The sequence below is a fragment of the Eubalaena glacialis genome, chromosome 8, assembly GCF_028564815.1.
Source record: "Eubalaena glacialis isolate mEubGla1 chromosome 8, mEubGla1.1.hap2.+ XY, whole genome shotgun sequence".
Classification (NCBI taxonomy): domain Eukaryota; kingdom Metazoa; phylum Chordata; class Mammalia; order Artiodactyla; family Balaenidae; genus Eubalaena; species Eubalaena glacialis.
The window spans coordinates 679870-751958 of NC_083723.1; the positions used below are offsets into that span (position 1 = coordinate 679870).

Consider the following 72089-nt stretch of genomic DNA (forward strand, 5'->3'; position numbering starts at 1 on the left):
CTACATTTATTGAGCACCTAATATATGCTAGGCCATTTGTACACATTATCTAATTCAATCCTAGCAATGATCTTATAAAATAGCCGCTATTATATTTATTTTACAGATGGGGAAATATAATCTCAGAGAGATTTTTTGTCCCAAATCACTCAGGATAAACGGTAAAGTCAAGATTCAAACCCATTTTCTCTAAGGCCAATGCTCCCTACACACTGAAGCTACTTTAAACAAGTAGCATTAAAGAAAGGAGGGGGGATTTAATTTATTATCATAGAATGGTGAGGGTGGAAGTAGGAGATGGTTAAAATAGGTCTTTTCCAGTGGTTTTAGGGACAGAAAAAGGACAGAGGCTGGATACCTATCAGAATGGGGGGGGGCGGTGAGAGAGTCAGTTTGCAGGTGCCCCCGAGTTGGGTCCACTAATCTCTGCTCCCCCATTTCATATGGTCACTTGCCTCATACCCTAGCGACATAAATAATTGCAAGGATCAGATGGTTCTTAAAGGGCATTAAATGATTTATACTCCATTCTGTTATACTGAAAACAGGTGGTATATGGAAATTAAATGTTCAGAGACATCCCAGGAGCTCAGATGCCCTGAAAGTAGGGTCATAGACTCTGAGGCACGGAACCACCTCACCCGTTGCTGTTACCAGTAAACTGCGGGGCCTACCTACCCTGATTCATACTCTTTCCTCTGCCCAAATACTTTTCTCACACGTTTTGCCTGCCTGAATCCTTCTCCAACTCCATCTCTCATCATGTGTATCAGGCCCCTGGAGAGGCCTTCCCTGACTTATTCTCATTCGTAGACAAAGCACCTGTTCCTAACCTCCAAGTCCGCAGGCATCACAATTTGTAATTAGGTAGTTTATTGGCTCGTTCGGTGTCTGTCTTGCCTCACCTGTTACACTGTAAGTTCCTCGAGCGCAGGGAGCAAGTCTGTTAAAATCAGCAGTAAGACAGACAGGTCAGGCTTCAAGGAATGCCTTCGCCACCGCTCACAAGCTCCTTGAATATCGGAGGAGCTGCCGCTTTGCGGGGTTAATCCATTTTGGAGACCAGCAGGCTGGGGGTGCACGGGAACCGAGCTGCACTCGGCCGACTTCCATCTGCAGCTGAGCTTGGCTCAGGAGGACGAGCTCATTCCAACCTCCCTGAGGCCAGTAAAGCTGTGGGCTCGATGAGGACAAGCTGGCACACCCTGGCCTTTCTCCCCGGGCTCCTCAGATTCAACAGCCCCACTGAGTCCCAAGAAGGGCCACTGTAAACTGTGAAAGGAACCACTCAACTCTTCAACTGCTATTTGAATTTTTGTTGTCATTTTCAATACTGTATATATGCATCTGCCTTAAACGAAGTCCCAGCAGCTTTCCTGGGGCTGAGGAAGAAATGCCTAGAAAATGTTTCCCAGACTGGGAAGCTTCTAGAAGACAAGAAGAGATGAATGCACGGAAAAGCTCTGGTGGTCTTATTTTTTTTTAATTTACATTTTATTTTTGGCTGCATTGGGTCTTCGTTGCGGTGCGCGGGGCTTCTCGTTGCGGTTGCTTCTCTTGTTACGGAGCACGGGCTCTAGGTGCCGGGCTTCAGTAGGTGTGGCACGCGGGCTCAGTAGTTGTGCCTTGCAGGCTCAGTAGTTGTGGCACATGGGCTTAGTTGCTCTGAGGCATATGGGATCTTCCCGAGGCTCAAACCCGTGTCCCCTGCATTGGTAGGCGGATTTTAACCACTGTGCCCCCAGGGAAGTCCGCTCCAGCAGTCTTTAATGTAGCATCGGGGGCAAGGAAGGGCAGACTTCCCAATCCCTTTTCTTTTCCTGCCTCTCTAATCCCTGAGGTAGGCAGGGTTTAAAGTGTTGAGGTAAAGACATAAATTAATTCCCAGTAAGCAAGTAATGGAGTCACTTGGCCCTGAAACTCTGATGACAGTCCTTTCTATACTATTACTGTTACTATACTATCACAAGAAAAACGAATAATGTTGTCAAGGGTAAAATTTTCCCCTTCCCCAGTGAGCGCCCTGAGGTCAGGTTTGTACAGCTGAAGCTCCAACACAGGTGACAGGAATCAAAGCTCCCCCCAGCCTTCATCTGCTCCCCTGAGGAAAAGGAAGCTGATGTAAAGCTTTTCAGAAACCGCTACTTTGTGTTGCAAAAATAAAATTGGCAAGTAGCCGTTCCCTAGTGAATGTAAATTACCTGAGGGCAGTTCTCTGGAAGGATCTGCTTTGAGAGATGGCAGATTTGCTTTGGATTCATTTCCTTTCAAAACTTGCTGTGGATTCATTTCCTTTCAAAACAAGTGCCCTTAATTTCTGTGTGGAAATGCGAAGGTTTTGTAGTGAGCAGGCAAGCCATTGCCCCTAAACTGAAACATTTATTTTCTCTCCTTTACTCTTTTTGGCCTTTTCCCATATTGTGATAATTAACCAAGTTGACTCTTACATTCTGGGAGAAAATGCTGACATTTAGAATTCCATGTAAACACATCTTTTAATATTTCAGGGAGCAATGTGATTTAAATCAACATTAAGATCATCTTCTGGAATGGACAAACATTTATTAGGGAAAAAAGTGTGTGCACGCTATTGTGGAGTCTTGGCTTAATGAAAAGTCATGTGTTTGGCCCAATGTTTGTGGGCAGCTCTTATTTTAATAGTCAAGGCAGAGGAAAGATGACTAAACCTGGAGTTCTCTCTGGAATATTATTTCCTCTCTTCTTTTGACTGAAAAAAAAAAAACCCACATGCACAACACGAGAACAGTGGGTTTCGGTTTTATGTGGGGACCTTACTGAGGATTCTAGTGTGGGAGACGCCCGCCTCTCCATAGCTCTGGGGAGCTGATCTGAAGAGGTGGGGTAGGGCCAGTTTCCATACGAATTGTTTTGGCAGGAAGTACATGTAGTCAAGCGTTAGTAAAAGACTGGCTTGACCAATCACAAATATCGCAAGTTAATGATTTTAGTGCTTTTCTGTGTATGGGAAGATGCGAGAATCTGGGACCATTGAAATTCTTCCTTGGACATGCATCTTCACTATCTAGGGGCCCATATATCCAAAGGCACAGGAGGCGCCACTGTTTTTCCATCCTGAATTCCCCCCAGGGCGCACCGTCTGCAGTGGATTGCGACTTAACCCCCTTAAAAGGGGCTGATGAGTGACACTCTTTGTTCTTCTTATTTCTATTTCCATATTTACACTGGAATCTCTTCCCACCGTCCTTCCTGTTCTGTGAATTCTTATTTTCGTGATGGCAAGCTCTGTCCAGAACAAGGACTTACCCCTATTAAATCCCTAATAAACTGAATGGTTAAGAAAATCATGGTAAAATATTTTTCCCACGGTGGGTTAAATAAGAAATATTATGCTTGCCCGTGAAAATATATAGAACTTTAATATCTACTATTTAATAACTATTTTTAAGTCCATCAAAATACACAGCACTGTTTTTAACAATTGAATAACAGTTTGGGTTTGCCTTTGCAGATTCTAAGAGTTGCTCCAGAAGCTCTAAGAAATCAAAGGCAAGGCCTTATTGTCCAGAGGAGCAGCCATTCGCTGCACGTGGCTGCCGTACAAGTGAGTGCAGCCAGTCTGAACTGAGATGTGGCCATTAGTGTGAAATTGATGCTGGATTTTTTTTTTTTTTGCTTAAGTCAGTAAAACAAGAACCAGACTTTATTGGGGCTGGTGATTAATAGCAAAGGGGTTTGAAAAAACTTGACTGCACCGGTGCTGCAGAAGCACCTCTGTTCTGAGAGATGGTCTTTTTATTTTTTTTTAATCTTGAATTCTTTTTTTTTCTTTTTGAATTTTTGAATTTTATTTTATTTAGTTTTTATACAGCAGGTTCTTATTAGTTATCCATTTTATACATATTAGTGTCTATATGTCAGTCCCAATCTCCCAGTTCATCACACCGCCCCTGCCACTTTCCCCCCTTGGTGTCCATACGGTTTGTTCTGGGAGACGGTCTTGAGCAAAAGCCAAAAGGGCAGAGAATCAATGAATCTTCAAGCAGAAGTCAACCCAATTTTACTAACAAGGTGTCAGTGTAAATCTCCACAAACATTTCAACTCACAAACTTGATTCTGTGGAAACTGCCAATGTCTTTTTTTTTTACTTTTGGGTTTTTATTTATTTATTTATGGCTGTGTTGGGTCTTCGTTTCTGTGCGAGGGCTTTCTCTAGTTGCGGCAAGTGGGGGCCACTCTTCATCGCGGTGCGCGGGCATCTCACTATCGCAGCCTCTCGTTGTGGAGCACAGGCTCAGTAATTGTGGCTCACGGGCCTAGGTGCTCCGCGGCATGTGGGATCTTCCCAGACCAGGGCTCGAACCCGTGTCCCCCGCATTGGCAGGCAGATTCTCAACCACTGCGCCACCAGGGAAGCCCTGCCAATGTCTTTTTTGCCTTCAAAGTGTCTTTCCTCACCTGGTGTCACTCAGGGAAGTACTTTCCTGTATAGGAAACAAAATGCCTTCCCCCCTTGAGGGTCACAGATGCTGGCAGTCTTGGGGTTCAGGTTGGATTTTTCTTTAGATTCTAGAACTTTGAACCCTCCACCAGATAAAGAATGTAGTCAAGCATTAATTTGCACCACTTGTCAGACACCGACATACTTAACAATGAAAATTTCCAGATTATGGAATAAGTATAATACACATAAAGGCAGTATGTTACCTCCCTTGATTCACAGGATGAACAGGTCTTGGAAAGTTACTTTTGGAATGCCACTCCAGATTCTCATGATGAATTTACCCAATGGGCTATCCTGTTTATTTTTTGGCCCAGAAAAAAAATGCAATGTCTCCTGGACACACATGGTTTGTACTGGAGAGTTAGGCTGCATTTCATGAGAACAGAGATGGCAACAGAGGTAAATGTTTACTTACTGCAATAGATCATTTGTAGTCCAGGTGGGAGCTTCCACAATGGAATCAGAATCTAAGATATTAAAGGAAATGCATTCAAGGACACATGGAACATTCTCCAGGACAGAGCATATGCTGGGCCCTAAAGCTCACAGAAAGAATAGAAATACAAAAAGTATGTCTTCCAACCACAATGAAATTAAATTAAAAATCAATAAATTTTGCAAAGTCAAATATCTGGACGCACTCCCTAGATGCCTTTCACGTTGGGAATTCTTAGGCAATTTGCTCATTGCGTCTTCATGGTGTTGCCAGGGTGGTATGGGCTGTAAAAGAAAAGCAGGCAGAGGGGTGAGCACGTGGTCCTGGACAAAATGATACCAGAGTCATATGTAGACCCGCGAGTCCAGTCTCTAGGCTGTGCTTCAGGACTGAAATTCGCAATCAGTTTCCCCGGGGGTTTGTTTCAAATTGGAATTGATGCTGGGACTTAAAGACTTAGTATGAAAAAAGGAACGTAAAACATCTCCTTAGTAATTTTTATTGATTTTTTTCTTGAACTATTTTGGATATTTTGGGTTAATGTATATTATTAAAATTACTTTCATCTGTTTCCTTTTACCTTTTTAGTGTGGCTACTATTAAATTAAAAATTACTGATAAGGCTCACATTATGTTTCTACTGAAGAATGCTACATACTCTAAGGCTAAGGATTGGCTTCCTCAACCTTAATTTCTCCTGGGCTCTGTCTCTAGGATGCTTTTTGTAGCTTATTGCCCCTGAACTAGGTATATTGTGGGCTGAGACGCTCAGGGTGGGCTTTCTATAGTTCATTCTGAATGGTTGTTGACAACGTACTTAAGAGTTCCCCAATGATCCCTTTCAGGTAGAAAGGCCAATTTCCTTTACAAAACTCTTTAGCTTTGCAGGAGATTCCTTATGACAGAAGAACAAAATAAATATTTTCATTTCTTCCAGTCCCTGGAAAAGTAAATTATGTAGCATTGTTTGTTATAAAGAATTTGGGAACTAAATTTGTAGGTTCAAGTATTACTCTTGCTGCTATGTGACCTTGGAAAAACCTTAGTCTGACCTTGTTTATTAATTAAGTTGGATTGAAACTACCTACCTACCTACGGAGCACACTCATTTGAGTTTCCAATAAGCTTTTGCATGTAATAGAGCTTTGTCATCTGTGACCTGCTACACAACTGTCATCTGTTGTTTCACAAAGGATGTGAAAAAATCAGCAGTCTTCTCTCTCAATTTCCCTTTCTTTCTTCTTCCCTCTTTGCCTTCCTCTCTCCTTCTCCTCTTTTATCTTCAGAACTTGTAGAATATATCTCGGAAAAAATAGTAAGGAAACAATTAGTTCAGAATTAAAGATGTCTTGTTAAAGAAAAAGCAAAAATAAAGAACCATAGTACCTCAGTCCTCAAAGAAGCAGAAAATTCTTACAGCCTCAGGCAAATTGTGCCCTGTGAGGAGCCTGGATTCTGGGAGAAAGTGGTCTTGTGAAAGACCTGAAACAAAGGCTTTTCAAGTCCTCTGGAATTGCTCAGAGACTGAAATAGTCCCTGGCAAAGTTATTAAAGTTGATTTCTCAGAACTATTTACTCAAAAGGGGCACCTGCCCTTAAGTTATCATCTATTTTTAAGAAAACAATTCAAAAAAGGCTAGTAGTTATTGCTGCGTGATGCTTTTACATCAAAGAGTTATAGGACTTTAAAAATAGGTTTTTTTGATAAAATGGTTAAGGAGGGAGGTTTAAAATGTTGGTTCACAATATGCAAAGGAACATTTGCTTGCTGCATTTAAAATGCATCACGTAACATGTAGTACGTTTTCCTTCTTTGGGTTTAATTTATTTTTATTTTTTAAATTTATTTATTAAATTTATTTATTTTTGGCTGCGTTGGGTCTTCGTTGCTGCATGCAGGCTTTCTCTAGTTGCGGCGAGCGGGGGCTTCTCTTCATTGCGGTGCACGGGCTTCTCATTGCAGTGGCTTCTCTTGTTGCGGAGCACGGACTCTAGGCATGCAGGCTTCAGCAGTTGTGGCTCGCGGGCTCTAGAGCGCAGGCTCGGTAGTTGTGGCGCACGGGCTTAGTTGCTCCGCGGCTTGTGGGATCTTCCCAGACCAGGGCTCAAACCCGTGTCCCCTGCATTGGCAGGCGGATTCTTAACCACCGCGCCATCATGAAAGCCCCTGGGCTTACTTTAAAAACACTAACATGTTAGCTAGGTATCCACATTTTCAAAGTGATTAACAGTTAACTTTTAACTTAAATAGTTGTATCATTATTGATTAATGCCACTTTAATTATATTTTAATTTACTGCTTGGAGCTTCTTTAGATGCCAATGATGTTTAAAAATGCCTTTAAAGGGACTTCCCTGGTGGCGCAGTGGTTAAGAATCCACCTGCCAACGCAGGGGACACGGGTTCGAGTGCGCTCTAGAGCCCGTGAGCCACAACAATTGAGTCCGCGTGCCACAACTACTGAAGCCCGCGCACCTAGAGCCCGTGCTCCGCAAGAAGAGAAGCCACCGCAATGAGAAGCCTGAGCAACGCAATGAAGAGTAGCCCCGGCTCGCCGCAACTAGAGAAAGCCCACAAATAAATTTATTAAAAAAAAAAAAGCCTTTAAATATGATGCCGAGCAGGGCCCTGTGGGGCTCCCGGGCACGGAGGCCTTTTTGTCCCCCATTTCTTGTAGGCAAGGCTCCAGCCTCCATGACCTTCTGAGTTCCAAAGGGCAGATTCGAACAGCTGCTAAAAGGGAGGAGTAGCCAGGAAACCACCTGAGGCGAGATTAAAGGGACCAGAGAAGCTCATCAAGATTAGAAGACCGGCCACCTGAGACCTTGCACACACCCTCATCTTGTCAGCACCCCCACCCTTCTGAAACGTTGCAGAAGAAAGAAGAATGAAAGAGTGTTACTGCCTTGATCCTTATCGCATACCTCTGACCACGAGTCCTGACTATATAACCTCTCCCTAGTCCCCAGTGAAGGGGGGCACCGTTCTTGAGGCGCTAGCCTACTGTGCTCCCTCTCTGCCTGGCAAAGAAACAAAGCCACTTTTTCTTTTTCTCCATAACTCTGTCTCCGTATTTCTGTTTGGCATCGGTGCACAGAGAGCCAAGATTTTGGCAACAAATTTAGGTAACTAAATTTCCTAAGTAATTAAAATAGTGACAAGATTTACAGTGAGGAAAATTTTTATATTAATAGTGAAGCAGAATGTTAAGAAACTCTGTAACAGTTATCAGGGAGGAAGAAGTTTTTCTCTACCCTTCTAGGTTCTTCTGGCTGGTCTAAGAATTAAATTGACGTGACACAGATTAACAGGAGAAAATCACACAAAAGTTTAATAAATGTATACATGGGAGAGACCCAGGAAAACTGAATCGCGGCCAAAATGGCCGAAGCCCTCACCTTAAATACCATCTTCAGCTAAAGGCAACAGAGGATGTTGGGGTTAGTGGTTTGGAACTTCAAAGGGGAGGAAGGGCATTCATGTGGAGATGGAAAAGCAAAGGTTTGGTAAAGGAGTGTTTGCTGGGCCAGCGGAGACAAGGGACAGAGTAGACTCTGATCTCTGGGCCCACTGAGTCTCCACCATCTCACCCAGTGCTTATTCCTGGCGGGTATCTCTGCTGATAACTCTGTTCAGCTCTAATACCTGAATTCTTTAGGCCGCTAAGTGGAAGTAAAAAGAAAGTCTTCCTTAGTCTTCTGTTTCTTAAAAATAATCAGCCTAATTTAATCCTAATGCCAAAGAGACACATTTCGGGGTGGCAAATTTTGCTCCTCTAGACAGTGAACTGTTATAGTAAAGGTGTTACCAAATCCAAGCTTGCTCTGCCCGCCACACGACAGGCCAATGAATCGGAGATGAGGTGTTGAGGTAAGGAATACGACTTTATTCGGGAAGCCGGCAGACCGAGAAGGTGGCAGACTTGTGTCTCAAAATAACCATCTTATCGGGGTCTGGATGCCAGTTTCTTTCATAGCATCGTAGAGGGAAGTAAAGTAAAAAGGCAGAATAGAGAGGGAGAGGCATGGAGGAAGCAAAGCAAAAAGGGCCATCAGCCTTGGGGAGGGGATGTGTTAATTTCTTCTTTCCTGCAGCCATCCACGGGTGGGCAGGGTTCCCTGAGGCAGGCCATTATGTTTGATTATAATAACAAAAGCAATGAAAAGCAAAGGTTAAAGTCAAAGACAGATCCAACGTGGAGTCAAAATTGGCTTTTCCCTGTTACAGAGGCAAGGACAAAGTTTGTCTTGAAGGGTTAGCTTGGGAGAGTGGCGGTTTATGGCATAACATATGATTTCTTGTGTTTGTGCCAAGGGTGTTTCCTTCTCATTCTCATCCTTTTCTTTCTTTCTTTCTTTCTTTTTTTTGGCTGCGCTGTGTGGCATGTGGGATCTTAGTTCCTCCACCAGGGATTGAACCTGAAACCCCTGCATTGGGAGCATGGAGTCTTAACCAGTGGACGGCCAGGGAAGTCCCTCGTCCTTTTCTTTCTTGTAGGCAGCAACAGTAGGGACATGTTTAATATTGATGAGTTTGACTTCCTGGGAGTTAAATATATGTACCCTTTTTGAATATAAATGCTGTTTGTTTTATATGGCAAATGCATAGAAATTCAGAGATTAGCATTTTAATCAAGTCTAATCTCTTAGTATTTTCTGATTCCCCCACCTCGCCATTTTGTCAAAAAAAGTTTGAAAAATTAAATTTTGAAATGACCGCTATGTTCTCTCATAGAGACGCAAGGTCTGCATGAACATAAAAGCAGCACTATGTGTAGGAACCGCTCCTAAACCATAGGTCAAGCACGTTAATGGTGTTTATGAGGATCAATTGTTGAAGAAAAGACCAATCCATTCGACCAGTGTTTATTAAAGAGCCATGCTTCTGCAGGCAGGTTGGAGGGGGTAGTGTATGTGGCCTTGAGATTACGCACCTCTACACTGGAATTTGGCTTCCCTTTTTCCCCTTTAAAATATTTTTTTTGTTAGGCGTGCATCTTTCACCCGCCTAACTCTTCGGGGAGCACAAGACGCTGGAATCGGGGGCGGATATTAAGGTCCCCAGACAAGGGACACTCTAGGCACTTCCATGGCCGAGGGGTCTAAATGGACCGGGCCGAAGGGCCGGGGGCGGGGCCGATGGGCCGGTAGGGGGCGGGGCCTTGTGCGTTCCGCGCGGCCATTGGCGGCGCTGCGTGAGCGCGTTCGGCCCCGCGCGGTCTGCGTCAGTCGGCCCGGCGGCTCGCCGGCTGCCGATTCGCCGGGACCCCACAGCTGCTGGGCCGAGGGTCCGGCGTGGCCTGAGTGCTCGCGGCGGCGGCGGCGGTGGCGGCAGCCTGGAGAACTAGGGGGCGAAGCCGAAGAGGAGCGTGGCGATGCCCTGCACGGAGCCCCCGCGAGGCCGAGGCGCAAAGAAGGCGGGCGGGGGCGCGAAGGCGCCGGGCCGGCAAGGCGAGGGGGGCGACAGCGGGGACCCAGGCAGGAAGAAGAGCCGGCTGGACGCCAGGGCCTGGGTCTTTTCCAGCCTGCGCCTCCGGAAGACCCTGTCCAAGGGCAGAGGTGCCGGTGGCTCCCGTGAGGCTGTGCCGGACCCCCAGGCCCTGCAGGCCGGCGAGCTGGACGGCGCCCACTCCCTGGTCACCAGAATCCCTGTCCTCAGCCTCTCGGCCCACGAGACGGGCCGGTCCGATACCGACTGTGCCGACCCTTCCGAGGTGACGCGTCCCAGGGCCCCAGCTTCCGGCCCGGCGGTGGCCGAGTTGTCCGAGGCCGCGGCGGGGCGCAGGGCGGACACAGACCTCCACAGCTTTCACTCGGTCGCGGGGCAGGAGGACCTGCTCTCGGACATCCAGCAGGCGACCCGCCTCCAGCAGCTGCGGCAACAGCCCCCGGCCCTAGTCGCACCCCCGCGGCCCTGCCGGGCCTGGACCGACCCCCACCGTCCCCAGCGCCCCTACCGGCCGGGGCCCCAGACCCGCCCACGGCCGCCGCTTGGTTGAAGCGGGCTCTGTAGTCAGACTGTCCTGGATTTGAGCCCTGGAGTTTCCACTTTATTGTGCAACTAAGGTAAATTTAATGCTTAATTTCTCAGTTTGTCTCTTCTGTAGAATGAGGAGTGATACAGTAGTTTCTGCGTAAGAAGAAGGCATAAATACAAGTAAAACTTCTTGCACAGTGTGGGGTGTACAGTGAGTGTTGGATGTGTGCAGTGTTATCGTATTTGGGGTCCCAGTGGAGACATGCACAGTATGGGGAGCAAAAGGGGAGGGTTGACTGAGTCTCCGTGTAGCTCGGGAGGTAGTACTCGGGGCAGGACCTGAGGGTCCACGAGGAGTTGGCTGCGGGGACCGGCTATAAAAGGAGTGTGTGTGCTCGCCGTGGAGATGCAGGTGACCATGGAGTGCAGGTGGTTCTGGATTGTAAACTGGGAGACTGATGGGTAGAAAGGAGGCCGGACGTGTAAGCAAGGACATTTATGTCATCCTGGTGATGCTTTTAAATAATTTTATGGTAGTTAAACCATAAACAGATTGGCATTTATAAAAAAAAAAATTGTTCTGGAGGCAGAATGGAGAATGGATTGAAGAAATTTAAAATTAGTGTCTGGGTGGTGGGTAAAAGTGCCTAAACTGAAACAGGGGCAGTGGGGAAGGAAAGAGACAGATGTGGGGAATATTCAGGATTTACCGTTGTCAGGACTCGACGTTTGATTGGATGCTTTCCTTGGTTTCTGATTCACACCTGTGGGTGGAGGGTGATTCTCAGAATGTGAAAGCGAGAACAGGTTTCAGGCAAGATGGTCATTTTCGTTTGGACATCTAGAACTCACGACTCTTTGGGACATTGTGGTGGCGATTCTGGAGGACAGAGGAACTGGGGTTACTAGCATAGGCCATGAGTTATATGCTAAAAAGGTAAGCGAATAAATCTCCTCTAAGTTAAGATACAGTGGAGAGAAGTACATTGGGATAAAGTTCTCAGGGACAGTGAGGTGCAGGCATAGAGAGACTAGAGGGAATGGACTCGCGGGAGGCTTGGCTGGAGGATATCATTTAAGACCTGAGGAGCGGGGGCTTCCCTGGTGGCGCAGTGGTTAAGAATCCGCCTGCCAATGCAGGGTACACGGGTTCGAGCCCTAGTCCGGGAAGATCCCACATGCCGCGGAGCAACTAAGCCCGTGCGCCACAACAACTGAGCCTGCCTCTACAGCCCGTGAGCCACAACTACTGAGCCTGCGTGCCACAACTACTGAAGCCCGTGCGCCTAGAGCCCATGCTCCGCAACAAGAGAAGCCACTGCAATGAGAAACCTGCGCACCGCAACGAAGAGTAACCCCCGCTCTCCACAACTAGAGAAAGCCCGCACATAGTAGCAAAGACCCAACACAGCCAATAATAAAAATAAATAAATTTATATTTAAAAAAATAGTACCTACCTCTGGGGACAATCTTGAACATTAAATGAGACTAATTGATAAAACATTAAGCACAGTACCTGGCACATAATAAGTGCCCAGTAAATACTAGTGATTACCGTTTTTATTATCTTTCAAGTTTCTCTCACAGAACCCAGCATAGCCATTCAGTGAACACACCTTGATTTCAAGGAGAGGAGGCTGGAAGGAAAGCCCTGGTGACCGAGGAAAGGAAGAACCGGAGGATCTATTAAGTGGATTGTGTTGAATGATCAGGCGTTTCCTATATTTCATAATCTCGTGAACTTGGAGGGAAGGAAGGTGGAGGATGGATGGAGTGTGGATTTGCTCAGGAATTGCTTGGCTTCGGAACCCACTCTATTGGATCTCTGTTTCCGGGCTTATTGTCATTCTTCTTTCCTAATCTACTTGCTACTCTTGATTTTAGTGGTGTAATTCCCACCTTCTTCCCCCCAGCCCTCCCTCCCCACATCTTTCTGGAGAGAGAGAGTAGGAAAAGCTGTGGGTCAGACACCTGCCAGTTTGTGAAGCTGAGGCCATCACACCCACTTGCTGTTGGGTTCATGGCTACTTCATAGTGACCACATGTTTCCCTGGGAAAGTGTCACATGCAAACATTGGCACATCACTTACATACTTATAGTGTCAACCTAAATAAAGAGGTAAGCTGAGGCAAGTTCAAATGGCCAGAAATTGAGTTTATTGGGGAGTAGCAGAGGAATTACAATTCAGGAAATCAGTTAAGGGTTTGGGGTGGCTCTGTTTATGGGCAAGGAGTGAAAAGATGGGCCGTCCAGCCAGAGTCCAGGCAGTGAGTTCATTGGCTTGAGGATGGGGAGGGACTCTGGGCAGGTTGTTCACTGGTCAGGAGGCAGGTTTCCCTCTTCTGTAAACCAGGCACTAAGGGGAAATCAGTCTCTCAGTTACTCAGTTTGTTGCCTGGGGGCATGTGCCTGAGAGTCTCCATCCCCTCCCCCAGTTCCATTTCAGACTGAAATCCGTTTGGGGTCACTTTCGCTCGCTCAGTTGTGGGTGTGTCCAGCATACTTTGTAGATAATGTGGCCTGAACGAATGAAAGTACCACTGTCTATAAGAACCTCTGCTTTACTCAGAATTCCTAAGACAGAGGAACCCAAGGGATTAGAGGCTGGTTTATACCTAACACTGTTCTTCTCTCTCAAGGACTCTACTACGTGGAATACGTTTGATTTTCTTGGCTGGATAATTCTTGTAGAATAAAATTATTGAAGGGAACAGTCAATAAATATAAACAAGAAAAAACCTGCTTACTATTCTTAGTTTTCTTTAAGGGACATTTTTTTTCATCCAGTTTTATTTTTATTAAAAAATAGATTATTTCCTAAAGAATATGATAAGTGGATTGTGTCAAGGAGTTATGCCTTGGTTTCTCTCTTTGCTGGCTGTACACTTCCATGGTTTTTAAATAGTTTGTTAGTAACCTTTCTTTACCACAGGCTTGATTGTATGGTGGGTCAGGTTACATCCCCTAAGTTTGTAGTCATACGGTTCAGTGTGAAGGAGAAGGATTTTAATACATGGTTTGAAAGTTATTTCTCTGGACTCCATCATTTTATGGTTGTATGTAGTAATCAGTATCCAAGCTTTTATGCATATGAATTGAAGCACATATATTTTGAGATTATTTTATTTCTTTGACCTGGTATCTGGTTTATTAAATTTCTAACATGTGCTGCTTTATGTGTATTCTATCTTAGAAGGCAAACAGGTGATCTCCCCGCCCCCCAGTTATGTTCAGTTGGAGAGTATTGTTGGATAAGTAGTCATGCTACTGATTGCTTTCCCCTCACCACAGTGTTCTGAGCTCAGAGGAAATGCTGCCAGGACTTTTATGGATTTCAGAATAATCCCCAGCCATGAAGTTCATTGAAAAGTCAAATTTTAAGGTTGAAAGGTTTAGAAAAATCAACTTTTAAAAATTCATTTGTGGCAGTTATACTTTTTAAGTTAATGACATACTTCTCTGTGGTTTGTTTTTCCTCATTTAAGGATCATGCTATTTCAGATACCTGTTTTGGTTTTCACAACCGAAGCGTTTCATTACCCATTTGGCAAACAGTGTGGGTGATGCAGAATTTATTTAGAATTTATGTGATGGACTTTTACTAAAACGGGTGACTCAGCAGCCAACTTTTCTGTCGTGATTTTCTTGTCTTTCTCCTGGCTATGCACTGACTAGTAGTTGTGTGGATGTGACTCACATTTCTGTGGCCTCCTTCTCCCATCTCAAGAGCCAGGAGGAGTGCAGAACCTGAAGGGCCCTTGGACCCAGAGGACACCAGCCAACCAGGAGCTTAGAGGGCTTTTCCTCCAGATTTTTCCTAGACTTTGGAAACCTGGAAGAAGATTTATTTCCTTTGTATTACTTTATTGTCTAGATGGGGGGTTTTACAGCCTCTGTCACAGTACCCAGCTCTGCTGCTGTGAGAGCCGCCACGGACAACGTGTAGTGAATAAGCCTGGCTGTTATTTCCTAATGAGACTTCATTTACAAACACGGGCAGCAGCTGCAGTTTGCTGGCCCCTGGTCTATACTTAGGTAAAATGTAAAATGTAAATGTATTGTGTCAGTATGACTTTACTTTCCGTCTCTAACCATGTGCGGTCACCAGCCAGTCACATAATAGTTACTGACTTTTCTTATGAAAAACGCAGCTCCTCTCCCTGTGCTGTGTCTCACTGTCCAGGGGGCTGCCAGGTGGGCAGGTGCAATGGCACAGTGTTTCGTGGGGACAGAAGACTTGAGTTCCGAGTGGTCATTGTGGCTGGAAGCACAGTGTCCAGTGTGAGGGACAGGGGCGGGGGGCATCTGCAGAGGAGATTCTGGGTGGTACCCAAAGCCCTTGATGGAGGCTTCTGGAAGATGGGTTTAGGAATTGGAACTCAATCCCGGGAGCGGTGGGGAACCACTGGAGGGTTAAGGCAGAGGTTAGGGTATTCCGGGTGCTGTGGAGTCTGGATCGAGGGTCGTTCTGTGGGTCTGACTTGGAGGCTGGAAGATTCTGAGGAAGATGACACGGGAATCCAGGGGAGTGGAGGTGTTGCCCTTAGCTATGGACGTGGTGCTGGGGATGAAGAAGGGGCAGTTCTGATGATACCGGTAGATTAGTGGTTCTCCCAACGTGAGCAAGTGTTGAATCACGGGGAGGACTTGTGAGCACAGTTGCTAGGCCTGCCTCAGACGTTCTGAGTCAGGAGGTCTGAGCTGGGTTCCCAGGTGATGCTGCTGCAGGTGGTCCGGGACCACACTCTGAGAAGCTCTGCCTTGGAAGGTCCGGATGACGAGCCTCAGGGATTTGGCTAATGGTATAAAGACCAGGGAGACGGCAGGAATGAGGAGGGTATGTGCCCAGATTTCCGGCTTGGGTGACAGGGGAGAAGGTGGTGCTGTTTACTGTGTGAAGTACAGGAGGAGCCGGTTGGGAGAACAGTTAGTTCAGTTTAGGTCTTGCGGAATTGGGGGATAATCTCCTGAAAGATACGCAAAAGTAACTGGTTATGTGTGTCTAGGGGTCAGGAGACAGAGCCTAGGGGGAGAGAGATGGAGGAATCTTCATCTCGTAGATGATCCCTGAAGCCGTTATGCATTGAAAAGTGCCTGCAGGGTGAGAATCAAGCAGGGCCTGACATACAGATGAACATGTATGCAATGGGCAGGGGGAAAGCTGCACGGGGCAGGTAAAGAGCAGTCAGAGGTGGGGCAGAAAAAAAGATTAAAAAAACAGACAGATTGAGTATTAAGTGATATAAAATGTTGCTAAGAGGTCAAGGAAGGGCAAGACTGGAAAGTAGTCATTGAATTTGCCAAAGTTATCGTCAATAACCTTGCAGATGTAGAGAGCAGTCTGGGTGGGGTGCGGGGGGCGACAGCCAGGTCTCCGCAGGCTGAGGCTGGATGGAGGGTCCCGGTGAGCTGGGGAGATGGGAGGGGGTCAGCGTAGGTGTGTGATGAGAGCCAGCGGCTTTGTGTCAGGTGGGTTATGAGTGGGGAAGGAGAAGAACCTTTTTTAAAAAAAGCTTGGGAGTGTTTAGAGCCTGTGCAGATGCTGATGAGAGGGAACCGATAGAGAAGGAGAACTGATGGATAGCGTGTGGTCCTGGAAAGCAGAGGGAGGGCATGTGTAGCTCAGATCGGGGTTGGCCTGGAGCACAGACAGGAACACCTGTGTGTGAAAACAGCCGTGGGAAGGGGGATGCAGTGCGGGTGGGCTTTCTAGGTGGCTCACGGGAAGGTGAGGGAGTGCTGGCGGCTTCTGCGTTCGCTGTGCATTAGGAGACGTCCACCTCTGCATTGTGTGAGTAGGGGTGTGTGAGGCCAGATGTTTGAAAATGGTGTGGAAACGGTTCATTTGGATGCCCCAGAACTGGGATTGAAGGCTGGCGGGAGTGATGGGGGTGCCCGTAGAGGCCGGCGGAGGTGCAGGGTGGTGGGTTAATGTCGGCTCTGCCCCAGCACTGGGTGTGGCAAAGGCAAAGCAGCGCTTGGATCTCAGGATGGCTCTGTGCTGGGTGATGCATCTGAAGGTGAGTGAGGATGGGAGTTGGGAGTGGAAAGAGTTGACAGATGAGGTCACTCAAGCTCAGAAAGGGGGAGTGACTTACCTGCGGCCGAAATACTTTGAGCAGAGCCAGAAATCTGTCTCCTGACACTCAGGTCAGTCACTTTTCTCCATGCCACCCTGCCTCCATGAGAGAAGGAAAAACTTCTTCCACTGGAAACAGATTCTAACTTTACCCATGTTCTTGGTTAATGGCCCCAGCACATTTATTAAACGTGGTTGGGTAATGAGTATTTCTTTAACAAAGTAATTGTGACTTCCAGGTCGGGTGAATGTGCTGTAAAGAATCTTGGACATTTTTTTAAAAAAATTATTTATTTATTTATTGGCTGCATTGGGTCTTCGTTGCGTGCGCGGGCTTTCTCTAGTTGCATTGAGTGGGGGCTACTCTTCGTTGCGGTGCGCTGGCCTATCATTGCAGTGGCTTCTCTTGTTGTGGAGCACAGGCTCTAGGCGTGCGGGCCTCAGCAGTTGTGGCACGCGGGCTCTAAAGCACAGGCTCAGTAGTTGTGGCGCACGGGCTTAGTTGTTCCGCGGCATGTGGGATCTTCCCGGACCAGGGCTCGAACCTGTGTCCCCTGCATTGGCAGGCGGACTCTTAACCACTGCGCCACCAGGGAAGTCCCCTCTTGGGCGTTTTTAACGATGTTTGAAAAAGATGTTGGGGATCCTTGTAAGTAAATACCGGGGATTCAAAGATGGAAGACAGCCTAGGAAGAGTGGAATTAGTATTGTTACCGACCAGGGTTCTTGGTCTCCTTAATCAATAGAAATTGATCAGAGGCCAGACACATTCAGGCAAGGCTGTGTTGGGGCCTCTGCTACAGTGGGGGGGGGTGGGGGATGGGCAAGAACAAACAACGGGTTCCCTTGCTCGCTCCCTGAGGGGGGCAAGCTTGTTCCTTATATGGGGTGAGGGTAGGGGTGTGTCCAGGGGTCAGCCCAGAGGAGTGGCTTAGGTGTTTTGCCCACCCCTTTGATGGTGTTGAGTGCAGGGGGCATGCGCAGTGCCCTGCTTTTGCTCCGGACCCCCTGCTTTCACTCTGAGCTCTTCGAAAGTGGCAGTTGGATTCTTTGGTCTCTGTATCTTTTGAAAGGAATTTGCCCTAACTGCATGCATGCAGTTATTTTTAGTCCTATATAGTTTCTTTGTATTTTGTCGCTCAAGGAGAGGTGTGTCCAGGTGCAAGCATTGCAGCACTGCAGCAAAGGGTCCCAGGTTCCAGACTATCTCAGCAGCCTGAGAAATCTGCGTGAACAACGAGGACCTGAAGATGTAGTTTAAACACTGCCCTGAAAGGAGAACTTTAAAAACAAGAATCTTCCCACGATATTCCATGTGAAAACCCTGGCATCAGCAGTTCACTTGGAGCAGCCTCCTGGGAGGAAGTCAGTTTTTTTTTAAAGCATTATTCATTTTAATTAATTAATTTATTTATTTTTGGCTGTGTTGGGTCTTGGTTTCTGTGCGAGGGCTTTCTCTAGTTGTGGCAAGCGGGGGCCACTCTTCATCGCGGTGCGCAGGCCTCTCACTATCGCGGCCTCTCCCGTTGGGGAGCACAGGCTCCAGACACGCAGGCTCAGTAGTTGTGGCTCACGGGCCTAGGTGCTCCGCGGCATGTGGGATCTTCCCAGACCAGGGCTCGAACCCGTGTCCCCTGCATTGGCAAGCAGATTCTCAACCACTGAGCCACCAGGGAAGCCCCAGGAGGTCAGTTTTGATCAGAGACTGAAGGGATGGGCTGTGGCTGCAGCTCAGAAATGTGTTGGAGTTTCCCGATGGAGAGACCGCATGTGAGCCTGCGGGTAGGGGTAAGGCGCCTGGGTGTCCTCACCGTTGTTTTCCGAGGCCAGTCTTCTCAAGGTACTAGCTGGGCTGTATTGAAGGTCTTACTGATCCCATCAGGGGCATGAGAATAAGGCATCCTTGAAAACAGCATCCGATGCAAAGTCAAAACATAATTGAGGTTAGGGATTGGCATTAATGGAATCTGAATCTGAAAGTGGCCTCATTTTGTAGTAAATATTGGCTGTATGTTGTCTGTATATTTACCGAAGGTGGACGGGGAAGAGGACGTCTGGACACGTGGAGGTGGAGGAGGAGGACAGGTGCGTCCTGAGGAGGGTCACGGGACGCAGTGGAGAAGGCCTTTCTTTCTAGCTTTCTATTACAAACGCAACCCATATTTACTACAATAGGAGGTGATCTTCAGGTTCCAAATAGACCCGGCTGGGTCTGCAGCTCCTCTCTGCCACGTTACTATGCTACCGCAGAGCTTCCTAAAATTCTAATTTGGGCTCCTCTTTTGGAAAGTTCAATTGGCTAGGTCTGAGGTTGGACTCTGGAAATAGGGGTTTTGATCGGCCAGGTTTGGGAAAGTCTTGCTCTAGAAAATGTGTTCTGTGATTATTAGTTGCTCCTTTGATGTGGAAGCCACTTTTTGCCTTTTTTCTTCAACTCCAAGGAGGTCTTGCCTTTGAATTCTCAAGGGTTTGCGCTCAGCTGATGGGGGCTGCTGGGCCAGCACTAGGCTTAATGACCCAGCATCGTCCCCGGGCGGCTTGTTAAGGCTCGGTTCGCCTTGTGTGTATAGTTGAGAAGCTGCGCAGCTGAGAGAGAGAGATGGAGCTGGTCTCCAGGTGGTTGACGGACTCTTCAGTGGAGCTAATGCCACCTTTAATTTATCAAGGGAACTTTCTCCGTTTAATTCTTTCCTTGTTCTCATTTGAAAAACAAGTTGAGATGTAAAATGCAGATATTCAGAACTAGAAATGTAACTGAATAAATCCCTATATTTAACAAAACGTTTATTAAATTTAATTTTATTCAGTATTTACTGTGGCCGCAGGCCTAATCTCCGGAATTTTTCTTCCTTTTGCTTCTTCCTTTCTATATTTATAAGCGTATTCTTTTGAATTTTACTTTTGAAGTATAAGGGGTTGTGGAACATTGAAATTACAGAATATTAAGACTGAGAATAAAGTAATTATTTATGAGGTTATCAAAGTTTCAAACAATCCTAGAGAAAAAATTTTAAATCTTGTCTACAGCGTATGTATTCTAGATTAAGAAGTTGTCATGGAATGCATATACAGATACAGATGAAGTTTTTTCTATAGATTAATTTTTACAGATATTTTTCTCTCTACCGTTATCACATACTAAGTATTTTTGACTTGATTTGTAAGCTATTTAATTATACCACATAAATGCGTATGCATAAAACGAGCAAGGTACTATTACTTTTAGCTTCTTGCATGTCTTTGTTCTGTTAATCCCAAGCATTTCTACTGCATTTATTTTATGGCATTTATTCTACTGCAGTGTTGATTGTTATTCCCCTATTTGTGCAGAAGAGAAACTAGGTGGCCATTTCTTCTTGGCGAGTCTCTACGCTCAGCAAATATAGCAACTGAGGTGCTAAATTTCTAGTCAAAAATAGAACTCAGTTTCATTTTGAAAGTTCCTTCTCATTCATGCACAGGGATGCAAGTATCACATGTTTAGCTCTGCCCTCTTCTGGTGATTTCAAATTATGGAAGGAATTCCCAGAACAGGATTACAGTTGACCCTTGAACAGTGTGGGGTGCGGGCTACCCTGCGAGCAGTCAACAAGCTGTGTATACTTTATGGTGAGCTCTCCGTGTCTGCCGTTCAACCAGCTGGTCGGGCTGCAGTACGTTTTTTTTTTAAATTTATTTATTTAATTTATTTATTTTTGGCTGTGCTGGGTCTTCGTTGCTGCACGAGGGCTTCTTTAGTTGCGGCGAGTGGGGGCTACTCTACGTGGCAGTGCGTGGGCTTCTCATTGCAGTGGCTTTTCTTGTTGCGGAGCACGGACTCTAGGCGCACGGGCTCAGCAGTTGTGGCTTGTGGGCTCTAGAGCGCAGGCTCAGTAGTTGTGGCGCACAGGCTCAGTTGCTCCGCGGCATGTGTGATCTTCCCGGACCAGGGCTCGAACCCATGTCCCCTGCATTGGCAGGCGGATTCTTAACCACTGCACCACCAGGGAAGCCCTATTCTTTCACTTTTAAGGATTTGTACAAAACTTTGTGAAGGAGCTTGTGTCAAGATATAAAGATCATGGATGTTTGCAGATACGATGTACTACAAGTCAGACGTAGTGAGCACAGAGTACTGATGGGAACCGGTTAACCTCTTCTGTACCCAGCAGTAAACTACTGTTGATTAAATGAGACACCAGGCCATCCCATGTTCTCCTTAGCTATGAACAAGAAGCGGTGTCTTTGAGCATGAGGGAAGTTTCCACAAGGTAAGACAAGCAAACACAGCTAAGACACATCCTGCTCAGAAGAACCTTGTTGTATCATGACTTTAATTAAGGTCACACTGACATTAAATAATAATTTGAGATTAAAATCCAGCTAAAGAGCACTGAGCTAGGGGATGAAAATTGATTTTGTTTCTAAGCTCTGTTACTAGTTGTGTTACCTCACTGGAAAAATGAAGTCCAATTCCATGACCCTTTAAATAACACTAACATTTGTGGAGCCGTTACTTTGCTAAGGATTTTACACTTGTCGTTTGATCTTACAACACCTTATAACACCCTGGAGGTATTATTATTATTAATGTCTGTTTTAGAGAGAGGGAGACTAGGCATTGCAACTAGCAGGAGATGGTCCCCATCTAAGTCTGTAGAACTCTGACACGCTTCCTCTTTTTTTTTTTTTTGAAATTAAATGTTTATTTTGTATATGCTAAGGAAGCTGGTGTCTTTTATTTTCATGGATAATTATTTTCTGGAAGGAACCCTATGATTAGATTTGTTACGTAAACAGAGATACATACCCTGAGATGTATCAGAAAGCTGAAAAATTTTAAACTCTAGGATATATAAAATCCAGAAAGTATCGAAAGGCAAGATTTCACTTATGTGTTATCTCTGAAACGGAAAATACAGAATAGGAGTAGCAGGTTGCCTTTCGTCCTAGAAAAAAGAAATATGTTTTGACACGCCTCCTCTTTTTTTTTTCTTCCTGTAAATAGGTAAACTTTTATTTTTAACATCTTTATTGGAGTATAATTGCTTTACAATGGTGTGTTAGTTTCTGCTTTATAACAAAGTGAATCAGTTATACATATACATATGTTCCCATATCTCTTCCCTCTTGCATCTCCCTCCCTCCCACCCTCCCTATCCCACCCCTCTAGGTGGTCACAAAGCACAGAGCTGATCTCCCTGTGCTATGCGGTTGCTTCCCACTAGCTATCTATTTTACATTTGGTAGTGTATATATGTCCGTGCCACTCTCTCACTGTCACAGCTTACCCTTCCCCCTCCCCGTATCCTCAAGTCCATTCTCTAGTAGGTCTGTGTCTTTATTCCCGTCTTGCCACTAGGTTCTTCATGACCTTTTTTTTTTCCCTTAGATTCCATATATATATGTGTTAGCATACTGTATTTGTTTTTCTTTTTCTGACTTACTTCACTCTGTATGACAGACTCTAACTCCATCCATCTCACTACAAATAACTCAATATCGTTTCTTTTTATGGCTGAGTAATATTCCATTGTATATACGTACCACATCTTCTTTATCCAGTCATCCGATGATGGACACTTAGGTTGCTTCCATGTCCTGGCTATTGTAAATAGCGCTGCAATGAACATTTTGGTACATGACTCTTTTTGAATTATGGTTTTCTCAGGGTATATGCCCAGTAATGGGATTGCTGGGTCATATGGGGCAGAAGACCTAAATAGACATTTCTCCAAAGAAGATATACAGATTGCCAACAAACACATGAAAGAATGCTCAACATCATTAATCATTAGAGAAATGCAAATCAAACCTACAATGAGATATCATCTCACACCGGTCAGAATGGCCATCATCAAAAAATCTAGAAACAATAAATGCTGGAGAGGGTGTGGAGAAAAGGGAACACTCTTGCACTGTTGGTGGGAATGTAAATTGATACAGCCACTATGGAGAACAGTATGGAGGTTCCTTAAAAAACTAAAAATAGAACTACCATACGACACGCCTCCTCTTGACGACTGTGTCTGTCATGCAGAGGCCGTTGAATCTATTTTGGAATCAGTACAGTCTATGGACACAAACATGTTAGCATCTCTTAAGTATGGTGTAAGGCAAATGCACAAGTTCTAACAGGAGCCTTCCTTTGTTAATAACTTCAGAAAATAAGTGATATGTAGTAGAAGCAAAATGAAGCTAATAAACTATCTTCCCTGGATAGCTTATGGATACATGGGTCATATGGATGAATTTGTTGGTTCTAAGTCCTGGTTGTGACATTAGTATAAGTGCTTGGTCTTTGGAAATGGCTTGTCAAGCCCTCTGTTTTGTGTAGTTGTGTTTGTGCTCTGGAGAGTGGCTGGTCCTTGAATGAGGATGATCACAGCTGTAGCCTTAATGGCAGCGCCGTTCACTAATCATCCCATCAGTTTCCCTGGAAGCACCGTCCAGCCACCCTTGTCTGTAAGGAGTAGAGCTCATTACAGATTTTTACCTCGCTTCCAGATTGCTGCTCACGGTTGGTGACACATTTTTAAGGCTGAGCCTGTATGTTAGCTCCTCTTTCTGTGAAAGAGACTCAGCAGGCAGCTGTAACAGATGTGCTGCTTCTACTTGGTCTGTGTTTCCCGATATCAGATTGTCAAACCTCACCCTCAGCTGATACCCGTGAGAAAGTGTAGGCTCTGGTGTGTGAAGCCTGGATTCCGAGGGAGAGGCGTCCTGTCCTGAAAACTCAGGAATGCAGTTTCCTGCAGCACTTCCTTCTAGAAAAGAAAGCTTCATCCGCCTGAGGTGGGTCGGTATCTAACTGTGAGACTGGGTCGCCAATGAGCATCGCTCTGCCCCGCCCCAGCAGGACCCTGCGGTCCCAGCAGAGGGTCCATGGCCGCTGTTCCCAGTCAGCCCTGGCTCTCAGCGCTCGCTTCCTGTTCCTCCTCATGGGTGGTTGCCTCCAAGGGACCTGACGTTTACAACGTACACGTCACGCTCCCTCCATCTCATTCAGTCCTGGTCTCTCCTCCAGGCCTGGCTGAACCTGTGTGCTCTTCTCTGGGCCCTTTTGTTACTCTGAGTTATTTTTTTCCCCCCTCAAAAAATTCCTTTTACTCCTTCCTTTAACTTAAAATTGGTTTCTTTTTGTCAGACCGCAGTTTTTTGAAATCCATACCTTTGTTGGTCTTCTCTTTGGCTCTTGTAACCTCATAGTACCAGGAGGTAGAGGTGTATGTGCCTGTGCGCGTGCATCAGTAGGGTCATACAGCACCTCCCCACCAGGCTCTCCCTCCCTGGGCCTGCTCCCGTATCACTGGGAACCTCAGCACCCGGCCCCATCGCCTGTCACTACTTCTGCTGTGAGCTGGAGGGTGAGGCACGGATCGCATCTCTGGAAACAAAGTCGTGCTAGGTACCAATTAGGAAATTCTGTTGCTGCAACCCTTGCTGCTCTACTGAGCAGATGTGTGCAGAGAAGAGCTTGCGTCATCTGGATTTTCTGCCTTACTGCTCATCACCTCTGGCTGTCTTACTCGGAGCTGTCAGCAGTTATTGCAGGAAGTCCACAGAACCGAACCTCCACAGAGGCCTGGTCTGAGCTGCCTACTTATGCGTTATGCTCAGCGCACGTCTCCTCCCACACTGCCTGCTGTTGGCCCTTCCCTGTTTCAAATGTCTTTCCTTCTTCTCAGCAACCATCCAGCCACTCATTCTGAGCTGGGACTCTTTCTCGTTTTTTTTGGAGGTTTGCAGTTTTAGGTGACTTTCCTCAATTTCGTCTTATGGACTAATTCGTCTTGCTGGAAAACTTGCTTCTACTCTCTACCGTTTCGTCCTTTACTATCCAATTTCCAGACCCATGAACATATTTCAGATATTCCTGAAATGACGTCTGTTCCCTTAGTTTTGAGAATTCACTTTCCTTAACTTCTAGTAGGATTTGAGGCGGTTTTAAACAATGCTTCCTGCAAACTCCTCTTCGCTTGCTGCAAAGCACGATTTTTTCTCCTTTCTTCTTGTAGAAAGTCAAGTCCTTGCGTTTCTCTTCCCTCCCTCCCCCCCTTCTTTGTCTTCACACACGTATGTGCACACGGACTGGCCTGCATGCAGATGCCCAGCCCCAGTCACATCTGCAAGCTCTGATTATGCATTTTTCTGCCTACTGAAAGCCTTGACCTTGGTGTTCCACTGGCATCTCAGATTCAACTTATCTGAAATCAGACTCCTTTGCAAAACATCCTCAAGTGGTCCTCTTTTCTCAGAGGCATGACTGTGGCTTTCTTCCAGGTGCAAAACCTTGCCTGCATTTGCACTGAAGCCCTGTGCCCCCACCTGTGCCCCTCAGCTCCTGGGAAATCTGCTTCTCAGCCCAGGGCCACCACCACCTCTCGCTTTAGGCCTCTTGCCTGATTTAGAGAAAGTTTATATTGATGACATTTGCCCATACGGTATAACCAAAGAAGGTTAATTACCACTCATTTGACAATGCTTCCCATGTAGTTTAACATAGCAAATAATCCTAATTAGTTTAATATTTCTCTGTGAGATGCCTCAGGGACCCTCTGGATAAGTAAGCTGGAGAAAGAAATCTATAGTCTGTTATTAAAAGCAGCTCAACACTCCAGGAAAACTTTGTTCTCTTAACAGAGAGAAAAACAAACTACAGTCTTGAACCAGCGTACTTTCAATAATAAAATTCATTTATTTAATTAAATTCAGTCTAATCTTAGTCAATCCTGACCATGTACAAAACTTTTTCTTCCCAAGGTTCCTTTTCCACAAACCTTTCAACACTCTCTGAACCTGTAATAGTTTGTCCCTTATTTTTTTCCCACACAGAAACAACCAGCTCTAGGACAAAATTACTTTTCTTTTTCCTTAACAACAAATCTCCATTCTTTATACCTTCTCTCACTGACAATATATATCCTACTTTCTTTACATACTGAAATGTTTCCCTTGACATTTTTAGTAGCTTTAGTTACATATTACAATATTTAACTTTTAAAAACCTTAATCTCTAGTGAAAACCAAGAAGCAAGCAGTTGTAAACTGTTTGTCACCCAGCACTTTTTGATTATCAAACTTATGAACATATCCTATAACCTCCAAAACATATATTTCCTCACAGCATAATTACTTTCCTTAATGTGGTACAAGTCAGGTGTCTAATAAACATAAATATCTTTAGTTTTTCTCTAATAAGAAGAGAAAGGTAGGTAAATTTAGACTTGTCTAGCAATCAGTGTTCCAGTATTTTATGTTTTAAAAATGATCTAGATTTTAATTTAGCAAAACTCTAAAGTTTCACTTACCAAAAATCTGGAAAAACTAAAATTATTTCCACAGATTTCACTTAAAAGCTTCTATCCCATTTCTATTTAATATTTATGACAGTAGCATCACACCAAGTTATTTTTTTCTTGTTGAAAAATATTGTAAGAGAAACAATATAAATTTATTTGACTTTAGTAACCCTAGGAACAATCAAAGTATTATACTTAATGTTGATGACTCTAGAGACACGTCTGTATTAAACCAACAAGCTTAAATTAACTTTAATAGCATGTGTTAATTTAATACTAAATATTCCTCAGATCATGTGAATCTAAGATTCATTTAGGTTAGTTTCTTTTGTATTTAGAAATGTTTGATTTGTGAGGGCTTACCTTCCTTTAAGCCAATATAATAGAGCTCATTTACAAATTAATTCTTACATAAAGACAAACAGAAGCAGAGATCTCATAGCTTCATTTTAAAACTTGGTCATGAATAGTTTTTCTAATATAAAACATTAGTTTATTTTTTTTTAAATTTTATTTATTTTTTTATACAGCAGGTTCTTATTATCTATTTTATACATATTAGTGTGTATATGTCAATCCCAATCTCCCAATTCATCCCACCACCACCACCACCCCCGCTTTCCCTAAAACTTATTAGTTTATTTTTTAATCTCTATATTTTTATTGAGGTAAAACTCATATAACGTAAAATTAATCATTTAAATGTGAATGGTATGGTCACTACAGTTAATAATACTGTATTGTATAATAAAACTTGTTAGTTTATAAATAACAGTTGGAATAAGTTAAATTTACTCACTTGAGTTTAAAAAAGCCTGGTTCCGCTCCCCATTTTTATTCCCTTTGGTGTCAGGTTCCACTAATTAAGCCAAGGCCATAGTCCCACACAGTGTGGACTGTGTTTGCATTTCAAAGACATAATAAGAGTTGTAACTTCAAGCTTTCTCCTAGAAATACTTTTTTTCCTTTCAGAGTCAGAATTTTGGGAAGATATTTTATCGAGCTGGCTTTCCAGAACTGCATATGCAAAAAAAAAAAGGAAGTTTTCTCCGGACTCTAAAGAATATTGTGGCCATGCATTGTTAAAAAATTATTTTTCTTCTTTTCATGGAAGCATAACTAAAGATCTCCCTGTTTTGCAAAATACACCTTAAGGGACTACAAGATGGAATAGAGCTCTGATTTCCTATTATTTTTCACAGGGTCAGTACTATCAGAAATAGACAGATAAGAACTAGGCAGACCGGTATCCAGCAGCCTCTCAGAGACCCAGTTCCCTAGCATGTGAATACAAAGTCTCTTACCTGCCGTTCCAGACTGGGGTACAGATGAGCCTTGGTCTAACGGGAGATTCCCAATTACTGCTCAGGTCATGCTGGATGACCAAGAGACTCCTTGGCCCATAGGGGAATATCCAACTCAAGTAGGACTCCACTCAAAACCAATGACCAACTCCTATGCCTTTTTCCTCCCATAAATAAAAATTCCATTCAAAGCAACCTTTTAGGGACGAATACTCTGGTATTATCACACGCAAGTTTCATCACTTACCAGAGATGTCTCAGGTCAGGTCAGACCAGACTAGACCAGGAACAGAGACAGCATTGAAAGCACCTTGGACCAGTGATGCCCAGTCAGTGACAAGTACTCAGGGCTGTGCTTCAAACAGAGGTGCTCAAGCAGCTGCTGGACAGGATCCATGAACCACCACTGGCCAGGGGCCTATGTGCCATGGACGAGATGCCTACTTGGGATGGAAATCCCACCTGGGTTGCCGAAATTGTTACTGAATCAAACTTGGGTCAGCTCATCCAATGAACAGGAAAGCCAATCTACTGACACTGGGTTGTGGTGAAGGAAAGTACAGTGTTAACTGCAAGGCCAAGCAAGGAGAATGGGCAGCCCAGGCTCGAAGGACCCGAAATCCCTGATGGCTTCCAGGAAATGGTTTTTAAAGATAGTGTGAGGGAGCATGTCATGGGGTTCATGATCAGCTTGTGCACAGTTCTCAGACTGGTTGATAGTGAGGTAACAGGATGATGTTCTGGGACTCTTAGTCATCAACCTTCTGGTTCCAACTGGTCTGGGATCTAGGGACCAATACAGGTGACAGGGCTGCTAAACAGCCAATAATGGAACCCCCCCCCCCATCTTTTTCTTCACAAAATTTATTAGACTGCCTTTGTTCCTGATGGATGGTATTTTTTTTTATTGTATATTCTTGCCTCCATTGTCATAGATGAACTGACCAGAAGTGGGTGGGTTTATTTCTGGGCTCACTATTCTGTTCCATTGATCTATGGGTCTGTTTTTGGCCAGTACCATGCTATTTTGATTACTGTAGCTTCATAGTATAGTTTGAAGTCAGGGAGCATAATACCTCCAGCTTTGTTCTTTTTTTTCCTCATTATTGCTTTGGCAATTCAAGGTCTTTTGGGGTTCCATATAAATTTTAGGATTATTTGTTCTACTTGGGTGAAAAATGTCATGGGTATTTTTATAGGGCTTTCATCAAATTTGTAGATTGCTTTGGGTAGTATGAAAACTTTAATGATGTCATATCTTCCAATCCAAGGACACTGGGTATCTTTCCAATTATTTGTATCATTTTTGCAATCATCTACCTTTCGCAAAAAAAATGTACATATGTGAAAGAAAATCGTGTTTGTAAAGGTGCCTCCATACCAGGAAGAGAGATATATCTTCCAAGCAGTCTGTTTTTAAGTGATGATAGAGATCCACCACTTTGGGATAATGACAAGTCTTGGCACACTCTCAACTACTAGGAGCCTCCAAGAACACAGAAGTCATCTTGAAAAATCTCAAAGGCTTGAGAGTTTACCAAGAACTAGGGCAGGTTGAACAATAAGCTTCATCTCTTCCCCGAGGCCACTCCTTCAGGACAGGGAGGAGGCTTTTTTCCAGTGCACAGAAACTGACACAGAGATTCAAGGAAAATCAAGAAACAGAGGATTGTGTCCCAAAGAAAAGAAAGATCAAGATAAAACTCCAGACACCAATCTTTTTTTTTTCTTTCCTCTCAAAGACAATACTTTTTTCAGATACCAATCTTAAAAAATGGAGATCAGTGATATACCTGATAGAGTTCAAAAGATTGCCATAAAGATGCTCATTGAGGGCAGGAGAACAATGCATGAACAAAGTCAGAATTTCAACAAAGAGATAAAAAATACCAAACATAAACTATAGAGCTATAGAATACAGTAACTCTATTGAAAAATTCAGTAGAGAGGTTCAACAGCAGACTAGATGAAGCATAAGAAAGGATCAATAAAGTCAAAGTCAGGGCAGTGGATTATACTCAACTACAGATGCAAAAAATATAAAAGTGAAGATAGTAGGGAAGGAATGGAAAAAGATATTCCATGTAAATGGAAACCAAAAGAAGGTAGGGGTAGCTATATGTATATCAGACAAAAAATGCTTTAAGCCTAAGGCTGTAATGAGAGACAAAGAAGGTCATCCTATAAAGAAAACAGGGTCAATCCAAAAAGATGCTATAACATTTGTAAATACTTATGCACCCAACATACAAGCACCTAAATATAAAGCAAATATTAACAGACCTGAAAAGAGAAATAGGCAGCAGTACAAAAAAAGTGGGGATCTTCAATACCCCACCTTCAAGAATGGATAGATCACCCAGACAGAAAATCAATAAAGAAACAGTGCTCTTAAACTACACGTGAGACCAGATGGACTTGACAGACCCTTACAGAACATTCCACCCCCAAAACAGCAGAATGCACTTTCTTCTTAAGCACACGTGGAACACTCTCCAAGATGAATAATCATATGTTAAGCTACAAAACAAGTCTTAATAAATTTAAGAAGATTGAAATCACATCAAGCATTTTTCCTACCACAATGTATGAAACTAGAAATAGATTATAAAAAGAAAATCAGAAAATTCACAAATATTTTAGATTAAAGCACATGCTACTGAAAAAACAGTGGATCAAAGAAGACAGCAAAAGATCATAAAGAGATCATAAAATATCTAGAGGCAAAATAAAAATGAAAATTCAGTATACCAAAACTTACGGGATGCAGCAAAAGCAGTTCTAAGGGAAATTCAGAACAATAAATATCTACCTTAAGGTACAAGAAGCTTACTAATTTTACACCAATAAACAAACTAATTTTACACATCAAGGCATAGAAAAAGAGCAAACTAAGCCCAAAGTTAGTGGAAGGAAGGAAATAACAAAGATTAGAGTGGAAATAAGTGAAATAGAGATGAAAAAGACAATAGAAAAGATCAATGAAATGAAAAGCTATATTTTTTTGAAAAGGTAATGAAAATAGAGAAACCTTTAGCTAGACTCACCAAAAGAGAGGACTCAAAATAAATAAAATTAGAAATAAAAGGGGAGACACTACAACTGATTCCACAGATATAAGAAGGATCAACTATGAACAATTACCAACAGAGTGGATAACCTAGGAAATAAATTGAAAAGTTCCTCAACTCTTAGACCAACCAAGATTGAATCGTAAAGAAATAGAAAATCTGAAAAGACCAATAATGAGTGAGGGGACTGAATCAGTAATCAAAAAGCTTAAAACAAACAAAAATTTAGGACCAGATGACTTCACTAATGAAGTCTACCAAAACGTTAAAAAAGAATTCATACCAGTCCTTCCCAAACTCTTCCAAAAACTAGAAGAGGAGGAAACGATTTCTACTAATTTTATGAGGCCAGAATTATCCTGATACCAAAACCACAAAGGACACTACTAGAGAAAAAAAAAAAGTACAGGCCAATATCACTGATATGGATCCATGAATTCTCAGCAAACTGAATTCACCAAATCATTACACGGACCATACACCATGATCAAATGGGGTTTATTCCAGTGATGGTCATTCCATAGGACCATCTCAATAGATGCAGAAAATGCATTTGACAAAATTCAACATCCATTCACTCTTTAAAAATGGGCACAGAGGAAATATTTCTCAACATAACCAAGGCACATTTGATAAACTCCAAGCTAACATCATACTCCATGGCAGAAAGCTAAAAGTGTTCCTTCTAAGATCAGGAACAAGACAAGGATGCTCACCCTCACCACTTTTATTCAGCATGGCACTGGAAGTTTTCACCAGAGCAATTAGGCAAGGAAAGTAAATAAAATATATCCAAACCCGAAAGGAGAAGTAAAACCGTCTCCATTAGCAGAAGACATGATATTATCTATAGAAAACCCTGAGGACCCTATCAAAAAGGTGTGAAAACTAATAAGCAATTTCAGTAAAGTTGCAAAATACAAAATCAATATACAAAAACCAATTGTGCTTCTATACATTAAAAACAAGCTTTCAGAACTAAAAATTAAGAAAATAACACTTTTACAATTTCATCAAAAAGAATAAAATACCGAGGAAGAAATTTAACCAAGGACATGAAAGATCTGTGCACTGAAATACTATTAGACATCAATGAAAGAAAATGAAGATCCAAATAAATGAGAAGATATTTTATGCTCATGGATTGGAAAAATTAATATTGTTAAAATGTCCTTACTACCTAAAGCAATCTAGAGATTCAATGCAATCCCTATCAAATTTCCAATGGCTTTTTAATTTTTTTTACAGAAATTGAACAAACAACCCTCAAATTTGTATAGAACCACAAAAGGCCCCAAATAGCCAATGCAATCATGAGAAAGAAGAAGAAAGGCAGAGGCATCACAATACTGATTTCAATCTATATTACAAAACTGTAGTAATTAAAACAGTATGTACTGGCATAAAAATGGACATATAGACCAATGGAACAGAAAAGAGAGCCCAGAAATAAACCCTCACAAATATGGTCAACTAACATTTGTCAAGGGAGCCAAGAACAATCCATGGGGAAAGAATAGTCTCTGCAACATATGGTGTTGAGACAACCAGACAACCACATGCAGAAAAAGAGAAATCGGACCCCTATTTACATCACTAACAAAAATTAAATGGACTAAAGATTTGAACATAAGACCTGATACCATCGCCGACTTAAAAAAATGCACAACATGGGAGTTGTGAGTTAAGTTTTATTTGGGGCAAAATGAGGACTATAGCCCAGGAGATAGCATCTCAGGTAGCTCTGAGAAACTGCTCCAAAGAGGAAGGGGGTAGGTCAGTAAACATGTGATTTTGGTGAAGGGGGAGTACATGCAATCAAGCACATATTTTTTACAGAAGGTTTCTGCTAGTCTCGTGAAGGTCACTGCTAGTCATGAGGAGCAGTCATCACCATGAAGGATTTTAGTGCTTTTCTAGATATGAGGAGATACAAGAATTGGGCTCATAAAATCAGCTTCTGAAAATTATCTAACTATCTGAAGACGTGTTCTGCCAGTTTTTCCCAGAGCATGGAGGGCCTCATTTCTGCTCTCCACCCTGAACTCCTTTCAGGTGGTGTTGAAAGTCAGCAGCTGCAGCAGCACATGATTTAACCCTTGTAGAGGTAGATGGCAAGTGCCAATGGAAAATGCCAATTTGTAGTTGACACCATACAACTCTTAAGAAGATAACTAAGGAAGAAGCTCCGTGACAGTGGTCTTGCCAATGATTTTTTAGCTATGACACCAGAAGCACAAGCAACAAAAGCAAAAAGCATCAAGTGGGACTACATTAAACTAAAAAGCTTCTGGGGACTTCCCTGGTAAGTCCTAAGTGGCTGAGACTTCACGCCCCCAATGCAGGGGGCCTGGTTCGGTCCCTTGTCAGGGAACTAGATCCCACATGCCGCAACTAAAGATTCTGCGTGCTGCCACTAAGACCTGGCACAGCCAAATAAATAAATAAAATTTTAAAATAAAAAAATAAAAAGCTCTGCACAGCCAAGGAACAATCAATATGAAAAGGCAACCTATGGAATGTGAGAAACTATTTGTCAACCATATGTCTGATAAGGGGTTAATATCAAAATTATGTAAGGGACTCATACAACTCAAGAACAACCCAAAACCCCACAAAATTCAATTATAAAATGGGCAGAGGAACTGACTAGACAAGTTTCCAAAGAAGACATCCATAAGGCCAACAGGTGCATAAAAAGATGCTCCACATCACTGATCATCAGAGAAATGCAACTCAAAATCACAAGGGGATATCACCTCACACCTGTTAGAATGGCCACCATCAAAAAGACAAGTAATGACAAGTGTTCTCATGGGTGTGGAGAGAAAGAGAAATACTGTACAATACCACTTACATGTGAAATCTAAAAAAGCCAAACTTGTGAAAATGGAGAGCAGAATAGTGGCTACCAGAGGCTAGGGGGTGGAAAAGTTGGGGAGCTGTGGTTTTAGGGCATCACCTGCAACTAGTAGATACATAAGTCCTGGGGATCTAATGCAGAGCATAGTAGTTATAGTCAACAACACTGTATTATAAACTTCAAAGTTTCTAAGAGACTAGATCGTAATTGTTATCACCACAAAATAGAAATGATAATTATGTGAGGTGATAGAGGTGTTAGCCACTAATGCTATGGTGCTGATCATATTACAATATATGAAAGTATGAAACCACCCCCTTTGTACACCAACACTTATACAATGTTACAGGTCAATAAAAAAGAATTTTTAATAAATACATTTTAAATAAAAGGAAGTTCAAAGGGAAGAAACAAGCAAGCCCAATCCTAGTGTTCTGTAGTCTGGTTTAGGTCAAACATTAGACTTTACTGCTTCCTGAAGAGAAACGGCCCAGACTCTCACCAGAGCCCCCTGGAAGGCTGTGCTGTAAGTAAGAGAAAACCATAAACAGCAGCCCTCCCCTCAGACACATTTTTAAAAAAAAATTTAAACCCAACCTGAATTAGCTCAGTCCCTAATTGGAGCAAGGTGATCTATGTGGGCTCTGATTCTACGGGGTTGTTGGGTCATTCCTCTCTGGAGGAAAGTCACATTACTCAGAACCTCCACAAATTTTCAGACACATGTCTGGACTTCATTCAGAATCTATTAGCTAAACCATGAGACATGATGTGAGGACCAAAAGTCAAAAAGAGAAGAAAAGGGGACAACAGAAGGAGTTCAGGGGAGATCAGGACTTGGTGTTAATCCAACATTGAGCTTGAAATGCGAAAGAGCCCCACGGGGAGGGAGATGATCCCTGGTAGGGAGACCACACACAGACACAGACACAGACACAGACACAGACACACGCACGCCCGCGCGCGCCAGTGGGGAGGTCTGCTCCGAGGGCATGAGGAGGGCGGTGCTGCGTCAACAGCACAATTCACATCAAGGGTGTGGAAGTGGGTGAGTACTGAGTTCATCTGATCTCTCACTTAAATTTCTCTGTAATGTTCACCGAGAAAAGAATGGAATGCACTGAGGGTGGCACAACAATGGAAGACTTCATTGCAGACTGAATGTTGGAAATTGGAAGGAGGTTCAAAGATAGGCCATCAAGATGCATTTGGAGATGAGAGGGTAGGGTTTCAAAAGTGTGTGTAGAAGCAGTACAGCTATAACTGTGCATTTAGGAAAATGCTGGAAACAAATGTTATGACTAAAAGTGGTTTTCTGTGGACTATGTGGGAAGTGTTAAGTCCTCAGGCTGGTGGGAGATTTTGTCTTTTTAATTCTATGTGATGTACCTGTATTGCATGGGGAAGCCAATATAATTTAAATGTTAATTTCTAATAAAATGCTTACTCTTTACTTACATTTTATTAATTTTGCATCACATTATAAAATAAGTTCATTGAACATTATTTAGATACAGAAGTAGATTGGCTCTCCACCACCATGGGCCTGGTCTAAACACTGATGTCTGTTATTCATCATGATTACTCAGCTTACATTCACTGTGCATTGAAATGTACATGCCAGAAGGGAGTGAGGGATTCACATTCACAGGACTCCCTCTGAATGCCAGAGTCACTGATAGGCACTTCCACCTAGTTTTCTGATGGGATTTCAGTGAATGCTATGTTCAGCCTCCTGATCTCTGTGTCCCACTTTGGGAAATACACTCTCCAGAGTGTCCTAGTTTGCGCCAGGTGGAATTGAGCCCACAACACTCTCACCCCACAGACCACAGCCACCCCAGAAGGGAACAGACAGTGCTCTATTGCCCTGACCCCACTTTGGGTTTAGAGAAGGAGAGATTACCTACAGGATGAGGAAAACCTCAGTGTTCAAGAGCACTCATTTGGAGAAAGGTCATAAACTTGACCCTAAAGAAATCCACGGCAGGAGCTTCCCTGGTGGCGCAGTGGTTAAGAATCCGCCTGCCAATGCAGGGGACACGGGTTTGAGCCCTGGTCCGGGAAGATCCCGCATGCCGCGGAGCAACTAAGCCGGTGCTCCACAACTACTGAGCCCACACGCCACAACTACTGAAGCCCATGTGTGTAGAGCCTGTGCTCCACAATAAGAGAAGCAGCCCCAATGAGAAGCCCGTGCACCACAACGAAGAGTAGCCCCTGCTCGCCACAACTAGAGAAAGCCCACGCGCAGCAACGACCTGACGCAGCCAAAAATAAATATAAATAATTTTTAAAAAAACATTTAAAAAAATTTAAAAAATAAAGAAGTGGGGGGCTTCCCTGGTGGTGCAGTGGTTAATAATCCGCCTGCCAATGCAGGGGACACGGGTTCGATCCCTGGTCCGGGAAGATCCCACATGCTGCAGAGCAACTAAGCCCGTGCGCCACAACTACTGAGCCTGCGTGCCACAACTACTGAAGCCCGTGTGCCTAGAACCCGTGCTCCGCAACAAGAGTAGCCCCCGCTTGCTGCAACTAGAGAAAGCCCGCACACAGCAACGAAGACCCAACGCAGCCTAAATTAAGTAAGAAAGAAGTGGGGTGATGGGATGAGGCCACGTGTCTGTGACCCAGGTGTCCAGGCTGAGGCCCACATTGTACAATGGCATGAGGTAGAGCTGGTCTCCTTGGAGAGGCCAAGTACAGGTTCCCAATTTCAGAATATTCTGTGTGGGGGATCCACATTCACCCAGGGAAGGGGCTGTGGTCTGGGCTCAGGGGCACACTCAGGACAGCCTGACCTCCAGTCCTGAGTCAGCATCTCCAGGGACACAACCAAGAAGCAAATGTTGTCACAGCTGCGTAGTATCAAGGCCAGAAGTGCAGGCATGTACGACTGTGCCTGAGACACCACAGTCCACATGCATGGTGAGCCAGACACAAACCTCAGAGGGGGAGGTGTGTGGGCTGCAGGTCGCAGTCGGGGTCTCAGGACCTCCAGAGGGAGGTCAGCGCTGCCAACACAAGGCTGATCACACTCGCAGGCGCAGATGGAGGTTCAGGGCTGTTCCCTGGCAGGGCCGGGGGCTTGCTCTCCTTAGAGCAGTCTCCCTAGCCCATCTCTGCCTCATGATTCTGTGGTTAACTCGAAAACCTCTGCATTAGGGAGACGTGTTGCCATCAGAGGAAAACGCTCTCCCGTGCACGGAAGGCAGAGTCCCTACGACTGCTTGCTTCTGAAGTGAGTCAGCTAGTCCATAGAAGAGGCGCCGTGGGCATGAACCGAGCTGCGCAGCTCAGAGCACCGGTGGGCATCAGCCCGCACAGCACCACACGCCCAGAGCGGGAGGGGGAGGCCCTGACGGAGACGGCTCTCGTCTTGACGCACATCCTCGGCTCCAGTAGCAGCTGACACCAAGGCAATGCAGAGAGACCCCTCCCCCAGCCCCACCCAGGCTCGGTACAGAAGTTGAGCCTGACGATGCCCAGGCACACAGCAAGGGCTTTGAGAAGCTGAGCACCTCCGCTGTTGAGGTGTCTGCTGAGAGCAGGGCAGGCCTCAAGCACATCACAAATGGTTTGATAGTACCAGCAGTGCAGACGGGTTAGGGTTTTAATGTGGTTCCAGGTGTGGGAGGGGTGAGTTTCCCACTCACAGGCGGGGCTCATCTGGTTTTTTTTTTTTTCTCCTTTTTATTTATTTATTTATTTATTTATTTTTGGCTGTGTTGTGTCTTCGTTTCTGTGTGAGGGCTTTCTCTAGTTGCGGCGAGCGGGGGCCACTCTTCATCGCCTTGCGCAGGCCTCTTACTATCGCGGCCTCTTGTTGCAGAGCACAGGCTCCAGACGCGCAGGCTCAGTAGTTGTGGCTCACGGGCCCAGTTGCTCCGCGGCATGTGGGATCTTCCCAGACCAGGGCTCGAACCCGTGTCCCCTGCATTGGCAGGCGGATTCTCAACCACTGTACCACCAGGGAAGCCCGGCTCATCTGGTTTTAATCTCCCACCTGCATCGAAGGAGGGAGAAGCTGTGCTTCTTACCGGACTTCCCAGCAGTGGGCAGAGGCAAAGGAGGGAGGATGGAGCTTTGAGGTGTCGGTTGTCAAACATCAGGAAATAGTGTCGGACTGTTTATTCCACTTAACACCTGGAAAAATGGATTAAAAAACGTAGGAAAAGGCCATTATGGATAGAAAACGATTTGAGTCCTTAGAAAGTGGGGAGAATGATTATATGCTGGTTAGCAATAATAATAAATAACAACAGAAAAGGAGTTCTTCAGTCCCTCCCCACTTCTAAGGACAAGGCTTCCAATATGAAAATTCCTCTTCAAGCTCGAGGGTAAAGTCCACCCCTGGGCTGCAGGAGCTCACAGCTCCCTCCGTGGACAGGGCTGAGGTCTCTGGGGAAGGCAGAGCTGTGGTCCGGAAGAAGAGGAGGCTGTGGGTTCTCCTCCTCTGCCTGGTGACACCTCCCCAAAGTGAGGGTCGCAGGTGTCAGACACGGGTCTGTGGGGATGGTTGTGGCCACAGGTGACTGACAGGGACTGATTCTCCTTGTCCCCAGGTGTCCTGTCCCAGGTGCAGGCACAGGAGTTGGGCCCAGGACTGCACCTTGCAGACCCTCTCCCTCACCTGTGCTGTCTCTGGATTCCTCATCCCAACTAGTGGTTATTGCTGGAGCCTGGGCTCCATCAGCCCTTGGGGAAGGGGCTGCACTGGTCCTCAGGAATATGCTAGAATGACGACTCAGCCCCAGCCCCAGCCCCTAGGAATTAACTCCCCGTCTCCAGAGACACGTCCAGGAGCCAGTTCTCCCTGCAGCTGAGCTCTGCGACCACCCAGGGCATGGCTGTGGACTGTTCGAGGGACACAAGGAGGGGAAGACAGAGCGAGCCCGTCAGGTCCTTCCTGAAGGGAACAGGAGGGGCTGGGCTGCAGGTTTCACTGAGGACCATGAGGCAGGGCTGAGGCCACCAGGGGATGCTCAGGACCCACTGAGCACAGAGACCAGCCACAGGAGCAGGTGCGGATGAAGGTAGAGGTTTCCTGCCAGAGCCTGTGGTTCCCTCTGCGTCTCACCATTTCTCGTAGACCCTCTCTACGTTTGTAATTGTTTGTCAACTACAGATTTCTGATTAGAAGCTTCTGCTCTAACACGAGCACACAGTCTCACGTGCACCAACGCAGAGTGCCACGTACAGAGCCAGAAATGACTGCTGATGGTCACCAGGAGCAGGGATGTGAGGGAGCCTGAGGAACCTGGTTGCTGGTTTCCTATCAGACTGGAAGAGCAGACCTCAATAGAAATCCTAGACAAGGACAGTCTTTGCTGTCCCGGTCCCAGCCAGACGGAGCCTAAGGCTGGGCCAGTCTCTGAGAGAAGCTGATGGATTTTAAATCTAACCCTCCTCTCACCAGACTCAACGCTGAACAGTGAACACCAATCAGGCTGTCTCTTCTTCTGTGAATCAGTTTTCTTTCTCCCTCATCTTTTTGTCCCCAAACCCCTTCTCCTTCCGCTCTCTGAAAAGGGGTCATGTCCTTTCTCTGACCTAAACCCCAGGGGCAGACCCTCTACCTGGAGCTCAGGTGTGGCCCCGGCCGTGGCTCCTGCAGGCACCTGGGAAGGTGTGACGGCACTTCCGGACTTGCTGTGGACCAGGACGTGCCTGCTGTCCTTTGCACGTGCACTCGCTGGGGAAGGTAAGTGGACACAAGTACTCAAGGGAGTGATGTTTGTTTAGACACAATGGGATGTGGAGTTTGAACCTGTCCTGATCAAACTCTTGTGGGGTCACCACCCTGACCTGTGGCTTCGCGCAGAGCCTGAGGGACACCGGGCTGCGCTGGGAGCTCTGGAGGATGGAGGCTGTGAGGCCGGCTGGAGACCTACCACCGTCCCGGGGCCAGACGTCAAGAAGGCCAGGCTCGAATCTCGAGCAGTAGCTGAAGCTGCCGCCCACTGTGGAACTGCATCTTCTTCAGGTCCGCTGTGGTGGCATCCAGCCCATCCAGGTTCTCTGGGTTAATCTTCCTGCCTTAGAGTAAAAAGATGGTAGAATTTAACAACGTCTACAAAACACCTCCAGGGTAATGCCTGGAGTAGGGTTTGACTGAATAACTGGAGAGGGAGCCCAGCCAAGGTGACACATAAAACTGACTGTTGCCTCTTCTAAAAAGTATTTCATATTTTCCAACGGAAGCAGGTTCATGTTATCAATAACGATGCTGAAGTGTTCTTCTGTTATTTCAGGTCACCTAAAAAGCAGTCGTCAAGAATGGATCACCTCTGCGTGGCATTTATTTTAGGGAAGTATGTTTGCAATGCTGAGAGCGGTGCAGCCCTGAGGCAGCTCTGACCCTGAGGGATGGAGAGAGAAGTAAGGTTGGACGGGTCTTCAAGTGTCCTTCCGTCCACTGGGGCGTCTTTGCGCCCAGGCCGTCCTCCGGAGGCCCCCCACGCCTCACTGTCCTGGCCCTGCCTCGGCCTCGTGGCTGCCCTCAGTCCTTCGCTGGCGGCAGGGACAGAGGCCAGAGGATTCCTCCAGAGAGCAGATGCCGGAGCCTGCGCACATGCTCCTGTGGCGAGGTGTCTGCAGAGCACCCTCTTCGTGGGTTTTGTAATAGAAAACATCGTTTCACTGGATTCTCTTGGGTGACACAGAGAAGAAAACATGGGACCAACAGACAAGTTCCATGTCGACATTCACCCCACACGCATTATTGCTGAGTTCTGGGTCACATCCTGGCCCAGACTCCCCTTTCTCATCAGGAACTGTTGAAGGTACCATCGGAACTCTTGTACCTGCTTTCCTCGCTTTCTCTCCATTAAGGTGCCTACTGCATATTCCATTCATGAAATTCTAGAGATAAAAACAAATGTGAAGTGACATCAGGAAGATTATGATTTGCATGGGTATGGGATGGAGGGGGAGGGAGAGGGAGGAGGAATTTCAGAGGAAGAAGGGGAAACATTCGGGGTGAAGGATTGTCCCTTATTGTAATTCTGGAGGTGGTAGATGAACACATGTCAATGCTTATCAAATGTAAACCTCAAATATGTGCTTTTTTTGTATCTATTACACCTCCGTAAGGTTGGTACAAACACACGAGTATGTATCAGTAGAGAAATCACAATAGTGAGATAATGACACACGAAATAGCAGGGGATCCTTAAAGTACATCTGTGTGAACCCTGGTTCCCTAAACTTTCTTTCAGTAAACAAACACCAGAATGCAGCAAAATCACACATGTTCTCATTACAGAAAGGGGTCCTGCAAACCACCGGGCACACCCCACTCTCCTGGTCCACGAGAGCATTTGGGTCTGGGGGTGAGGAACACAAGCCCAGACACTGGGCTCACTCTTTTTTTTTTAAATAAATTTATTTATTTATTTATTTATTTATGGCTGTGTTGGGTCTTCGTTTCTGTGCGAGGGCTTTCTCCAGTTGTGGCAAGCGGGGGCCACTCTTCATCGCGGTGCGCGGGCCTCTCACTATCGTGGCCTCTCCCGTTGTGGAGCACAGGCTCCAGACGCGCAGGCTCAGTAGTTGTGGCACACGGGCTTAGTTGCTCCGCGGCATGTGGGATCTTCCCAGACCGGGGCTCGAACCCGTGTCCCCTGCATTGGCAGGCGGATTCTTAACCACTGCACCACCAGGGAAGCCCTGGGCTCACTCTTAACAGACAGGGACTCTTGGACACCCTGCATAATCCTTTATGATTCCTTTGTAATTTTACATCCGTATCAATGAATTAACATTGGTACCTGTGTCACATGTTGTATGTACGTGTGTAAACATGAAAATATGATGGGTTCTACAATTTTATCAAGGTGTAATTACATAATATGTTACTCTGGAACTCTCAGCCCTGCTCTGGGGCACAGCCCTCTCTGTAGGTGTCCAACCTCTAAGCTTGCTACATGGTAGGAGGACAATAAATTATATTCTAGCTTCTTTCTGTCACCATTCTATGTATTCTGTTCAGTCTTAGCTTGGTGTTTTTTCATTGTCTATTTATTGTAGACAGATAGCTAGATAGATGACAGGGAGAGGGAGAGTGATACAGAGAGAGGTACTGAGATTCAGTTTAGTTAAGGAACATGACAAATTCTCATACTGGTCTATTGGAGTAACAAATAGAATGGACTTTAAAATCAGTTTGGGATGTTGGAGCTATGTAGGTCCTCTGGTCATTGTGAATTACAAGAATTGTTGGCAAAAGGACAGCAAACCCCTTTGATCAATCTTCAAGGAATGAAGGGAAAAGTTGTGAGGGACGATAACTGATGGCTGACACAGGAGGCGACTGGCTATCAGGAGTCTCCTGGCATGAAGTTTAAAGGAGCCGTAATGTTAAATATTGGAGACGTGGGGTCATAGCCAAGAGATTTATGAGGACTTGATCCCGGGAGACCCCTTAGGGACAAGGAGGAAACAGGACATGTGAAGGCACAGGAATCACCACTGCAAGTCCCAAGGAGGGAAGCCTCAGCCTGCCCCGCAGGAGAGATCTACAGGGTGAACAGGCCTCCGAGTTTGCACCCCTGTGCCCAGGGAGCAGGGATTACTCCCTCCTGCTCATGCAGCCTTTGACATACGCCTGCCTAGGGTGAGATGTGAAGGCCACCTCAGAGTGTAAAGAAAAGGTGGTTTCAGGAGTGTGATGGGAGGAGGACATTGATGACACCTACAAACACCAAAGAACAGGACGGATGGAGCTCAAGGCAGACCTGGAACTCAGGGCACCCAACAGTGTGACAACGTACCACTTCTCAGGGTTACAACACCTCCATTCTGGGGGAGGGTACGGGGAGAGAAAGCGGGACCTATGCTGGGCTCGGCACCCAGGAGGCAAGACCCAGTGCCTGAGTGGTTGGAAGGAAGCAGGCGGGGCCAGGAAGGGCAGAGGGAGGAGGGACTTAAAGAATCTAGCTCTGGGCTCAGAAAAGGGGGACCACCCTTTGACCTGTAGCCAACGTGCCTCAGGAAAAGAGTCCTTTCCAATCCCAGACCTCCACGTGTCATGCTAAGAGAAGGGGTGATCTTCAGAGGCTCTGGAAGGACCAGGAGCACCCTGACCTCAGACCCCACCCACTTACAAGGACAAGACTCCCCTATATGCAAATGTACTTCAAACTCTAGTGTAAATCCAATCACAGACTGTGAGGGCTCACAGCTCGCCCCTCAGACGGGGCTGTGGTCTCTGGGGAAGCAGAGCTGTGGTCCAGAAAAAGAGGAGGCTGCTGGCTCAGACTCTTTCTCTCACCTGCACTGTCTCTGGATTCTCCACAGCAAACAGCTCTTCTCATTGGAACTGGAACCCCCCGGCCCCAGGGGAGGGTGTGGTTCTTAAATTATGGTGGTAACAAAGACGACAGCCCGTTTTTCAAAAGTGGAGTTGCCATGTCTAGAGTTCTCCCTGCAGCTGGGCTCCATGACCATGGGGACACAGCCACGTTCACTGTGTCAGGGACACGGTGAGGGGAGTCGTCAAACCTCCCTGCAGGGGGACAGGAGGGGCTTGGGGAAGGTGCCTTTCTGGGCCACCAGGGAGCACCTGGGACCAAAGAGAACAAAGACCCCCCCCCCAGGAGCAAGTACATGGGGGGCTGAGGAGGGAGCTTCCTTTTGGGATCTGTGATGTTCTTCATGCGCTCTCAGCTTCCCCAGGGACAGTTCAGCTTTTGTTTTACTGGCTCTAATTTTTATATTCTTACTGTAGCCACCAAATGAGGAGGTAACACTGTGTATTTGGAGATGAGATATCACCTGTGACCAGGGACATTTCCTTTCAGTTCCTCTCTCTCTCTCTCTCTCTCTCTCTCTCTCTCTCTCTCTATATATATATATATATATATATATACATTTTCTTTTTTTGACAAAGAGAATGTTCTGTGGATTCTCGTCGTCTCTGAGCAGAACCAGCCCAGGCCAGGCAGTCTGTGTGCTCGGTCCACGTTCTCTCCCCTCAGATGGACACACGCCGACTCCACGTGGCTCTGAGCAGCCCCCTAGGACGTCTGCCCCAAGGAGGTCCTTGCCCTTCCTGCTGGAGTTCAGCCTCTCACTCTGTCTGTGTATGTGGGCACAGATGACCAGAGCTGTCCCCAGCTGCAGCCACCCACCTGACAGGTGCAGCTCTCAGATTTCCCCACGAAACGGGCAGCATGATAAGGAGAGGGACAGAATCCCATCTCTGCAAGCAGCTCCTGGCGTCATGTTTCAACATGTTCCTCTCAATTTCCACACAGAGAATCCACGCAGATGACGAGAACATGCTGGACAGAGACCTGGCCCTTGCCCACCCTATCTTGTCCCTTGACTGTCCCACAAAACTCACCTCGACATTGCCCCATGTCCTACTGTCCAAATTCTCACTACATATGACCTGGACCATCAGCTCCAGGTACTGAAACCCTTCTCACCCTGCCCAGATCCTCCAACAAGTGCGAGACCCCCGTGTGAGGATCTGTAACGAATCTCAACAATGACGACAGAGAACTTGGTGGTGTTGAAAGGGAAGCATGTGGCTTAAACTAGGTAGAAGAAAAATGCTGTTTCAAAAAACAATGAGACGATACAAAAGCATGAGCCATGAAAGAAACGTCAGTAAGGTCGACTTAAAATTGAAAACCTTATGTCTGCAAAAGACACTCTAGGGGAGACTGACTAAGAGACTGAAGTGGGAGGACACAGAATGCACCTGCCCCGTGAACACATCAAAAATACGTCGACATGCGACACAATCTTCACTGCAAACCCACTGGAAAATGGCAGACAGACTCATGTACAACCAAGACTGAAAGAATGAGCCACACGGAATCAGGCAGGGAAAGAAGTGATGAAGTCGGGCCCCGAGCCCTGGGGTGGGGCTCAGAGGGAAGGGGGACCACACGGCAGAGATGCCCCTGGGCCCCGTGGCTGGTCGAAGGGCTGTGGGGAGTGACGGGGGGCCGTGGAGGCTGGACTCTGCCATGAGGGGCTCGTGCAGGCAGGGCTGGGGGGCGGAGAACCGCACGAGCGGCTGGTTAGTTTCCCGTGGCTGCCCGGCTTCCTCCGCGTGGCGGCTCCGCCCTGGATGCTGGGCTGCCACAGCTGGGAGGAGAGCTCTGCCACAAGGCGGGCGGGGCGGACAGTCGGACATGAGGCGACAGGGGACACGGGAAAGGGTGGGGACAGCTACTGCAGCCTGTCCTTGGCCATGCGTCCGAAGCAGCACCTCTTCTGGCGGTGGCCAGGGGTCCACAGAACATGCCCTGATCCCGCAGAGAGCACGCGGGGCGCGCACGCCTGCGCACAGCTCCACGGCATGGCAGGGCGGTGCCGCCCGGGGGTGGCGCTGTGCGGGGCGGAGCAGCCTCGGGCCCGAGGCCGCGTCTGTGCGGGTGGGGCAGCCACCGCTGGCCCCACACAGGCAGCCCATGGGGGGCAGCCGGGCCTCTGTCTGCAGATCCGCCCTCATCACCAGGGCTGGGGGTGAGCTGAGAACTCCCAGGGGCGCCTCTGTACCCAGCACTGCTTCCACCGAGGCACAGGTGTTGGTGCTGGGAGACTGGAGAGCTCACACTTAAAGGGAACAGAGCCGGCTCGGACCTTCTCCAGCAACCTGGGATGCAACCAAGCCTGAGAGGGTGGTGACAGCCGCTGAGCAGAAAGGGAGTTCCGGCTCACAGCAGCCTCCAGCTCTACTCCCCTCCACCTACAGCACTCGCTGCCCCAAACAAGGTGAAAGCTGCTACCACAATGTGAGAAAAGACATGCATTCACGTCAAATCCAGCTCTCCCACCAAAGGCACGGGGCACAGGCTGACTGTACAGGGACACCGCCACAGAAGGACACCCCGCCAAGACCACAATAGGGAAGTGTTTCACCAAAATTCATAGACACAGAAAAAGTTAAGCAAAATGAGAAGACAGAGGAACTGGTATCAAGTCAAAGAGCAGGAGAAAATCACTGAAAAAAAAATAATGAAACAGAAACAAACAATTTATCAGATAAAGAATTCAAAGTATGAGTAATAAGAATGCTAACTGAACTAGGGGAAAGAATAGATGAACACAGTGAAAACTGTACAAGGAACTGTGAAATATAAAAACAGAACTAGTAATGTATGACGAACCAACCACTGGAATGAAAAACACAATAACTAGAATTAATAGCAATTAGATGACACAGAAGAAGGCATAAGGGATCTAGAAGATAGAATAATGGAAATCATCCAATCAGAACAGCATAAAGAAAAACAACTTTAAAAAAAAAATCATTGGGATCACATCAAGCACACCAACATTCGCATTATAGGGGTCCCAGAAGGAGAAGAGAGAAAGAAGGGGTTAAAAATGTATTTGATGAAACTATGGCTGAAAACTTCCCAAATCCAAAGAAGGAAACAGATATCCAGGTACAGAAAGCACAGAGGGTCTCCAACAAGGTAAATCCAAATAGACCCCACACCAAGACATATTATAATTAAAATGGCAGCAGTTAAAGGTAAAGAGAGAATTCTAAAGGCAGCAAGAGACAAATAAGGAGTCATGCACAAGGGAACCCTCATAAGGCTACTACCTGATTTTTCTGCAGAAGCTTTGCAGGCCAGAAGGGAGTGGCATGATACATTTAAAGTGATGAAAGGGAAAAAACCTGCAACCTAGGATACCATACCCAGTAAGATGATCATTTAGAATAGAAAGAGCAATAACTTCTCAGACAAGCAAAAACTCAAAGAGTTTGTCAATACTAAACCTATCCTGACAGAAATATTAAAGGGTCTTCTCTAAGAGCAAAAGAAAAGGCTATAATAAGAAGTAACAACCTTTAGGAATGATAAAATCCCACAAGTAAAGGCAAATATATAGTGAAGGCTGAGGATCAACCACTTCAATAAGCTAGTACAAAGATTAAAAGACAGGGGACTTCCCTGGTGGCGTAGTGGTTAAGAATCCACTTGCCAATGCAGGCAACATGGGTTCGAGCCCTGGTCCAGGAAGATCCCACATGCTGCAGAGCAACTAAGCCCATGCGCCACCACTACCAAGGCTGCGCTCTAGAGCCCATGAGCCACTACTGAAGCCCACGCACTACAACTACTGAAGCCCGCGCGCCTAGAGCCCGTGCTCTGCAATGATGAGTAGCCCCCACTCATCGCAACTAGAGAATGCCTGCATGCAGCAACGAAGACCCAACGCAGCCAAAAATAAATAAATAAATAAATAAATAAAAATTAAAAAAAAAAAGATCAAAAGACAAAACGTAAAATCAAGTATAAAAAGAGTTGAGGGGAGTCAAGATGGCAGTGTGGGAAGATGCAGCGTTCATGTCTCCCCACAGCTAGGACACCTGCCGGACAATGGTGGGAGACCCCAACCCCCAAGGAGAGGGGAAGAACCCCCAAGCAAACTGATAGGATGTGGGGGGAGTGAGGGGGGAGAAGTGGAGGCTGGACAGGACCAGCACCGCTGAGGGGTGGCTGAGAGTGGGGAGGGGTTACCACGCCTGGAGGGACCCTAGGGGGCTCGGATCAGCAGGGAGTGGGCCCAGCATTTCCCCTGCCCATCAGCCAGGGAAGTCTGCCTGGCTCTCAGGTGGGGTCCTACACACTCAGAGGTCCCCTCTGGGCTGGGTTTGTCCTGGGGGCATAGAAGGGAGGCCAGAGAGAACAGGAGAGGCAGAGGGGAGGGACCCACGAGGACCGGAGGAGCAGGAGAGGAGCAGGAGTGGAAGGCGTTTGCCCCGTCCACTCAAGCCCTGGAAGCCTGCTGGGCTCCCAGGTGGGGTCCCCCACCCTCTGAGACCAGAGGCTGGACGCACTCCTGGGCCCCTTCTGTTCTGTTGAGCCTAAGCCCCACCTCCAACAGCCCCCAGGGCCTTTTCCAGCCCTGTGGGTCCTAAGCATAGGCCCCGCCACCACCCAAACCTCGCCCCTGCTAGGCTCCACCCTCCACAGCCAAGGCCTTTTTTTTTTTTCTCCTCCTCTTTTTTACTACTGTGGCTCTGTTCTACCTTCTGGTTGTTGTTTCATCTATATTTTTATTTTTATGTTTTTTCTAACATAGCTGTTATTTTCCTAGTCTAGTTTTATTTTTTACTTTGTCACTGTTCTCCTTTTCTTTTCTTTTTTTTTTTTTTGCTGCCCCACGCAGCTTGTGGGATCTTGGTTCACGAGCCAGGGGTTGAGCCAAAGCTCCTGCAGTGGGAGCTCCAAGTCCGAACCACTGGACTAACAGAGAACCTCAGACCCCAGGGAATATTCATTGGAGTGAGGTCTCCCAGAGGTCCTCATATCAGCACCAAGACCCAGCTCTACCCAACAGCCTACAAACTCCAGTGTTGGAAGCCTCAGGCTAAACAGCCAGTAAGACAATAACACCATCCCACTCATTAAAAAAAGGAAAAAAAATATGTCACAGACGAAGGAGCAAGATAAAAACCTACAAGACCAAATAAATGCAGAGGAAATAGGCAATCTACCTGAAAAAGAACTCAGAGTAATGACAGAGTAAAGATGATCCAGAATCTCGGAAATAGAATGGAGGCACAGATTGAGAAAATACAAGAAATGTTTAACAAAGATCTAGAAGAACTAAAGAACAGAGATAAACAACACAATAAATGAAATGGAAAATACACTAGAAGGAGTCAATAACAGAATAACTGAGGCAGAAGAACGAATTAGTGAGCTGGAAGGTAGAATGGTGGAAATAACTGCCAAGGAGCAGAGTAAAGAAAAAAGAATAAAAAGAATTGAAGACAATCTCAGAGACCTCTGGGACAACACTAAATGCACCAACATTTGAATTATAGGGGCACCAGAAGAAGAAGAGAAAAAGAAAGGGTCTGAGGAAATATTTGAGGAGATTATAGTGGAAAACGTCCTAACATGGGAAAGGAAATGGTCACCCGAGACCAGGAAGCACAGAGAGCCCCATACAGGATAAATCCTAGGAGAAACACACCAAGACATGCATTAATCAAACTAACAAAAATTAAATTCAAAGAAAAATATTAAAAGCAGCAAGAGAAAAACAAAAAACAACACACAAAGGAATCCCCATAAGGTTATCAGCTGATGTTTCAGCAGAAACTCTGCAGGTCAGAGGGAGTGGCAGGATATACTTAAAGTGATGAAAGAGAAAAACCTACAACCAAGATTACTCTACCCGGCAAGGATCTCATTCAGATTCAATGGAGAAGTCAAAAGCTTTTCAGACAGGCAAAAGCTAAGAGAATTCAGCACCACCAAAGTAGCTTTACAACAAATGCTAAAGAAACTTCTCTAGGCGGGAAACACAAGAGAAGAAAAAGGCCTACAAAAACAAACCCAGAACAATTAAGAAAATGGTAATAGGAACATACATATCAATAATAACTTTGAATATAAATGGATTAAATGTCCCAACCAAAAGACACAGACTGGCTGAATGGATACAAAAACAAGACCCATATATATGCTATCTACAGGAGACCCACTTCAGACCTAGGGACACATACAAACTGAAAGTGAAGGGATGGAAAAAGATATTCCATGCAAATGGAAATCAAAAGACAGCTGGAGTAGCAATACTCGTATCAGATAAAATAGACTTTAAAATAAAGACTATTACAAGAGATAAGGAAGGACACAACATAAAGATCAAGGGATCAATCCAAGAAGAAGATGTAACAATTATAAATGTTTATGCACCCAACATAGGAGCACCTCAATACATAAGGCAAATGCTAACAACCATGAAAGAGGAAATCGACAGTACACAATAACAGTAGGGGACTTTAACACCCCACTTACAACAATGAACAGATGATCCAAACAAAAAATAAATAAGGAAACACAAGATTTAAATGACACAATAGATCAGATAGATTTAATTGATATTTATAGGACATTCCATCCAGAGACAGCAGATTACACTTTCTTCTCAAGTGCACATGGACCATTCTCCAGGATAGATCACATCTTGGGTCACAAATCAAGCCTCGGAAAATTTAAGAAAATTGAAATCACATCGAGCATCTTTTCTGACCACAATGCTATGAGATTGGAAATCAATTACAGGGAAAAAACTGTACAAACCACAAATACATGGAGCCTGAATAGCATGCTACTAAATAACCAAGAGATCACTGAAGAAGTCAAAGAAGGAATAAAAAAAAATACATAGAAACAAATGACAATGAATACACAATGACCCGAAACCTATGGGATGCAGCAAAAGCAGTTCTAAGAGGGAAGTTTATATCAATTCAATCTCACCTCAAGAAAAAAGAAAAATCTCAAATAAACAATCTAACCCTACACCTAAGGCAACTAGAGAAAGAAGAACAAAGAAAATCCAAATTCAGTAGAAGGAAAGAAATCATAAATATCAGAGCAGAAATAAATGAAATGGAAACGAAGAAAACAATAGCAAAAATCAATAAAACTAAAAGCTGGTTCTTTGAGAAGATAAACAAAATTGACAAACACTTAGCCAGACTCATCAAGAAAAAAAGGGAGAGGATGCAAATCAATAAAATTAGAAATGAAAAAGGAGAAATCACAACTGACACCACAGAAATACAAAGGATTATAAGAGACTACTACAAACAACTATATGGCAATAAAATGGACAATCATGAAGAAATGGGAAAATTCTTAGAAAGGTACAACTCTCCAAGACTGAACCAGGAAGAATTAGAAAATATAAACAGACCTATCACAAGTAATGAAATTGAAACTGTGATTAAAAATCTTCCAACAAACAAAAGCCCAGGACCAGATGGCTTCACAGGCGAATTCTATCAAACATTTAGAAAAGAGCTAACACCTATCCTTCTCAAACTCTTCCAAAAAATTGCAGACGGAGAAACACTCCCAAATTCATTCTATGAAGCCACCATTACCCTGATACCAAAACCAGAAAAAGATATCACAAAAAAAGAAAATTATAGACGAATACCACTGATGAACATAGATGCAAAAATCCTGAACAAAATACTAGCAAACAGAATCCAACAACATATTAAAAGGATCATACATCATGATCAAGTGGGATTTATCCCAGGGATGCAAGCATTCTTCAACATACACAAATCAATCAATGTGATACACCATATCAAGAAACTAAGGAATAAAAACCATATGATCATCTCAATAGATGCAGAAAAAGTTTTTGACAACATTCAACACCCATTTATGATAAAAACTCTCCCGAAAATGGGCATAGAGGGAACCTACCTCAACATAATAAAGGCCATATATGACAAACCCACAGCAAACATCATACTCAATGATGAAAAACTGAAAGTATTTCCACTAAGATCAGGAACAAGACAACGAAGTCCACTCTTGCCACTTTTACTCAACATAGTTTTGGAAGTCCTAGCCATGGCAATCAGAGAAGAAAAAGAAATAAAACGAATCCAAATTGGAAAAGAAGAAGTAAAACTGTCACTGTTTGCAGATAATATGATACTATACATAGAAAATCCTAAAGATGCCACCAGAAAACTACTAGAACTAATCAATGAATTTGGAAAGGTTACAGGATACAAAATTAATGCACAGAAATCTCTGGCATTCCTATACACTAACAATGAAGAACCAGAAAGAGAAATTAAGTAAACAATCCCATTTATCAGTGCAACAAAAAGAATAAAATATACCTAGGAATAAACCTACCTAAGGAGGCAAAAGACTTGTACTCAGAAAACTATAAAACACTGATGAAGGAAATCAAAGATGACATAAACAGATGGAGAAATATACCATGTTCTTGGATTGGAAGAATCAATATTGTGAAAATGACTACACGACCTAAAGCAATCTACAGATTCAATGCAATCCCTATCAACCTACCAATGGCATTCTTCACAGAATTAGAACAAAAAAACTTTTTTTAAATAAATTTATTTATTATTTATTTTTATTTTTGGCTGTGTTGGGCCTTTGTTGCTGTGCGCGGGCTTTCTCTGGTTGTGGGGAGCAGGGGCTACTCTCCGTTGTGGTGCACGGGCTTCTCATTGCAGTGGCTTATCTTGTTGCGGAGCATGGGCTCTATGTGCACAGGCTTCAGTAGTTGTGGCACATGGGCTCAGTAGTTGTGGCTCACGGGCTCTAGAGCACAGGCTCAGTAGTTGTGGCGCACAGGCTTAGTTGCTCCGCGGCATGTGGTATCTTCCGGGGCAAGGGCTCAAAGCCGTGTCCCCTGCATTGGCAGGTGGATTCTTAACCACTGCGCCACCAGGGAAGCCCCAGAACAAAAAATTTTACAATCCGCATGGAAACATAAAAGACCCCAAATCACCAAAGCAATCTTGAGAAATAAAAACAGAGCTGCAGGAATCAGGCTCCCTGACTTCAGACTATACTACAAAGCTACAGTAATCAAGACAGTATGGTACTGGCACAAAAACAGAAATATAGATCAATGGAACAGGATGGAAATCCGAGAGATAAACCCATGCACATATGGTCACCTAATTTATGAAAAAGGAGGCAAGAGTATACAATGGAGAAAAGACAGCCTCTTCAATAAGTGGTGCTGGGAAAACTGGACAGCTACCTGTGAAAGATGAAATTAGAACACTCTGTAGCACCATACACAAAAATAAACTCAAAATGGATTAAAGACCTAAATGTAAGGCCAGACACTATGAAACTCTTAGAGGAAAACATAGGCAGAACACTCTATGATATACATCACAGCAAGATCCTTTATGACACACATCCTAGAGAAATGGAAATAAAAACAAAAATAAACAAATAGGACCTAATGAAACTTAAAAGCTTTTGCATAGCAAAGGAAACCATAAACAAGACGAAAAGACAACCCTCAGAATGGAAGAAAATATTTGCAAACGAAGCAACTGACACAGGATTAATCTCCAAAATATACAAGCAACTCATGCAGCTCAATATCAAAAAAACAAACAACCCAATCGAAAAATGGGTAGAAGACCTAAATAGACTTTTCTCCAAAGAAGATATACAGATTGCCAACAAACACATGAAAGGATGCTCAACATCACTAATCATTAGAGAACGGAAAATCAAACCTACAATGAGGTATCACCTCACACCAATCAGAATGGCCATCATCAAAAAGTCTACAAACAATAAATGCTGGAGAGGGTGTGGAGAAAAGGGAACCCTCTTGCACTGTTGGTGGGAATGTAAATTGATACAGCCACTATGGAGAACAGTATGGAGGTTCCTTAAAAAATTAAAAATAGAACTACCATATGACTGGGGTTGGCTGCGTGAACACAGCCTGAAGGGGGCTAGTGCACCACAGCTAGCAGAGAGGGAGTCTGGGATAAAGTCTGGAACTGCCTAAGAGTCAAGAGACCATTTTTTCAGGGTGCGTGAGGAGAGGAGATTCAGAGCACTGCCTAAACGAGCTCCAGAGATGGGCGCGAGCCATGGCTATCAGCGTGGACACCAGAGATGATCATGAAACGCTAAGGCTGCTGCTGCAGCCACAAAGAAGCCTGTGTGCAAGAATACGTCACAATCCACACCTGCCCTCCAGGGAGCCTGTGCAGCCCGCCACTGCCAGAGCCCTGTGATCCAGGGACAGCTTCCCCAGGAGAACACACGGTGTGCCTCAGGCTGTGGCAACGTCACGGCCTGAGTGAGCCAGAGCCCCCTAATCAGCTGCTACTTTAACCCTGTCCTGTCTGAGTGAAGAACAGATGCCCTAAGGCGACTACACGCAGAGGCGGGTCCAAATCCAGAGCTGAACCCCAGGAGCTGTGTGAAAAAAGAAGAGAAAGGGAAATCTCTCCCAGCAGCCTCAGAAGCAGTGGATTAAATCTCCAAAGTCAACTTGATGTACCCTGCATCTGTGGAATACCTGAATAGACAACGAATCATCCCAAATTGAGGAGGTGGACTTTGGGAGCAACGATATATATGTGTAATTTTCCCTTTTCTCTTTTTGTGAGTGTGTACGTGTATGCTTCTGTGTGTGATTTTGTCTGTACAGCTTTGCTTTTACCATTTGTCCTAGGGTTCTGTCTGTCCGTTTATTTGTTTGTTTGTTTTTAGTATAGTTTTTAGCACTTCTTATCATTGGTAGATTTGTTTTTTGGTTTGGTTGCTCTCTTCTTTCTTTCTTTCTTTTTTCTTTATTACTTAAAAAATTTTCTTTTACTTTTAATAATTATTTTTTATTTTAATAACTTAATTTTATTTTTCCTTTTTTTCTTTCTTATTTTTCTCCCTTTTATTCTGAGCCATATGGATGACAGGGTCTTGGCGCTCCGGCCGGGTGTCAGGCCTGTGCCTCTGAGGTGGGAGAGCCGAGTTCAGGACATTGGTCCACCAGAGACCTCCCAGTTCCACGTAATATCAAACGGTGAAAATCTCCCATAGATCTCCATCACAATGCCAAGACCCAGCCCCACTCAACGACCAGCAAGCTACAGTGCTGGACACCCTATGCCAAACAACTAGCAAGACAGGAACACAGCCCCATCCATTAGCAGAGAGGCTGCCTAAAATCATAATAAGGCCACAGACACCCCAAAACACACCACCAGATGTGGACGTGCCCACCAGAAAGACAAGATCCAGCCTCATCCACCAGAACACAGGCACTAGTTCCCTCCACCAGGAAGCCTACACAACCCACTGAACCAACCTTAGCCACTGGGGGCAGACACCAAACACAATGGGAACTACGAACCTGCAGCCTGCAGAAAGGAGACCCCAAATACAGTAAGTTAATCAAAATGAGAACACAGAGAAACACACAGCAGATGAAGGAGCAAGGTAAAACTCAGCAGACCAAACAAATGAAGAGGAAATAGGCAGTCTATCTGAAAAAGAATTCAGAATAATGATAGTAAAGACGATCCAAAATCCTGGAAATAAAATGGAGAAAATACAAGAAACGTTTAACAAGGACCTAGAAGAACTAAAGAGCAAACAAACAATCATGAATAACACAATAAATGAAATTAAAAATTCTCTGGAAGGAATCAATACCAGAATAACTGAGGCAGAAGAACGGATAAGTGACCTGGAAGATAAAATAGTGGAAATAACTACCACAGAGCAGAATAAAGAAAAAAGAAAGAAAAGAATTGAGGACAGTCTCAGAGACCTCTGGGACAACATTAAACGCACCAACATTCGAATTATAGGGGTCCCAGAAGAAGAAGAGAAAAAGAAAGGGACTGAGAAAATATTTGAAGAGATTATAGTTGAAAACTTCCCTAATATGGGAAAGGAAATATTTACTCAAGTGCAGGAAGCACAGAGAGTCCCATACAGGATAAATCCAAGGAGAAACACGCCAAGACACATATTCATCAAACTATCAAAAATTAAATACAAGGGGGAAAAAAACAAATAACATACAAGGGAATCCCCATAAGGTTAACCGGTGATCATTCAGCAGAAACTCTGCAAGCCAGAAGGGAGTGGCAGGACATATTTAAAGTGATGAAAGGGAAAAACCTACAACCAAGATTACTCTACCCAGCAAGGATCTCATTCAGATTCGACGGAGAAATTAAAACCTTTACAGACAAGCAAAAGCTAAGAAAATTCAGCACCACCAAACCAGCTTTAAAACAAGTGCTGGGCTTCCCTGGTGATGCAGTGGTTGAGAATCTGCCTGCCAATGCAGGGGACACGGGTTCAAGCCCTGGTCTGGGAAGATCCCACATGCTGCGGAGCAACTGGGCCCGTGAGCCACAACTACTGAGCCTGCGCGTCTGGAGCCTGTGCTCCTCAACAAGAGAAGCTGCGACAGTGAGAGGACCGTGCACCACGATGAAGAGTGGCCCCCACTCACCGCAACTAGAGAAAGCCCTCGCACAGAAACGAAGACCCAACACAGCCAAAAATAAATAAATAAATAAATTAATTAATTAAAAAAAAACAAACAAGTGCTAAGGGAACTTCTCTAGGCAGGAAACACAAGAGAAGGAAAAGACCTAGAATAACAAACCCAAAACAATTAAGAAAATGGTAATAGGAACATACATATTGATAATTACCTTAAATGTAAATGGATTAAATGCTCCAACCAAAAGACATAGACTGGCTGAATGGATACAAAAACAAGACCTGTATATATGCTGTCTACAAGAGACCACTTCAGACCTAGGGACACATACAGACTGAAAGTGAGGGGATGGAAAAAGATATGCCATGCAAATGGAAATCAAAAGAAAGCTGGAGCAGCAATTCTCATATCAGAGAAAATAGACTTTAAAACAAAGACTATTACAAGAGACAAGGACACTACATAATGATCAAGGGATCAATCCAAGAAGAAGACATAACAATTGTAAATATTTATGCACCCAACATAGGAGCACCTCAATACATAAGGCAAATGCTAACAGCCATAAAAGGGGAAATCGACAGTAACACAATCATAGTAGGGGATTTTAACACCTCACTTTCACCAATGGACAAATCATCCAAAATGAAAATAAATAAGGAAACACAAGCTTTAAATGATACATTAAACAAGATGGACTTAATTGATATTTAAAGGACATTCCATCCAAAACAACAGAATACACTTTCTTCTCAAGTGCTCATGGAACATTCTCCAGGATAGATCATATCTTGGGTCACAAACCAAGCCTTGGTAAATTTAAGAAAATTGAACTCGTATTAAGTATCTTTTCCGACCACAACGCTATGAGACTAGATATCAATTACAGGAAAAAATCTGTAAAAAATACAAACACATGGAGGCTAAACAATACACTACTTAATAACCAAGTGATCACTGAAGAAATCAAAGAGGAGATCAAAAATACCTAGAAAGAAATGACAGTGAAAACACGACGACCCAAAACCTATGAGATGCAGCAAAAGCAGTTCTAAGAGGGAAATTTATAGCAATACAATCCTACCTTAAGAAACAAGAAACATCTCAAATAAACAACCTAACCTTACACCTAAAGGAATTAGCGAAAGAAGAACAAAAAACCCCCGAAGTTAGCAGAAGGAAAGAAATCATAAAGATCAGATCAGAAATAAATGAAAAAGAAATGAAGGAAACAATAGCAAAGATCAATAAAACTAAAAGCTGGTTCTTTGAGAAGATAAACAATATTGATAAACCATTAGCAGACTCATCAAGAAAAAAAGGGAGAAGACTCAAATCAATAGAATTAGAAATGAAAAAGGAGAAGTAACAACTGACACTGCAGAAATACAAAGAATCACGAGAGATTACTACAAGGACCTATATGCCAATAAAATGGACAACCTGGAAGAAATGGACAAATTCTTAGAAAAGCATAACCTTCTGAGACTGAACCAGGAAGGAATAGAAAATATAAACAGACCAATCACAAGCAGTGAAATTGAAACTGTGATTTAAAACCTTCCAACAAACAAAAGCCCAAGACCAGATGGCTTCACAGGCGAATTATACCAAACATTTAGAGAAGAGCTAACACCAATCCTTCTTAAACTCTTCCAAAATATAGCAGAGGGAGGAACACTCCCAAAGTCATTCTATGAGGCCACCATCACCCTGATACCAAAACCAGACAAAGATGTCACAAAGAAAGAAAAGTACAGGCCAATATCACTGATGACCATAGATGCAAAAATCCTCAACAAAATACTAGCAAACAGAATCCAACAGCACATTAAAAAGATCATACACCATGATCAAGTGGGATTTATCCCAGGGATGCAAGGATTCTTCAATATACGCAAATGGATCAATGTGATACACCATATTAACAAACTGAAGAATAAAAACAATATGATCATCTCAATAGATGCAGAAAAACCTTTTGACAAAATTCAACACCCATTTATGATAAAAACCCTCCAGAGAGTAGGCATAGAAGGAACTTACCTCAACACAATGAAGGCCATATATGACACACCCACAGCCAACATCGTCCTCAATGGTGAAAAACTGAAACCATTTCCACTAAGATCAGGAACAAGACAAGGTTGCCCACTCTCACCACTATTATTCAACACAGTTTTGGAAGTTTTAGCCACAGCCATCAGAGAATAAAAAGAAATAAAAGGAATCCAAATTAGAAAAGAAGTAAAGCTGTCACTGTTTGCAGATAACATGATACTATACTTAGAGAATCCTAAAGATGCTACCAGAAAACTACTAGAGCTAATCAATGAATCTGGTAAAGAAGCAGGATACAAAATTAATGCACAGCAATCTCTTGCATTCCTATACACTAATGATGAGAAATCTGAAAGTGAAATTAAGAAAAACCTCCCATTTACCACTTCAACAAAAAGAATAAAATACCTAGGAATAAACCTACCTAAAGAGGCAAAATACCTGTATGCAGAAAACTATAAGACACTGATGAAAGAAATTAAAGATGATACAAACAGATGGAGAGATATACCATGTTCTTGGATTGGAAGAATCAACATTGTGAAAATGACTATACTACCCAAAGCAATCTACAGATTCAATGCAATCCCTATCAAACTACCACTGGCACTTTTCACAGAACTAGAACAAAAAATTCCACAATTTGTATGGAAACACAAAAGACCCCAAGTAGCCAATGCAATCTTGAGAAAGAAAAACAGAGCTGCAGGAATCAGGCTCCCTGACTTCAGACTATACTACAAAGCTACAGTAATCAAGATAGTATGGTACTGGCACAAAAACAGAAATAAAGATCAATGGACAGGATAGAAAGCCCAGAGATAAACCCATGCACATATGGTCACCTTATTTTTGATAAAGGAGGCAAGAATATACAATGGAGAAAAGACAGCCTCTTCAATAAGTGGTGCTGGGAAAACTGGACAGCTACATGTAAAAGAATGAAATTAGAACACTCCCTAACACCATACACAAAAATATACTCAAAATGGATTAAAGACCTAAATGTAAGGCCAGACACTATAAAACTCTTAGAGGAAAACATAGGAAGAACACACTTTGACATAAATCACAGCAAGATCTTTTTTGATCGACCCCCTACAGTAATGGAAATAAAAACAAAAATAAACAAATGGGACCTAATGAAACTTAAAAGCTTTTGCAAAGCAAAGGAAACTACAAATAAGGCAAAAAGACAACCCTCAGAATGGGAGAAAATATTTGCAAATGAATCAATGGACAAAGGTTTAATCTCCAAAATATATAAACAGCTCATGCAGCTCAATATTAAAAAAACAAACAACCCAATCCAAAACTGGGCAGAGGACCTAAATAGACATTTCTCCAAAGAAGACATACAGATGGCCAAGAAGCACATGAAAAGCTGCTCAACATCACTAAGTATTAGAGAAATGCAAATCAAAAGTACAATGAGGTATCCCCTCACACCAGTTAGAATGGGCATCATCAGAAAATCTACAAGCCACAAATTCTGGAGAGGGTGTGGAGAAAAGGGAACCCTCTTGCACTGTTGGTGGGAATGTAAATTGATACAGCCACTATGGAGAACAGTATGGAGGTTCCTTAAAAAACTAAAAATAGAATTACCATATGACCCAGCAATCCCACTACTGGGCATACACCTGAGAAAACCATAATTCAGAAAGACTTATGCATCCCAGTGTTCATTGCAGCACTATTTACAATAGCCAGGTCATGGAAGCAACCTAAATGCCCATCAACAGACGAATGTATAAAGAAGTAGTGGTACATATATACAATGGAATATTACTCAGCCATAAAAAGGAACAAAATTGAGTCATTTGTTGAGATGTGGATGGATCTAGAGACTGTCATACAGAGTGATGTAAGTCAGAAAGGGAAAAACAGATATCGTATATTAACGCATATATGTGGAACCTAGAAAAATGGTACAGATGAACTAATTTGCAGGGCAGAAACTGAGACACAGATGTAGAGAACAAACGTATGGACACCTGGGGGAAAGTGGCGGGAGGGGGTGGTGGTGGTGTGATGAATTGGGAGATTGGGATTGACATATATACACTGATGTGTATAAAATGGATAACTAATAAGAACCTGCTGTATAAAAAAATAAATAAAATAAAATTCCAAAAAAAAAAAAAAAAGAGTCATGTACCACAATGTTCATTGCAGGTCTATTTACAGTAGCCAGTACATGGAAGCAAACTAAGTGTCCATTGACAGATGAATGGATAAAGAAGATGTGACACATATATGCAATGGAATATTACTCAGCCATAAAAAGAAATGAAATTGAGTTATTTGTAGTGAGGTGGATGGACTTAGAGTGTGTCATACAGAGTGAAGTAAGTCAGAAAGAGAAAACCAAATACCGTTTGCTAACACATATATATAGAATCTAAAGGGAAAAAAATGGTCATGAAGAACCTAGGGGCAGGATGGGAATAAAGATGCTGACATAGAGAATGGATTTGAGGACACGGAGAGGGGGAAGGGTAAGCTGGGATGAAGTGAGAGAGTGGCATGGACATATATACACTACCAAATGTAAAATAGATAGCTAGTGGGAAGCAGCCGTATAGCACAGGGAGATCAGCTTGGTGCTCTGTGACCACCTAGAGGAGTGGGATAGGGAGGGTGGGAGGGAGACGCAAGAGGAAGGGGATATGGGGATATATGTATATGTATAGCTGATTCACTTTGTTATACAGCAGAAATTAACACAACATTGTAAAGCAATTATACTCCAATAAAGATGTTTAAGAAAAAGAAGACAAGAGATAAAAGGATCCTTGTACACTGTTGGTGCAGATGTAAATTGGCTCAGCCAGTATGGAAAACAGGAGTCTCCTCAAGAAATTAAAGACAGAGCTGCCATATTCTCTAGTAATTCCACTTCCTGTTATATAACCAAAGTCAAAGCAGACCAAATATCAACAAGATATCTGTAGTCACACATTTATGGCAGCATTACTCACAATGGCCAAGATAGGAAAACAATACAGGGATTCATAAATGGATAAATAAAGTGGCAGTTAAATATATATATTTTTAGAATATTATCCAGCCATGAGAAGGAAGGAAATTCTGCCATTTGCAACAGCATGGATGGACCTTGAGGGCATTATGCTCAGAGAGATAAGCCAGACATAGAAAGAGAGATGCTATATGATACCACTTATATGTGTAATCTAGAAAAGCTGAAATAAAAATTCCACACTTATATGTGGAATCTGAAAAAACAAAACAAAACAGAACAAACAAAAAAACCTCATAGAAACAAAGAGTAGAATGGTGTTTAGCAGGGGATGGATGGTGGGGAAAGTGGTGAGATGTTGGTGAAAAAGTACAAACTTCCAGATATATCGAGAATATGTATAAGTTCTAGGGAATCCAACGTACAGCATGGTGATTCTAGCTAACAATACTGTATAATTAAAAGTTGCTAGGACCGTAGAGCTGGAATGTCCTCACCACACACACACACACACACACACACACACACACACTGATAACTAGGTGAGGTTACAGAAGTGTTAACTAACCTCCCTATATGTCAATCAAATCATCACAATGCACACCTTAAACTTACACAAAGTTGCATATCAGTTACATCTCAATAAAGCCGGGAAAAATAATTTCAAGATGGTTATAGCAGAGCATGAAAACAAACATGGGTTTTTCTGAGTGAAGGACCTGTGTGACAGCATAGGTGTCACACCTGTGAAGCAGTTCCTGGTTCCACCCACAAAACACATCTGAAGTCTGACTGCTGTCACCATCCCCACTACAACCTGGCCTGAGCTTCCGCCTGGGCTACTCCATCAGTCTCCTAATTGGCCCTTCGGTTAATTTATAGCACAGCAGCCGGAGTCACACCGATGGCAGTACCACCACCAGGAGGCTACCGCCCACGGGGACCTATGGCCAGAGAACCTGCTTTGGAAGTCGATTTGCATATGTAGGTTGGAGACTTTGGCTTTGGCCGTAAGCTGCACACCTTCTGCGGCAGTCCCCCTTCCACTGCCCCTGAACTCTGCTGAGGACGGAAGCACATGATCCAAGGTGGATATGTGGAACCTGCATATGGTGACCAGCTGGCGACCCCCAGGTCCCCGCCTCTGCAGAACTTCAGGGACTGTGGCAGAAGGTGCTGAGCAGAACAGGCCTCATCCCCCTTTGCATGGCTGTGGAGTGTGAAAGCCCACTAAAGAAACCCCTGGCCCGCGATCGCAGTGACAGAAGCACTTTACAGGAGACCGTGAAGGACCCATGGACGGACGTGGGCCACAAAGAAGCACCGGAGTCTCACACTGAGTCAGCGCCCTGAATCCAAGGACTCCCAGCTGAGGTGAGGTGCTTTTACTCCCAGGCTAGGGTGAGGCCAGATCCAGAACTTGACCATCCGGGATTACGGTGAAGTGATGGCCAACTCTCTGATCCTGGGCTGCAAGGGACCCGAGGTGGTGGGCTGGCCCATCTCCACGGAGCCTCTGCCTTCAGCTGACCCCCACGGCTGTGGTCCTCATCCACCTACGCCTCAGCCCAGGGTCTCTGCCTACCCAAGAATGTGCAGCTTCGGCGAGCCTGCCGTTCCCCCTCTGCTGTGTTCTGTAACTCAGAACGCAGCAGCCTTTGGAGGACCAGGAATCAGAGTGGAAGGCCAGCAGTCCAGACACAGTGCCAGCTGGTCCCGCCTCACCTGGAGGGCTTCTCTCCACACACAGCGCCGGGGGCGGTGGTGGAGCCCCAGACAGAACCAGAGCCTAAGCCCCCAGGGGGTGTGCCCTGCGAAGGAGGCCCTCTCCACACCGGGCAGCCCAGCACTGAGACCCCGCCTCTCCCTCTGGCAGTAGCCGGGGCTGGCGGGGCTGCTGGGAGCTTCCTCAACTTCCTACTCAGACAGGTACCCACGTTTCTGGCTGCCCAGAAAGAACCGGCGCGGCGCTAAGAACAGAGCGAAGCCAGTTAAAGTCACCTGGCGGTTAGCTGATGCAGGGATAAAACCGCTGACTGTGAGGAGGCCAAGCCATGCTCCCTGCACTTACATGGAGAGCAAGAAGGCCTGAGCTCCAAGGAGACACGCAACACGGGGAGGGGGATCGGCCAGAAGCAGACAGCTGCTGGTGGGGGAGTGCATGGAGCACACGCGGTGTGGCAGCGGGGCGCCGGGGGTGCGGACCACCGCAGGATCCTCTGCATCCAGAGGGAGGGGGCACTGCACCTCCACAGCATTCAGATACATCACACCCAGAATAACAGGTGATTCACTCTAAAAATAAGGGTATGGCAGCATGAGGCTCCAGTTTTTTTCCCCAAATGTGTGAGAATGAGCCACCTTTCAGATGAGGTGACGAGCTCTCTCTCTTTCTGCAGAACTGAGCCAGTGGCTTAGAATGAGCCCATTGGTCTTGAACTTCATTGGCTATTTTCAGAATGATCCTGGCTGTGGATAGAAACTCTAGGAAACATGAGACCATGACCACCATCCAGATGCTGACCAGCTGGATGCTTGGCTGCCAGATCTGGGACATGCCTAGGACGTTATGGATGGACGGCCCCAGGTCCCCACCATCAGCTGTCCTGGTGTGATACTGATCTATAAATTATGATAGGAATGACAATCCAAATGGATTTGGGGACTAACTCCAGGAAAGAATGCACAAGAATGGATCATAAAATAGGATTTTTAAAATGCTAGCCTTTAACAAAATAATAAATTGAAAAGATTTGTAACAGAAAAAAAAATAATGGGTTGTTTATTTTCTGGGTTGCTGTTAATGCTGATCATGGGAGGTGATTCTTGATGTGACTGGTCCCCATTAATGTTTGTCACTTCCTTGAGCAGGTTTGACGACAAGCGTATTAACGCCAGCAAATAACAATGGCATCTATTCTTGGCCAAGAGACTCTCGGTACCATTTCAATTCCCTTTAGCTGCAAAGGCCCACTTAACAGACCGGAAACAGGTGCTGCAGGAGGTTCAGAAGGCTGTGGAGAGGTGGGGAGCTGGGAAGAGGAGAGCTGTGTCCTGACCTTGTGCTCTCCAGTCCCCTGGGCTCAGGTCTGTGGAGTCCTGGTTTCCGCATCCTTTGGAGGCTGGTGATGGTGTCTCTCTTTTTTTAAAAAATTATTCTCTAAATTTATTATTTATTTTTGGCTGCATTGGATCTTCGTTGCTGTGCACGGGCTTTCTCTACTTGCGGTGGCTTCTCTTGTTGCAGAGCACGGGCTCTAGGCGCATGGGCTTCAGTAGTTGTGGCACATGGGCTCAGTAGCTGTAGCTTGTGGGCTCTAGAGTGCAGGCTCAGTAGTTGCGGCACGTGGGCTCAGTAGTTGTGGCTCACGGGCTCTAGAGTGCAGGCTCAGTAGTTGTGGCGCACAGGCTTAGTTGCTCCACGGCATGTGGGATCTTCCCGGACCAGGGCTCGAACCCATGTCCACTGCATTGGCAGGCAGATTCTTAACCACTGCACCACCAAGGGAAGTCCATGGTGATGGTGTCTCTTAAGTGCCCAATTCAGTCAGGAGAGATGTGACAACCAACCACTTCACTCTCCAGAGCCCCTGAATTAACCTGTCTGCAGTCCCCCACATCCTCTCTGCACGAGCAGGACACAATACTGAGTGTAATTTCTACCCCAAAAATGTAGAAGAAAGTGAAGCTCTCCGGAGTCCTGGGCACACGGAGGGTGAGTGGGAGCCTGTTCAGCCGAGGGGCAGGGCCTTGCAGGCCTTGGGCACCAAGTGGGCCCCCTGCAGTCACAGCTTTAGGAAGAGCCTGACCAACAGGAGGGGGCTGGCTAGCAGTGAGGCCTCAGTGCTTCTCTGGTGCCTCGTGTCAAAGTCTCATGAGCTAGAGAGCAAACGTGGAGTGACGTCTTCAGGGTGACTTCTCTCGCATATTTAAAATTCACCTATTAGACTTTCACTACCCCAAACTTTTAAAATCCATGTACAAATGAATCTATCCAAGTAGTTAATATTTTGATTCCTGAAAGGTTGTTAGGAGCTGGATGTGTATATAGTGTGTATAAATAAGTACTGGTCAAATACAGTTCTTTATTGGCAGCTACTATGTGCTCGCCTGGTGCTGGAGTGAGAAAAATGAGTAGAATGCAGTATTTGTCCTCAAGGAGCAAAAATACTACTTGGAAATCTATTCAGCACCCTGAAGTGCCCAGTACCAAGCAAGTGATCAAGAAATACCTCTTTGCCTTTATTTGCTGAATGATGCTGATGAGTACAGAGGAGAGACTTAGCCAGCCCCGGGGGAGGGGCCAGGTTGGTGGGCAGTGGAAGGAAGGTGAGGCTTCCTGGCAGAAGGGATCACTGAGGGTCTTACAGGATGGGTGGAAATCAGCTGAGCAAGGAAGGGCAGGGCAGATCAGAGGCCTGGCCAGAGAACCGCAGCGGGCTGTGCATTTCAGCAGTGAGCACGAGGCTGTGAGTGTGATACAAACGGCACTTTTTTTAAAAAAATTTTTTTTGGCCCTGCTGCACGGCATGTGGGATCCTAGTTCCCCAACCAGGGATCAAACCCCCATGCCCTGCAGTGGAAGCTTGGAGTCGTAGCCACTGGGCCACCAGGGACATCCCGGAAACAGCACTCTTTTCTCCCAGAAAGTCAGAGTGGAGGAAATCAGTTCCAGGCGGATGGAGACCAATTGAGGCAGAAAGGTGGCTTCACCCACCTGATGGGGTCGCCTAGAACACAGGCCCTAATTAAGTTTTCAGATGCACAAACTCAAAGCTTTCCAGATAATGTTCTGTAGAACATAAGATGCTTGAATATTAGTAAATCCATGTGATACACAGGTCCCAAGGTCAGGCTGATTCGGAAAGTACACATGTCCACTGTGAATCTGAAGAGGAAAGTCGGCACTCTTCCAGGTCTGCGCAGCTTGAGACACCAGTGCTCAGAGCACATGCTGAGAAATGCCATGGCAGCACTCACGTGGCAGCGGTGCCAACCGGCAGGGCCCCAGGTGCGACTCTCCCGGAAGACACGCTGCTCACCGGAGAGGCCAGCACAGCTACAGGAAGGCTGGAGGAGGCGGCTGCAGGTGGCTGTGATGGGAAGGCCAAACATGGAGAATGAAAGAAGCCGTCCAGGTGACTGCCCTTCACCTTAACCCAGCGCTCATCACCTGGACGGGGCCCATTGGCTCTGCAAAATGGCAGCACCACAGCGTGGCTGGAAAGCACCTGCTCTTTTCTCTTCCTACTTCTTTGTATTCTCCCAGCCTCTTAAGGTAGTACAGTGACTTGCAGGGATATTAAAGTCAAAAGCTAGTTTTGTAGCTGGGACATTGGTTGAGAGAAGGCAGGGATTCTTGATAGAAATAGGAGAGGCTGGAAAATAATCTGATCCATTTTGGTCCCTCAACACTTGCAAAAATTGGGCCAAGGATTCCGATTTTCAGGGTGAAAGCAAGCTAGCTGAAAAGTGCAAGCTACACAGGAGCCATCTCTCATCTGTGTTGGTAATCTTGGGAATTTTGCTGAAGGCTGATCATTCAGAGAGGATCTGACCTACTCTTGGACATCAAAGGAAAAAGCAGATTTCTCATCCCACGGAGTCTCTGCTCTTGGGGCACCTGTACAACGTGATCACTGCTCTGGCTACTCTCCTGAGGTATGTACGTCCTAAGTGCTCACTCCCATAGGCTACGTGATTTGTACTTTTCATGGCTTTTAAAACTCTAAAGGGAAAAGGGTCTTCACAGACCACATGGGATCATGCTTGTTGTGTTCTTGTGTTGTTCGCAGAAGTAGTGCATCTAGAAGGATGCTCCGGACTCAGACATGCAAAGACATGTGGAAATAGTGTGAACAGAGGTGGAAAGTGGGGCGTGGGGTGTGGGATAGTTAAGGAGCAGATTTCTTGTGTTGATCTGTAGTTCCCTCTTGTCATTATTTATCGCATCTTCTGTGCATCGTAGGAGATAAAGTTCAGACACAGCAGGGATGGTGGGATGAGGGAACTCACACAAAATTTTGGACTTAGCTTTGTTGTATCTACTTGGCCCCATTTGTCTAGGTGTCCTCTTTGTTTAGCTTATGCCCTACAGTCATTTTCATCCATTCAGAAATCTATTACATAAATTGCTTTATTTCTAAAACCCAGTTGAATATTGGAACTTCCAGTTACCACCTTCTCCTCCCTCATCCCCAAAATGGCTCACTGGTGTGTTATTATTTTTATGATTAAAAATTGTTTCTGGGTTTTTGTTTTGTTTTGTTGGGGTTTTGTTTTTTTTTAAGCACCTGAGTGTTTCTGAACTGAAAGTATGTATCATCAAAGTGCTCATGATATACCCATAAGGATAGACTAGGGTGTGTAGCTTATCTGTAATAAGATGCAAAAATTTTAGAAGTTTTTCCTCTGATCTGTAAAATTTTCTCTCAAGAAAGCTTTTCTTTCTTTATGTTCTGTTATTTATTTTGGGTAATGCACAGTGAGAGAATTCTGTGGGAGTGAAGATAATGCTACATACAACCTGTCCTTCATGTTGTCATGGACTTACCCTACTTTGTACAAGAGGCCAGGGGTTGGCCTTCTGAAGACAGGGCTATCTTGGCATTACGATCTGAGAGATGCTGAAAACATCTCCTACTGCTTTCCTTATATCAAAATTACACAATTAGAAACATATTTTTATGGTACACATATACAATGGAATATTACTCAGCCATAAAAAAGAATGAAATAATGCCATTTGCAGCAACATGGATGGACCCAGAGATTATCATACTAAGTGAAGTCAGACAAAGACAAATATCATATGATATCCTTATATGCGGAATTAAAAAAAAAAAAAGACACAAAAGAGTTTATTTACAGAACAGAAAGACTCACAGACTTTGGAAAAAAACTCATGGTTTCAAAAGGGAAATGTGGTGGGGAGGGATAAATCAGGAGTTGGGGTTTAACATATGACTATATATAAAATAGATAATCAACAAGGACCTAGTGTACAGAACAGGGAACTCTACTCAATACTCTGTAATAACTTATATGAGAAAAGAATCTGAAAAAGGATACATGTATATGTATAACTGAATTACTATGCTGTACAGCAGAAACTAACACAACATTGTAAATCAACTATACTCCAATATAAAATAAAAATTAAATTAAAAGAAAAAACAGGAAGGGACTTCCCTGGTGGTCCAGTGGTAAAGACTTTGCTCTTCCACTGCAGGGGGCACGGGTTTGATCCCTGGCCGGGGAACTAATATCCCGCATGCCTCACAGGGAGGCCAAAAAAGAAAACAAAAAAGAAAAAGGAACTTGTATTTTTAAGTTTTGAAGACTTTCATGGTAAGTCCCTGTTAAACAGGACTGTCTGGGATGAGAAGCAGCTGTCATCCAGAAACTTACCTAGGTCTCCCGCCAGCCACCTGGGAGGACAGGGCTGAGTGCTCCGTGGGGGAAGGGCTCATGACGCTGGCCTTGGCGAGGAGCCGCCAGGAAGCTGGCTGCACACGGCCTTCCCACAGCTGCCCTGGTTTGCAGTGACAGCGGTTCCCGCTCATACAGGGCTGTACAATTATTCAGAAAAGAGTGGGGACAGTGTGAAGTCACCTCACCTCCTTGAAACTGGTTGACTATTTACTCCTGGGACTTATCAGATTAATTTATAACCTACCCCACCTTCCTCTCCCTTTACCTGCCTCTCGCTGCTCTTTGTAGGGACAGTTGTAGGAAAGGGATTATGGTTCCCTCCCACTGTGCTGGTGACATTCCAGTCGTGAAAATGTGAAGCCTCCCCTCTCAACCATCCCCCCTTCCCTCCGTCAGCTCTTGTTCTGCTCCTTGCAGGTTGTTTGAACATGCTGATGAAGGAGCTGAGCCATTTTTGAGATGTTTCCACTTACCAACATATGAAAAGCACACGCTCAGGGATCCAGAACATAAGCGCATGCAAACTACGTACAAAGTGTTCAAGAAAACCTAGCTGTTTGCCGTAACAATTCCATGCAATGAACGATGTAGACGAGCCCTCCTCCACCGTTCTGTGTGTGCCTTGCAGCCCTGAGAGGCACTCCTCTCGCAAGATGCCACTGAGGCCACTGCGCGCAGCTGAGGAAGAGCGAAACAGGCCGCATGTTCCCTTTGTCCCAACCCTGCCCCCGAGACGGTCATGGTGAGACATGCTCTCTTGATGCAGTAAGGAGGCTGTTAGCAACCACCAGCAAACACCTGGTTCCCTGTGCTTTCCAGGTATCTCACAGCTGCAGATCCTGAGAAATGTGGGCACTTATCAAAATTAGCTTTCCCTTTTTAACACGTTCCTTTTTAGTTTTGGTTAGTCTTTTTGGGTTAAAAAGGAACGTTCGTATGTTGCTTGGCTACTCCAGACACACGGCATAGGAGTTCCTCTTGGCTACCTCATCCCCTTGTATGCTGGCAGCTCTGGCGGGTCTTTTCACACCTTTTTCTCGGTAAAAAGGGAGAGGAATTGCTGACACACTGTGTGACAGAGCACGTGAAGCAATTTTATTTTCGGTTTGAATATTACTGGTAAGGACATTGCTGGAGTGATGCATTAGTAATTTTTTGCTCCCTGATGATAAGTGAACCAGAGACAAACATTATTATTTATAATATTATTTACTGATAAAAGTAAATGAGCTGTCAAGTCATGAAAAAACATGAAGGAACCTTAAATGCATATTAGTAAGTCAGAGAAGCCCATCTGAAATGGCTGCATAAGATTCTAACTATATGACATTGTGGAAAAGGGAAAGCTATGGAGACAGTAAAAAGATTAGTGGTGACCAGAGGTCCAGGGGAAGGAAGGGATGAACAGGTGGCGCACAGGAAAGGTATTTGCAGACAGTGAAACTACTCTGTTTGACACTGTAGTGGTAGACACATATCATGTCACCATACATTTGTCAAAACCCACACAATGTACAATACAAAGAGTGAACCCTAATGTAAACTGCAGATTTTAAATAATAATGTTTCTGTATTAGTTTACTGACTGTAACAAATGTACCACACTAATACAAGATATTAATAGCACAGAAGCTGGAGTGGGGAAGGGAATACATGGGAACCCTCTGTGCTTTCCATTCAATTTCTATGTAAATCTAAAACTGCTCTAAAAAAGTAAATTTTATGGGACTTCCCTTGTGGTCCAGTGGTCGAGAATCCACCTTCCAATGCAGGGGACTCTGGTTCGATCCTTGGTCGGGGAGCTAAGATCCCACATGCCATGGGGCAACTAAGCCCGAGCACCACAACTAGAGAAGCCAGCATGCTGCAACTACTGAGCCTGCGCGCTCTAAGCCTGCACGCCACAACAAGAGAGAAGCCCCCATGTGCTGCAACGAAGACCCAGCGCAGCCAAAAAAAAAATTTTACTGGAGAACGATCAAGGTGGCCGAGGAGTAGGACATGGAGCTCACCACCTCCCATAAATACATCAAAACTACATCCACACGTGGAATGACTCTCACAGAACATCTACTGAGACCTGGCAGAAGACCTCAGGCTTCAGAAAGGGCAAGAAAACCTCCACGCAACTGGGTAGGACAAAAGAAAAAAGAAAAAGAGAGAACAGTAAATTTCATTAACTAAAAATATCTGAATGATGACAATCACGAGTATAGTGTTTACCTATTTGAATACTATGCATCAATTAAAATGGTTAATCTGGATGTTAAATGTATCCTAATAATGGTAACCACAAAAAAAAAAAAAGAAAAGAAAAAGGAAAAAGCAACTAAACACAAAAGAAGATAGTAATTCAGGAAATGTGAGACAAAAAAGCTAAAAGGCATATAGAAAACAAACAGCAAAATGACAGAAGTCCCTCCATATCAGTGATTACTGTAAATGTACTTTAACTAATAGATTTAAAAACATGATTTAACTATATGCTGTCTACAAGAGACTCACTTCAGATCAAAAGACACAAAATTGGCTGAAAATTAAACAATGGAAAAAGACAATCAATGCAAATCAAAAGCAAAAGAGAGCAGGAGTAACGGTACTGATATCAGACAAAATGATTTTAAATCAAAAAGGTTTAAAAGAGAAAAATAAAAGCATTATATTAATAAATGGCTCATAAATGGCTCACAGCAGGAACATATAACAATTATAAACATTTATGTACCTAATCACAAACACTCAAAATACACAAAGCAAAAAATGACAGACCTGAAGGAGAGAGAGTTCTACAATAATGGTTGGAGATTTCTACACCCAACTCTCAATAATGGATAGAAAACCAGACAGAATATAGGTGAGGGGATAGAGGACTTAATATAATAAATCAACTAGACCAACTATACAGGGGAACACGCTACTCAGCAACAGAACTCACACTTTTCAAGAGGACATGGGACATTCCCCAAGACAGTCCACATCTTAGGCCATGAATTAAGTCTCAATGGATTTTAAAAGATAAGTATCATATAAAGTATCTTCTCTGAATGCAACAGAGGAAGTTAGAATTCATTAGCAGAAGGAAAAATGGAAAATTCACAAATATACAGAAATTATCCAACACACTCTAGAACAATCAGGTCAGAGGAAAAATCAAGAGAAACTAGACTCCCACCCCACCTGGACCACAGCAAAGTGGTCGGCTGACCTGTGGCACCTAGGTCTCTGAAAGATGAATTTGGGTGAGATTTGTGACAATGCAAAGAAAGGAAGAGACTATGCACTTCTTGGAAATTATGACTCATCAGTGGTATATTACTAGGGGTGATAACAGCAAATTCAGAGACATTGCCAGTCAATCGGAGACCCAGCTGTCAAAGGCCAATGGCAGCAGGTTCAACAGGAATTATTGGAAGAATATGAACAAGTTAAAAGTATTGTCAGCACTTTGGAAAGTTTTAAAATCAACAGGCCCCAGATTTCCCTGTGTCCTGTCAAGATGAGCCATTTAGAGATCCTGCTGCTTGGCCGCCCCCTGTACATGCAGAACACAGAACTCCACCTCAGATAAGGCGTCCCAATCGAGAAGACCTCTGAGCAAAGAAATGCCGGGAGGAGGAGCCCAGGGAGCTGTAGGCTGAGCACATCCTATATCAAAGAGTGAAAAACCCTCTGCAAGAAGGGGCAAGGATTGTAGACAAGAGGGAGAGATGACAAGGGCAGGAAAAATATGCAAGGCGGTGCAAGTGATGGTGAAATTCCCAAATTCGATGGTGCTGCATATGATAAGGATCTGGTGGAAGTCCTCGGCGAGACATCGTCTCCAGGAATCCTAGCAGGAACTCTGTGGGATGACACAGCAGACCTGGAAGAAGTGAAGAGGTTGCTAAGGGAAGCTGCTGTTCTTCCTGTGTGGATGCCTGACTTTTTCAAAGGACCAGAATGCCATGGAAGGGTGTGCTGATGCTTGGGCCCCCAGGCACTGGCAAGACCACGCTGGCTGAAGCTGCACCATTGAATGTGACACAACACCCTTCAACAGCGCCCTCCTCCACACTGACCTCTAAATCCACAGGGGGGCCTGAGAAGCTAGTCTGTCTGTTGTTTGAAATGGCTAGATTGTATGTCCCCACCACGATCTTCACTGATGAGACAGATTCTATCTGCAGTCGAAGAGGAACCTCTGATGAACATGAGGCAACGTGCAGTCACGTCTGAGCTACTCATTCAGATGGATGGAGTTGCAGGGGCTTTAGAGAATGGCAGTCCTCCCAAAATGGTTATGGTATTGGCTGCTACTATGTTCCCATGGGACACTGATGAAGCTTTGCG

The 72089-nt window shown here is 44.6% G+C and overlaps 1 protein-coding gene and 1 pseudogene across 2 annotated transcripts; both read left to right on the forward strand.

The window, feature by feature from the left end:
* Window positions 1-10152: 10152 nt before the first annotated feature.
* Window positions 10153-40392, forward strand: LOC133096067 (formin-2-like). Of its 2 annotated transcripts, XM_061197514.1 has the most exons (4): window positions 10153-10985; window positions 39064-39203; window positions 39324-39485; window positions 39754-40392. In XM_061197514.1, exon 1 carries the CDS (start codon window positions 10295-10297, stop codon window positions 10916-10918), a length of 624 nt encoding a protein of 207 aa, XP_061053497.1. In that variant the 5' UTR covers window positions 10153-10294; the 3' UTR covers window positions 10919-10985; window positions 39064-39203; window positions 39324-39485; window positions 39754-40392. The 2 variants fall into 2 exon arrangements, with proteins under 2 accessions (XP_061053497.1, XP_061053498.1); XM_061197515.1 differs by lacking the exon at window positions 39324-39485.
* Window positions 40393-70989: 30597 nt separating this feature from the next.
* LOC133096066 (katanin p60 ATPase-containing subunit A-like 1) overlaps window positions 70990-72089 on the forward strand; it is a 1463-nt pseudogene continuing 363 nt past the window's right edge.

Excerpts from the sequence above, each read along its gene's own strand:
- LOC133096067 (XM_061197514.1), top strand. The coding sequence starts at position 10,295 with ATGCCCTGCACGGAGCCCCCGCGAGGCCGAGGCGCAAAGAAGGCGGGC.